This window comes from Hypanus sabinus, chromosome 16, assembly GCF_030144855.1.
Source record: "Hypanus sabinus isolate sHypSab1 chromosome 16, sHypSab1.hap1, whole genome shotgun sequence".
Lineage (NCBI taxonomy): Eukaryota > Metazoa > Chordata > Chondrichthyes > Myliobatiformes > Dasyatidae > Hypanus > Hypanus sabinus.
The window spans coordinates 69,998,081-70,070,169 of record NC_082721.1 but is presented as its reverse complement, the minus strand read 5'-3'; the positions used below and the strand labels follow the sequence as shown (position 1 = coordinate 70,070,169).

General features: G+C 41.4%; 1 protein-coding gene and 1 long non-coding RNA gene across 2 annotated transcripts; both read left to right on the top strand.

The window, feature by feature from the left end:
* Window positions 1-15,524: 15,524 nt before the first annotated feature.
* Window positions 15,525-71,375, top strand: LOC132405913 (zona pellucida sperm-binding protein 3-like). The gene is made up of 9 exons (XM_059990892.1): window positions 15,525-15,905; window positions 16,489-16,604; window positions 16,686-16,789; window positions 16,863-17,040; window positions 17,108-17,234; window positions 17,308-17,396; window positions 17,468-17,589; window positions 71,056-71,224; window positions 71,291-71,375. Exons 1-9 carry the CDS (start codon window positions 15,525-15,527, stop codon window positions 71,373-71,375), a joined length of 1,371 nt encoding a protein of 456 aa, XP_059846875.1.
* LOC132405862 (uncharacterized) lies at window positions 17,528-18,031 on the top strand. Its single transcript, XR_009515984.1, has 3 exons — window positions 17,528-17,589; window positions 17,663-17,797; window positions 17,866-18,031. It is a non-coding gene; the product is annotated as an uncharacterized LOC132405862 (long non-coding RNA).
* Window positions 71,376-72,089: the final 714 nt, after the last annotated feature.

The window sequence follows — 72,089 nt, the reverse complement described above, 5'->3', positions numbered from 1 at the left end:
TTTATTGCATTTTTAAATGATTACAAAGTATGAAAAAACAATGTATATAACCCATACCCCCTCCCCTTAACCCCTCCCCCCTAACTACCCCATAGAAAAAAAAAAAGAAAGAAAGAATGAATGAATGCCTGGTGGTTGGAAGATCTCCACATGCTCCATGGAATTCGTAATAATTTTAATATGTATATTTATTTCTTTCCCCTAATAACCAATTGTTTCATCTTCAAAGCATCTATATATTTAATCCTGTCTTTTGTAAATAAGGGCTCCAAATTTTCAAAAATGTTTCATATTTATCTCTTAAATTATAAGTAATTTTTTCTAATGGAATACAACCATAGATTTCTTTCTTCCAAGAATCTATACTTAAATGTGTATCCGATTTCCAAGTAACTGCAATAGCTTTTTTGGCTACTGCCAGTGCAATTTTTATAAATTCTTTCTGATACTTATTTAGTTTGAGTTTCGGTTTTATCCCTTCAATATCACCTAGTAAAAATAATATTGGATTATGAGGAAATTGTGTTCCTGTAATTTGTTCCAGTAAAAGTCTTAAATTTGTCCAAAAAGGTTGAATTTTAGAGCAAGACCATGTCGAATGTAAAAAAGTACCAGTTTCCTGGTTACATCGGAAACACTGATCCGATAAATTTGGATTAAATTTTTTTATTTTTTGTGGTGTAATATATAATTGATGTAGAAAATTATACTGCACTAATCTTAACCGAACATTTATTGTATTTGTCATACTGTCAAGACATAGTCTTGACCAATTTGTTTCTTCAATTTTAATATTCAAATCACTTTCCCATTTTTGTCTTGACTTATGGACTCCTTGCTTAATTACCTGTCTTTGAATCAAATTATACATGCAAGATATAAATTTTTTGATATTTCCTTTTTGAATTAAAATTTCTATTTCATTAGATTTCGGCAATAACATTGTTTGACCTAATTTTTCTCTTAAATAAGCCCTTAAACCCAATTCTAATCCAGATTCTGTTTCTAACGAGCAGGTGTAGTTAATAATCTGGCCACTGAATGCACACTTATATTAGTAATTTTCTGTGGTCTTTTGGCGTGACATGCAACAAAAAGCCTTTCAAAAATGATAAAGAATAAAGAAAGCTCAAATTGGGGTGGTCTTTCATTAATTCTATTATGATTATTCTATTATGGATTTATTGAGAATCTCAGGGTTGTATATGATGACATGTATGTACTTAGATAATAAATTTAATTTGAATGTTGTGAATGTTGAATTGCATAATTTAAATTCTGTGTCTAAGTTATCCTGTGATCTATCTAGGTCCACTTTCCTGTTCTTGTGTGTACTTTTTAATATTTTTAAATGTTTATAGACCCCAAAGTGTCTCCGGCATCACACAGACTCACTTTTTTCTGAGACTGCAGCAAAAGTGAAGGAAGGATTTATGTGTGTGGGTTACTGGCTGGTGCTTGGGAAACCATTGGTGGATATGGTAGGAGGAGGGATTAGTTTGTGCCCATGATGGAGTTGGCATCTAGCCTCTGCATCTTCTTTTGAGCCTCCATACCAGATGGTGATGGGACCGGTCAGAACCTTCTACCTTAGGAAACATCCACTCTATCTAGACTTTTCACTATTTGATGGGTGTCATCAGATGGATAAGACCATAAAATATAGGAGCAGAATTAGGTCATTTGGTCCCTTGAGTCTTCTCTGCCATTTCATCATGGCCGATCCATTTTCCTCTCAGCCCCAATCTCCTGCCTTCTCCCCATATCCCTTCATCCATGGACTAGTCAAGGAGCTATCAACCTCTGCCTTAAATATACCCAGTGATTTGGCCTGCATAGCAGTCTGATTTCATAGATTCTCCACTCTCTGGCTAAAGAAATTCCTCCTCAACTCCATTCTAAATGGATGTCCCTCTATTCTGATGCTGTGTCTGCTATTCCTACACTCCCCCATCATAGGAAATATTCTCTCCCCATATACTCTATTGTCATCTTTGAACATTCAATTGGTTTCAATGAGATCCCCCTGCCCCCACATGCTTTTGAATTCATGTGAGTACAGGCACGGAGCCATCAAACACTCCTCATAAGTCTTTCAATCCTTGGATTATTTTTGTGAATGTCTTTTAAACCCCCTCTAATCTCAGCATATCCTTTCTTAGATCAGGGGCCCAAAACAGCTCACAGTACTCTGAGTGAGGCCACATCAGTGCCTTATAAAGCCACAACATTACATCCTTGCTTTTGTATGCTAGTCCTCTCACCATCAATTCCACCTGCAAATTAAACTTTAAGGAGTCCTGCAGAAGGACTCCCAAGTCCCTTTGCACCTCAGATTTTTGAATTTTCTCTCCATTTAGATAATAGTCTATGCTTTTATTTCTTCTAGCAAAGTGACCACATACTTCTCAACACTGGATTCCATCTGCCACTTCTCTGCCCATTCTCTTAATGTGTAAGTCCTTCTGTATCCTCACTGCTTCTTCAAAACTACCTATCTTCGTATCATCTGTAAACTTTGCAATAAAGCCATCAATTCCTTCTTCCAGATCTTTCACATACAACGTGAAAATAAACAGTCCCAACACTGACCCCTTTGGCATACTACTAGTGATCGGCAGGCAGCCAGAAGAGGCCTCCTTTATACCCACTCTTTGCCTTCTGCCAGTCAGCAAATCTTCTATCTATTCTAGTACCTTTCCTGTAATACCATAGGCTTTTATTTTGTTATGCAGCCTCGTGTGTGGCATATTGTCAAAAGCCATCTGAAAATCCAAATATAACATCTACTGACTCCTTTGTCAATCCTGCTTGTTATTTCCATAATGAATTTCGACAGATCTGTCAGGCAAGATTTCCCCTTTAGAAGATCATGCTGACTTTGACTTCCTTTATCATGTGCCTCCAAGTACCCTGAAACGTCATCCTTAATAGCAAACTCCAACATCTTACCAATCACTGAAGTCAGACTAACTGGCCGCTAATATCCTTTCTTCTGCTTCACTCCCTTGTTTAGAAAGTCAAGTGACACTTTCAATTTTCCAGTCCTCAGGAACCATTCCCGAATCCAGTGATTCTTGAAAGATCATTATTAATGTTTCCACAATCACTTCAGCCACCATTTTCAGAACCACGGGATGTAGTCTATGTAATCCAGGTGACTTATCTACCTTGACTTTTCAACTTCCCAATCACCTGCTCCTTAGTAATTGCAATGACTTTCATTTCTGCCCCTGATATTCTTGCATTTATGGCATTCTGCTAATGTCTTCCACAATGAAGATAGATGCAGACTACTGAAGTTCCTTTGCCATTTATTTGTCCCTCATTACTACCTCTCCAGTGTCATTTTCTAACTGTTGGATATCCACATTTATCTCTCTTTTAATCCTTGTATATCTGAAAAAATCTTTTTTGTATCCTCTTTTATATTATTAGCTAGCTTATCTTCATATTTCATCCTTTCTCTATTATTGATTTTTTTTTTAGTTGCCTTGGTTGGCTTTTAAAAGCTTCCCAAACCTCTACCTTCCTACTAATTTTTGCTATATTGCACGCCCTCTTTTTAGCTTTTATACTGTCTTTGACTTTTCCTGTCAGCCAAGGTTGCCCCACCTTCCCTTTAGAATACTTTTTCATCTTTGGGATATATCTTTCCTGTGCCTCCTGATTCTTCCCCAGAAACACCAGCCATTGCTGTTCTGTATTCATACCTGCTAGTATCCCCTTCCAATCATCTTTGGCCAGCTCATCTCTCATACTTTTGTATTGCTGATATCTGATTTGAACTTCTCAAAAATGCAGGGTGAATTCTATCCCATTATGATCACTGTCTCCCAAGGGTTTGTTTACCTTAAGCTTCCTTATAAAATCTGGGTCAATACGTAACACCCAATCTAGAATTGCTGCTCCTCTAAAGCTCCTCTAAAAATCCATCTCATAGGCATTCTACAAATTCCATCTTGGGATCCAGCATCAACTGAATTTTCCAACCTACCTGCAAAAGAGCCACCTCACAAATTCTACATACTTGCCTGTCCTTTCAATACAATGTTTATCCTTGGATGTTAAGCTTCCAATTGTGAACTTCTTTCAGCCACAACTCTGAGATGCCCAGAACATCATACTTGCCAATCTCTAACTGCACTGCAAGATCATCCATCTTATTCTATATATTGTGTGCATTCAAATATATACCTTCAGTCCTGCATTCACCAGACTTTCTGAGTTGGGTCCCCTGTTACACTTTACTCATCCCACTGACTGTAATTTTGCCCTATCATAAAACCACAAGATTTAGGAGCAGAATTAGGACATTTCATCATGGCTGATCCAATTTTCCTCTCGGTCCCAATATCCTGCCTTCACCCCATATCCCTTAATGCCCTAACCAATCAAGAACTTATCAAGCTCTGCCTTAAATATACATAAAGACTTGGCCTCCATAGCAGCCTCTGCAAAGAATTCTACAGATTCACCACTGTCTGGCTAAAGAAATTCCTCCTCATCCACATTCTAAAAGGACACCCCTCTATTCGGAGGTTGTGGGTTCTGGTCTTAGAATTGCCACATACGCTCTATCAAAGCCTTTCACCATTTGATAGGTTTCAATGAAGTCAACACTCATTCTTCTGAATTCCAGTAAATACAGGCCCAGAGTCATCAAACACTCTTCACATGACAAGCCATTCAATCTTGGAATCATTTTCATTAACCTCCTTTGAACCCTCTCCAGTTTCAGTACATCTCTTCTAAGGCAAGGGGCCCAAAACTGCTCACAGTTCTTCAAGAGAGGAGTCACCAGTGCATTATAAAGTCTCAACATTACATCCTTGGTTTTATATTCTAGTCCTCTTGAAATGAATGCTAACATTCCATTTGCCTTCCTCACCACAAGCTCAACCTGCAAACTGACCTTTAGGGAATTCTACACTAGGAATCCCAAGTTGTTTTGCAACTCAACTTCTTGTATTTTCTCTCCATTTGGAACCCTTTCATTTCTTCTACCAAAGTGAATGAACGTACACTTTCCGACACTATTCCATTTGCCACTTCTTTGCCAATTCTCCTAATCTGTCTAAGTCCTTCTGTAGCCTCTCTACTTCCTCAAAACTACCTGCCTCTTCACCTATCTTCCCATCATCTGGAAACTTAGCAACAAAGCCATCATCCAAATCATTGACATATATTGTAAAAAGAATTGGTCCCAACTCACTTCCCTGTGAAACACCACTTGTCACTGGCAGTCAGCCAGTAAAGGCTCCCTTTATTCCCAACCTTTGCCTCCTGCCAATCACTCACTGCCTTATTCATGCTAGAATCTTTCCATGGGCTCGTACCTTGTTAAGCAGCATCATGTGTGGCTTCTTGTCAAAGGCCTTCTGAAAATCCAAGTACACATCAACTGATTCCATTGTCTATCCTGCTTGTTATTCTTCAAAGAATTCCAACAGATTTGTCAGGCAAGATTTTCCTACGGAAAATAGTCAGGCAAGACTATGGCCCATTTATCATGTGCCTTCAAGTTCCCTGAGACCTTGTCCTTAATAACTAACTCCAATAACCTCCCAACCACTGAGCTCAGATTAACTGGCCTACAGTTTTCTTTCTTCATCCTGTCTCCCTTCTTGAAGAGCGGAGTGACATTTGCAATTTTCTAGTTTTCCAGAACCATTCCAGAACCTGGTGACTCTTGAAAGATCATTACAAATGCCTTCACAATCTCTTCAGCTACCTCTTTCAGAACTCTGGGATTTACATCATCTTGTCCAGGTGACTTATCTAACTTCAGACCTTTCAGTTTCCCAAGAAACTTCTCCCCTTTTAGGTTAACTTCACACACTTCATGACCCCTGACACCTGGAACTTCCACAATACTATTGCTGTCTTTCACAGTGAAGACTGATGCAAGATACTTATTTGGTTTGTCCGCCATTTCATTGTCCCGCAGTACTAACTCTTCAGCATCATTTTCCAGCAGTCCGATATTCACTCCAACTTCTCTTTTACACTTAATGTATCTGAATAAACTTTTGGTATCTTCTTTAATATTATTGGCGAGCTTACTTTTGTATTCCATCCTTAATGAATTTTTTTTAGCTTTCTTCTGTTGGTTTTTAAAAGCTTCCCAATCCTCCAACTTCCCACTAATTTTTGGTCTATTATATAGCTTCTCTTTGGCTTTTATGTTGGTTTTGACTTCTCTTGTTAGCCATGGTTGTGTCATCTTTTTAGAATTCTTCTCCCTCTTTGGAATGTATATATCCTGTGCCTTCCGAATTGCTTTCAGAAATTCCAACCATTGGTGCTCTGCTGTCATCCTTGCCAGTTTTCTTTTCCAATTAATTCTGGCCAGCTCCTCTCATGCCTCTGTAATTCCCTTTGCTCCACTGTAATACTGATATATCTGACTTCTTCTCAACTTTCAAGGTGAATTTGATCATATTCTGATCACTTTCTCCTGGTCTCTAATAAATTCTGGTTCTTTGCGCATCATCTTCCCGTCCTTCCTTACAATCTCATTACACAGTGGTGAAGCCCAGCGACTGCTTATCAGTGGTAAACAAAACAAAGATTACAACTAAATACCTTATTAATAACACTTTTTCTGGTTAAATTTATGGTAAACAATCACCGCAAACAGCAGGGAGTTGAATGAAAGTGAGGCTGAGTTAAGGGTTGAAGTGAGCTGGTATGAGGCGAAAGCAAGATGAGGTCGAGGAAGATTCAAGCCGAGTGGAGGCGAGGCAAAGTCAGGGCGAGTGGCAATAAGGCAGAATCAAGACCCATCTACCTAAACCGAGGTTTGATTGATCTAGGCACTAGGTCATTTTGGAAAGTTCAGAAACATGGAAGCAGGATCGAGACCCGGAGCATTTCAAAGCAGCTGGGCCTGGGTCCTAGACAGAGGTAGATTAATAGATATTTCATTAAACCCAAAGTAAATTACAGATTAGAGAGCTTAAGGTGAAGGAACCCTTAAGGGAAAGTAGCATTACAAGTGCACAGATATAAATATTAGAAGAGAAGTAGAAAGAATAAAATTAAGTTACCATAAACAGTCTAACAGGAGGGAGTCATCACTTCCCCAGTTATTGGTTGACTCATTATAGAACCTAATGGTCAAGGGCAAGAATGATATCATAGAGTGCTCTTTGGAACAGCACAGTTGCCTTAGTCTATTACTAAAAGTGCTCCTCTGTTGAGCCAAGGTAGAAAGGGAGAGTAAAATTCATCTTTAGCGTATGTGAGGAGTACTCAATAGTCTTATAACAGTGAGTTGGAAGCCGTCCTCGAGTCTGGTGAAATGTGCTCTTATGCTATTATAAACTTCTACCAGATGTGAGAGTGACTGGGATGGGAGGGGTCCTTGATTATGTTGGTTGACTTCCCGAGGCATTGTGAAGTGTAGACAAAGACGTTTGTGTGAAGGACTGGGCTGTGTTAATAACTAATACTGTGCTTGGGGTACAGAACAGAGTCAGTGTGCATCTGTATAGGATGGTGAATCAGTGATACATCAGATTTCCTTAGCCTTTGGAGAAAGTGCAGGTGCTAGTGTACTTTCATGGCTGGACCAGCAGAAAGTGTTGTTTCTCTTTACACGAGGAAATTTGAGCTTTTAGTTAGTTCTGCTCTCTTTACAGAACTGAGGGGCAGTTTGTGTTGGGCTCTGAAACAGTGCTGTCTGTGAGGGAAGGTCTGTACTATTAGTTTGGGACGGACACAGGGCTGACATTAGAGAGTGAGGCAGTGGGATTAGATTCTAAGCGAGTTGGGCAAAGGGTTTAGTTTACTATTGACAAAGGGCAGTGGAAATTATGTTGGGCTGTGTGATCAGTTTATGGACTGGCACAGCTGTTGAGACACAGTTGGACAATGGTATTAACTTAGGGACAGATCCTGGGCTGTGGGTTTGGGAAGGTCAGTGGGATTAGACTAGGGATTGACATAGGAAAAGAGTGTAGCAGTGGAATTAAATTGGGGATTAATGCAGGGCTGTGGACAGAGAATAGGGCAGTGAGATTGGTTTGGGGACTGACACTGGGCTTTAAGGGGTGTGCGAACCTGTGGAATTCATCACCTCTGGCTAAAGAAATTCTTCCTCATCTCTGTTCTAAAGTGACATCCCTCTATTATGAGGCTGTGCCCTCTGGTCTCAAACTCCCTCACTATAAGAAACATCTTATCCATGTCCACTTTATCTAGTAATTTCAATATTTAACAGTTTTCAATGAGATTCCCTCCCCCCACTTATTTCTCTTAAACTCCAGCAAGTACAAGCTCAATGCACTCAAATGCTTTTCATGTGTTAACACTTCCATTCCTGAATTTATTTTCATGAAATTTTCCTAACCCTCTCCAATAACAGCACATCTTTTCTTAGATAAGAGGCCTCATACTGTTCATAATACTCTGTGCAGTCTGACCAAAGCCTTTAAAAACCCTTGTCATTACATCCTGGCTTCTCTATTCAAGTAATTTCAAAATAAATGCTACCACTGCATTTTCCTTCCTTACCACCAACTCAACCTGTAAGTTAACCTTTAGGGACTTCTGCACGAGGACTCCCAAGGACCTTTGTATCTCTGATTCAGAGTTTTCTCCCTATTTAGAAAATAATCTACTCCTTTATGCATTCTACCAAAGTATATGGCCATACACTACCCTACACTACATTCCATCTGCCATTTCTTTGCCCAGTCTCCCAATCTTTCTAAATCCTTCTGCTTCCTCAATATTACCTGTCACTCCACCTATGGTCTTATTGTCCACAAATGTGGCCACAAAGCCACCAAAGCCTTCAGCAAAATCATTGATATAACCATATAACAATTGCAGCACGGAAACAGGCCATCTCGGCCCTTCTAGTCCGTGCCAACGCTTACACTCACCTAGTCCCACTGGCCTGCACTCAGCCCATAACCCTCCATTCCTTTCCTGTCCATATACCTATCCAACTTTACTTTAAATGACAATACCGAACCTGCCTCTACCACTTCTACTGGAAGCTCATTCCACACAGCTGCCACTCTCTGAGTGAAAAAATTCACCCTCATGTTACGCTTAAACTTTTGCCCCCTAACTCTCAAATCATGTCCTCTTGTTTGAATCTCCCCTACCCTCAGTGGAAAAAGCCTATCCACGTCAACTTGATCTATCCCCCTCATTATTTTGAATGCAAAGATCAAGTCACCACTCAGCCTTCTAAGCTCCAAATGTTCCCAACACTGGCCCATGTGGAACACTGCTATTCACTAGCAGCCAGCTAGAAAAGGCCCCCTTTATTTCCATTCTTTGTCTCCTGGCAATCAGCTAATCTTCTATGCGTGCTATTATCTTTTCTGTCGTACCATGGGCTTTTACCTTGTTCAGCAGCCTCATGTGCAGCAACTTTTCCAAAGCCCTTCTGAAAATCCAAGTGAAAAAACAAGGTTAGGGACTAGGTCAGAATCAGGAATTGAGCGTTGGTCAGGGACAGGGCTTGGATTAGCGATGAGGGTTAGTGTTATAATTTGAGGTATTAGCCAGGATTTAGCGATAGGAATGAGTTAGTTCCATGGGTCAGCTATAGGACAGGAACGGTATTTAGAGTTAGGGTTACTGTTAGTTTAACAGGTTACGGCTCTAATCAGAGACAGGGTTAGGGATTGGGGTGATGGCTACATGTTGAGGCTTGGGTGAGAGACAGAGTTTAGTGGTAAGGATTTTTATTACAACAAGATTTGGGTCAGAAAGTTCAAAGTTCAGCATAAATTTATTATCAAAGCATATATATCACCATATACAACCCTAAAATTCAATTTCTTGCTGGCATACTCAATAAATCCAAGAACCATAATGGAAAGTTTAGTTTGCGCTGGAAAGAACTTGTGGGGATGTCCTAAGCTTTGGGACACGCACATTGGGAGAGTGTGGGCCTGTGGAATTAATTTGGGGATCAATACGGGCTTTGAGGAGAGAGCGGGCAAATGGGATTGGTTTGAGGACTGATACAATACTGGAGGGAGACTGAGGGTGTGTGTCATATGCTTTGGGACCGACATGTAGCTTTTGGGAGAGAATTGTTCTGTGGATTTTGTTTTGGGACTGTTAGAGTGGGCATGGGATTAGTTTGAGGACTGACAGAGTGAGTTTCTGGGTATAATTTTGGGCTGAATTTGCAGTTCTGAATGAGTAGCTTCTGAGTTCTGATTTCTGTTCTCATCAGGACCTCATCACTTTCCCTACCTATGTGGTTGGTACCAATGTGTACCAAGACTTCTGGCTGTTCACCCTCCCACTTTAGTATGCTGTGGACCTGATCCAAGATAATCCCAACCCTAGCTCCTGGGAAGTAACGTGCTATCGGGATGTCTTCTTCATCTGTAGAATCTCCTGCATGTTTCTCTAACTATAGAATCTCCCATCACCACTGCACTCCTTTTCTTCCCCTTCCCTTTTCAGCTACAAAGACAGTCTCAGCAGCTTGAGACAAGGTTTTCTGCTTTTCCCAGGTAGGTCATCACCCCAATATTATCCAAAGCTGTATACTTATTTTTGTGAGAGGACCACATGTGTACTCTGGAGTATCTTGCTGCTCCTTATCCCTCTCCTGACAGTCACTTGGATCTCAGCTGGAACTGCACGAATGCTATGCGAGCCAAGTTTTCTTTTATTGTGGCTCACTAATGTGACAGTAATAAACCAATTTACCTATGATTTTATACACCTCCGCATTCACCTGCACTCCAAGGAAGAAAAAACCCAGACTGCTCAACCTCCTCTGTACCTAAGTCCCTCGAGTCACAGTAACACCCTGAGAAAGCTTTGTCCTCATCCCTGCGTAAGAACATGGCAGGAGTTTACATGAACCATTCACTTTTTAGGAGTTTGTGGGAGTGCAGATGACAAACGATCTCACCTGCTCCCTCAGCACCATCTGTTTGTTCACAAAAGCACAAGTGTCTCCACTTCCTGAGGGGGTTGAGGTGAGTGAGTTTCCCTCCCCCCCCCCCCCCACCACCACACACACACATTAAACTGGTTTTTACAGGAGCACCATTGAGAGTGTGCTGACCAGCTGCATCACTGGTACGGGAATTGCAAGGCATCTGATTGCAAATCCCTATGAAGGATTGCGAGAGCTGCTGAGAGGATCAATGGGGCTCTCTTCCACCCAGTAGAGATATTGATCAGGGGCTCTGCTTACGTACACTCTTAACATTTTTAGTGATCCCTCCTATCCTTGCAACTATCTCTTTGACCTCCTACCACTAGGCAGGAGGTACTATGGCATTCGGACATGATCTGTTGGGCTGGGAAACAGCTTCTTTCCCCAGGCTGTAAGACGACTGAACTCCCTGCCACTACTCATTTCTCAAGTATGAAGCACCAGTAGTTTTATACTGTTTTCTTTTTAACTTGTATATGCAGCTTATTATTTGTTAATTTATTTGTGGTAATATTATTATGTGTTATATGTACTGTATTGTACACCTGAGAGCAGAGGGACTGCTGAAGACGTAGAGCCACTGGCATGCAGACCCTCTCAGATGTTGACAGCAAGGAGCTTGAAACTGTTCACCCCTTCCACCATTGACCCCTCAGAGAAGACTGCTGATGTTCAGTGTAAGGTTTTGCTGTGACACACTCAACCAGCCAATCTATCTCACTCCTTATGCCGCATTCTACACAGCAGAGACTTAGAAACATCAAAACATGGAAAACCTACAGCACAATACAGGCCCTTCAGCCCACAAAGCTGAGCTGAACATGTCCTTGCCTTAGAACTACCTAGGCTTACCCAAAGCCCTCTATTTTTCTAAGCACCATGTATCCATCCAGGAGTCTCTTAAAAGACACTGTTGTTGCCCCCTCCACCACCGCCGCTGGCAGACCATTCCACGCACTCACCACTCTCCGCATAAAAAACTTACCCTTGACGTCTCCTCTGTACCTGCTTCCAAACATCTTAAAACTATGCCCTCTCATGCTAGCCATTTCAATCCTGGGTAAAAGTCTCTGAATATCCACATGGTCAATGCCTATCTTATATACCTCTATCAGGTCAGCTCTCATCCTCTGTCACTCCAAGGAGAAAAGGCTGAGTTCACTCAACCTATTCTCATAAGGCATGCTCCCCAATCCAGACAACATCCTTGTAAATCTCCTCTGCACCCTTTCTATGGCTTCCACATCCTTCCTGTAGTGAGGTGACCAGAACTGAGCACAGTACTCCAAGTGGGGTCTGACCAGGGTCCTATATAGCTGCAATATTACCTCTTGGCTCTTAAACTCAATCCCATGGTTGATGAAGGCCAATGCACAGAGTCAGCCTGTGTAGCAGCTTTCAGCATCCTATGGACTCGGACCCCAAGATCCATCTGATCCTCCACACTGTCAAGAGTCTTACCATTAATACTATATTCTGCATCATATTTGACCTACCAAAATGAACCACCTCATACTTTTTCTGTGTTGAACTCCATCTGCGACTTCTCAGCCCAGTTTTGCTTCCTATCAATGTCCTGCTGTAACCTCTGACAGCCCTCCACACTACCCACAACACCCCCAACCTTTGTCTCATCAGCAAATTGACTAACCTATCCATCCACTTCTTCATCCAGGTCATTTATAAAAATCACAAAGAGAGGGGGGTCCTAGGACAGATCCCTGAGGCACACCACTGGTGACTGACCTCCATGCAGAATATGACCCGTGTAAACCTCTCTTTGCCTTCTGTGGGCAAGCCAGTTCTGGATCCACAAAGCAATGTCCCCTTGGATCCCATGCCTCCTTACTTTCTCAATAAGCTTCACATGGGGTACCTTATCAAATGCCTTGCTGAACTCCATATACTGTACACAACATCTATGGCTCTACCTTCAGCAATGTGTTTAGTCACATCCTCAAAAAATTCAATCATAAGGCATGACCTGCATTTGACAAAGCCATGCTGACTATTCCTAATAATATGCCTCTCCAAATGTTCATAAATCCTGCCTCTCAGGATCTTCTCCATCAACTTACCAAGTAAGACTCACTGGCCTATAATTTCCTGGGCTATCTCCACTCCCTTTCTTGAATAAGGGAACAACATCCACAACACTCCAATCCTCCAGAACCTCTCCCATCCTCATTGATGATGCAAAGATCATCGCCAGAGGCTCAGCAATCTCCTCCCTTGCTTCCCACTGTAGCCTTGGGTACATCCCGTTCGGTCCCGGTGACTTATCCAACTTGATGCTTTCCAAAAGCTCCAGCACATCCTCTTCCTTAATATCTACGTGCTCAAGCTTTTCTGTTCGCTGCAAGTCATCCTTACAATTGGCAAGATCCTTTTCAGACAATGGTTCTATCATCAAATTTATAGAACTGTTCCTAGTCAGACAGTCATGAGGGTAGGGAGTGTAGTCCAGTGGGTGAAGCACATTATCTGGGATCTCTGCCGTGGTGAGTGAAAAATTGACTGCATCAGCCAACTCCCCTGTGTCTGAGAAGCAATTGGTGGTGGAAGAGAAAGGTGTGTGTGTGTGTGTGTGTGTGTGTCTCTCTCTCTCACAAACTATTTCTCTTTATCTCTGACCTCAGCATTGGTGCAGGAAGGACTCACAACTGCATCCTTTGTGAGGCAGTGGTTTCTCCTTCCTCTTCCCATGGTCACCAAGGGCTTCTCAAGGTTGGGGTGCCAGTTTGCTCTTGGGGCTGAATGCGAGGAGCAGCATGACAACTGGAGATGAGGGATGAACACAACCATAAGGCATAAGAGGAGAATTAGGCCAGATGGCCCATCAAGTCTGCTCAGCATTCCATCACATCTAATTTATTATCCCTCTCAACCCCATTCTTCTGAGGAAAAACTTTTTCACCCAGAGAGTTGTGGACCTGTGGAATGCTCTGCCTCAGAAGGCAGTGGAGGCCAATTCTCTGGATGCTTTCAAGAAAGAGTTAGATAGAGCTCTTAAAGATAGCGGAGTCAAGGGATACGAGGAGAAGGCAGGAACGGGCTACTGATTGTGGATGATCAGCCATGATCACAGTGAATGGCAGTGCTGGCTTAAAGGGCCGAATGGCCTACACCTGCACCTACTGTCCTGCCATCTCCCCATAACCTTAGACACTCTTACTAATCAGGAACCTATCAAACTCCAGTATCAATGTCCCGCTGTAACCTCATATATTCAATGACTTCGCCTCTGTAGCCATCTGTGGCAATGAATTCCACAGGTTCACCACCTGGCTAAATAGATACCTCATCTTGGACACACTTTTATTCTGAGACTGCACCCTGTGGTCCTGGACTCTCCCACGTCCTCTCCACGCCTACTCTATCTAGGCCTTTTAATAAAAGGGAAGGTGAGGAATTAATGAAATAAACACGGCACTGAGGCTGAAACACCGCCATGCTAAAACAATGCCATCAACAAAGACCAGACACCAGGAAGTCTGCAGATGCTGGAAATCAAGCAAAACACACACAAAATGCTGGTGGAACACAGCAGGCCAGGCAGCATCTATAAGGAGAAGTGCTGTCGACGTTTCGGGCTGAGACCCTTCGTCAGGACTAACTGAAAGAAAAGATACTAAGAGATTTGAAAGTAGGAGGGGGAGGGGAAAATGCGAAATGATAGGAGAAGACCAGAGGGGGTGAGATGAAGCTAAGAGCTGGAAAGGTGATTGGCAAAAGGGATACAGAGCTGGAGAAGGGAAGGGATCATGGGATGGGAGGCCTCAGGAGAAAGAAAGGGGGAGGGGAGCACCAGACCGACGAAGTGTATTGAGACACGTTGCTGCGGTATTGAAGAAAATACTACACGATCCATTTTTCAGATGGTGTAGGCAGCTAGCAGAGGGTAGCGATATGATGTGAGGTGCTCGCCACAAGTTCGCAACCGGCTGTAAATTGCGTGTTTTCGGGCCAAATTTCTGTTACCGGTTAAGAACTTCATGCACAGAACATTTCATCGTTAGTACATTACTTCCTCGAGAACTGTCGACTGCACTGCTCTCATTACAAGAGTGAACTCTTGGCTTTGGAACTAATTGGAACGAAGGAGAACTCTGCAAATATTCAAGTCCCGCCTATCGCTATAGTTCATTTTCAGTCAGAGTATCTGAAAATTCCCCGGACAGATTGTTTTTCAGTCTGTTCCTGACAGAGGGAACGGCATCTGAGCAAAATAGCTTTAGTACAAACAACAATGTATGAATATCAGAAATGTACCCGTTGTCAATTTGAAGAGTCATGTGGAAATTGTAACTGGAACTCTTTTTTTACTCTTAGAGCAAACCGGGTTGACTTTCTCTCAACAAACTGCAGTATTTCCCCATCCAGGAGAGCACTGACCTTTACCAAATCACAACAAAGAAATGGAGCGTCACACCTATTGGTCCACTTTAACACAGGCTTCTTTCTAATCAAGGCATAGGTCTCTCATTGGACGGAATCAACGTAGAAATTCGAGTTGTTTAATTGGCTCCAGTCGGCTGACGGAAAACCGGGTATAAAAGTTGGTGATTCTCAAGCGGTGTTATTTAGCATCATGTGCGGTTTTCGGGGCAAGAGGATTTCTTTATTGTTGCTGCTCCTCGTTGGGGCAGTTAATGGCTCCGATATTTGGGGAGAATTTAGGGACCAGCGGTTTCCATGGAGCATAGTGAAAGCGGGCACTGAATCGAACTTGAGTTCGAATGTCCGAACGGTTGAGGTGCAAAGTCAATCTCCACTGAAAACTGTATCAGTACAATGTGGGGAGCGCAATATATTGGTTCGAGTGGACACGGATTTATTTGGAACAAAACACCTGGTTAAAGCTGCTGACCTGACTCTGGGGACAGTAGGTTGCCGACCAACGGCCATCTTTCCTCAAAATCACACTATTTTCTTTGATTATGGACTGCACGAGTGTGGCAGCGAACTCCAGGTAATGTGGTTTTTCTGTCTGTGATTAATTGCATTGTGTTAATGCTGGAACATATCGCCGAGTCCTGTTCCATCGTGTTCTCTGCGGCTTCGCTACTCTCCGCAGTCGCTTTGCTGTTCAGCCTGCTATGAAAGTTTGTCTTGGCCAACAAATGCAAACAAGTTCAACTTTTTCATAAGTCAAACTAAAGAAGCATTTGAACTGTCCTTGCGCTTAATTTGTGCATCGGCAAGTGGTGCTAAGTTCGTAGTTGCCTGGAGGGCGCAATACGAGTGCATATATCAAACCGTTAGCAAATACGCCAGCTTGACGGTTGTAACACCATCGGAGTGCGCTGAAGGCAAAACCCGGTGGCATCAAATAGGACAAGTTGGTTGATTTAGCGAGCTTGCGTTAAAATGCAAACCACGTGTCGCAGCTTTGCTGTTCGGCACCGTACTTACACGAATCTAGTCAATGCCTCGATCCAGCACCCTGGTCCAACAGCGTAGGTCGAAAGTTAGTTTTTTGAGAGGACGAGGAATAGCAACGACTCTAATCGTTATTGAGATGGTTGTTCACTGTTGAACCTGGTATCTTTCAGATGGCTGAGGATTTCCTCGTCTACGCCACCCACCTGAACCACAGACCCCAGGCTCGTGGAGCGATTGTTGTGCGAACTAATCGGGCAATCGTTCCTATTCGGTGTCGTTATTTCAGGTAACGTACTGTGAATTTATTGCTGAATTCGTGGTCAAATGCGAGTTCTTTAATCTCTCCAATGCTCTCTTATCCCTCCAGGAAAGCTAACGTGAGCAGTAACCCAATCCATCCCACTTGGATGCCGTTCAGCTCCACCAGGACTGGGGAAGGACAACTATCTTTCTCCCTGCGGCTAATGACTGGTATGTGTGTTGGGCGCAGTTTCACGGGCTGGAATAGTTTGTGCACGATCTCTAACTCTGTCTTGTCTCTTAGATGACTGGCTTACAGAGCGCGCCTCCTCCACCTACTACCTGGGCGAGCTCATACACATCGAAGCTTCTGTTTCTATGATTAACCACTTGCCCCTGAAGCTCCACATTGACCGCTGTGTAGCCACCCTGAGCCTGGACAAGGACTCCACCCCGAGATACAACATCATTGATCACCACGGGTAAGTGTCCTTTGGATTTCTCCAAATAATAATATCTGTGACTATTTCTCATGTCCATCTTGTTCAGGTGCCTCCTGGACAGTGCGACCGAGGACTCCTTTTCCACCTTCGTGTTGGCCGGGGCTGACCGTGAGGTGGACAAACTCCGCTTTGATCTGGATGCCTTCCGTTTCTCCGGAGATGAGCGTTCCCTGGTAAGGAGTTGAACAGTGGCTTGTATGTGTTGGCAAAGTTTCACGGAATAACCTTGTTCAATGTGTCCCTCAGATTTTCATCAGTTGTCGCTTGAAAGTTGCTGCAGTTAATCGGAGCGATTCCATGAACAAAGCTTGCACTTTCCAGAAGACGCAGGACACGTAAGTTGTTTTTCATCTTGGAGCTTGGTTCTGGTGACCGACCTTAATGATAATGACGTTTTCTTGGTCAGATGGACTCCACTGGAAGAAACACGCCTCGACGTCTGTGCTTGTTGTCGCCTGGGGGAATGCGCAGCCATTGGAGAGGGTGTAGTTTCTCCCAGAGGACGGAGGGAGGCTCGGAATGAGGCTGGTAAGTTTTTGTTCCTTCTGGATGTGGGGGGGGGGGTCACTGTCTGTTTCTTGACCAGTAGTTTGCATTGCAGAGAAAGTTGATCAAGCGACGTGGGAGGGTGACGCGTCGCTTGGACCACTGGTCATTCTGGAGAACGGAGTGCCCGACCTGGCAACCCAACCCTTCAATGGGATCGGACGACCTGGAGGGCAAACTTCACGTAGGGGTGAGTTCAAGGTCCCACCTCTGCCACCTGTAGTAGTTTCTCTGACTAACCTCTGCTTCCTTTTATAGGTGTGATATCTGAAACGGTTTTGATCGTTACCCTGGCCCTGACGGCTGCCTGTCTCGCCACTGCTGCTTTGATCGTTTTGTTATTGCACAGGAAACACAAGCAAACTATGTTCAACTAGTTTTCAACTGCAGAAAAAGTGTGATTGCTTCATTCTTTTCTGTGTTTATTCTCTGGTGTCCATTTGGGATATTTGCTGGTTACATAGTCTGCAATTAGCCACCATAGTGTCTCAGACACAAGTACCGGAAATGCTACATACCTTTGTAACCCGGTCACTTGCTTTCGTTTTGACATAACTTGTGCTGCTTGTCACTTTTACTAACAAAGTTTAATTGCTTCACTTTACAAGAGTGTGCGTGTCTTTTTTTTCCCCCTGTAACAGGTTGACTCCTGGCTTTTGAGAATAATACTAAGGTCTTGTACCTGGGCATTAGACTCCCATCAATCCTATGGGAAACGAATAGTACTGCCTGAAGTAGTATTTCAGACAATACCCATAAAGGAAACTAAACCAGTGTCATGGTTTTTCTGCATCTGTTTCAATATTGAGCTGCAAACTGCCGAGCAATTTAACATGACAGTCCATTGAATTCTGGATGTGGGAGGTTGGTGGAAAGCTGGGCTTCACAGGGAAAGCCCTCCCTAGCACTGAGCGAATTTACAAGTCGTGCTGCCACAAAGTGACATCCATTAATGCTGTTTTCACTTCTACCATTGGGAATGAAGCACAGGAGCTGTGGATCGCACACAACCAGGTTCAGGAACATTTATTAACTTGTATCTCACACACAATGCTGGTGGAATGCAGCAGGCCAGGAAGCATCTATAGGAAGAAGTACAGTTGACATTTCGGGCTGGGACCCTTCGTCAGGACTAACAAAGACAGTAAGAGATTTGAAAGTGGGAGGGGGAGATCTGAAATGATAGAAGATGGGGGTGGGATGAAGCTAAAAGCTGGAAAGTTGATTGGCAAAGGGGATACACAGCTGGAGAAGGGACAGGACCATGGGATGGGAGGCCAAGGGAGAAAGAAAGGAGGAGGGGAGCACCAGAGGGAGATGGAGAGCAGGCAAGGAGTGATTGTGTGAGAGGTGGAGGGGGAAAGGGAAAATAATCAATAAGTGGAGAGGGGCCATTAATGGATGTTGGAGAAATCAATGTTCATGCCATCAGGTTGGAGGCTACCCAGACATAATATAAGGTGTTGTTCCTTCAACCCAAGTGTGGTTTCATCTTGACAGAGGAGGCCATGGATGGACATATCAGAATGGGACGTGGAATTAAAATGTGTGCCACTGAGAGATCCTACCTTCTCTGGTGGACAGAACGCAGGTGTTCAGCAAAACAGTCTTCCAGTCTGCGTCGAGTCTCACATATATATCCGCACTGGGAACACTGGACTCAGTATATCAAACCAGCTGACTCACAGGTGAAATGTCGCTTCATGTGGAAGGACTGTCTGGAGCCCTGTATGGTGGTGAGGGAGGAAGTATAAGGGCAGGTGTAGCACTTTTCCACTTACAAGGATAAGTGCTGGGAGGGAGATCGGTGGGAAGGGTTGGGGTGGACAAATGGACAAGGGAGTTGCGTAGGGAGTGATCCCTGTGGAAAGCAGAAAGGGGGGAGGGAAAGATGTGCTTGGTGGTGGGATCCCGTTGGAGATAAAGTTATGGAGAATTGTATGTTGGACCCGGAGGCTGGTAGGGTGGTAGCCATCAGGTTCCTGAACAAGTGTGGATAACTACACTCACCTCAGCGCTAAACTGGCTCAACAAACTATAGACTCATTTTCAAGGACTTTAAGCTTGTGTCCTCAGTTTTATTTATTTGCATGATTTGACTTTGCACATTGCTTTTAGTTTGCCACATTCTATTGTATCTTTGTGTTAATGCAAAGAAATGAATCTCAAGTCAGTGAATAGTGACATATGTACTTCCATAATTTGAACTGTGTGGTGGATTTGAGGTCAAAGGGACAAATTCAACACCTATTGTTGAACTGTTCAATTCAACCCATTCCCCTTGAGCACAGGTGAACAGATTAGACTAATGCAAGTTTAGTTGTTCATTTGGCAGTGTGCAGCAGGACCTAGTACATTAAATGTTACAGTTTTAGATGACCAAACCTTCTGCTTGAAAGACTTGGGCTCACTGTAATTGACCATCCAACTATGGGATTGATTTGTTTTTCTTTATGGTATCGCTGGGCCATTCTGCATTCCAACTGAATGTTCTGCATTTTATTTTCTGTTGCCTTTGTTTTGCAAAACAAATGCTAGCCGGATAGTCTGTCTTTATTCTCAAAGTTCCTATTTGCTATCAGTTTCCAAAGCAGTGTGAATCTAAAACATGATTCTGTTTACATCTATTCTAATTCAACCCTTGAGGTTGGAGAAAAAAGTGTGGTTTGTGAAATAGTACTGGAATTTAAACTCTGCAACGACAAAGTTCCTGTTTGGGTTGGAGAGGATTGTAATATTCTCATGCAGCCAAAGTATTTGTTTGGGACAAAGCAGATGCAGTGTAGGATGCTTGCCTCAATATCTCATCCTTTTTATCCCTCTTGGTTCAGTTCCTTCCTACTTGCATCTGTAACACCTGACTTGAGCTCTTCAATGACTTAGTTCCCTGGTCCCAGTCATCTCATTTTCACTTCATGTCCAGTCCCTATTTACTTCTACCCCCATCAGGAGGGCCTTAAAGCTATCCACTAATTTCTGGGCAACAGACCTGACCAGTTCCCCTCCATCTGGTGGAAATGGCCATCTCTCAATTTCTCCTTTGGCTCCTCCCACTCTTCAAAACCAAGGTGTAGCCATTGGTATTAGCATAGGCCTCAGCTATGCCTGCCTTTTTGTTGGCTACATGGAATAGTCTGTTCAAGCCTACACTGGCATTGCTCCATAACTCTTCCTGTATCCATGGTAAGTTCATCTCTGCCTTCAAATTTAGTTGGTCCATTTCTACCACCTCTCCTGTTTTGATCTGCCTTCATCTCTGGAGACAGTCTAACTGCTGATCTTTTACAAACCCACGGACTCTCACAGCTATCTTGACTACTACTTACCACCCTGTCACTGTTTTTATATTACAATGCCATTCTTCTTTCTCAGTTCCCTTGTACCCACTGCACTTGTTCTCAGGATAAGGTTTTTCATTCCAGAGCAATTAAGGTGTCCTCCTTCAAAGAATGGGGTTTGCCTTTCTCCATCATCAAAGCTGTCCTTACCTGCATCTCTTTAATTTTGCATACATCTTCCCCCACACCATGGATAGGGGGATAGGGTGGTTCTTGTCCCCACCTACCATGCCACAAGCCTTCAGGTCCACCTCAAATGGGATCCCACCACCAAGCACATCTTCCCCTTCCCACTCTTGTCTATTTGTTCCTCCCCACTGATCTCCCTCCCTGCACTTGTCTTTGCAAGCAGAACAAGTACCACACCTGCCCCTACACTCCCTCACTCATACCACTCACGGCCCCAAACAGTCCTTCCAGGTGAGGTGACACATCACACGAGTCTGTAGAGGTTATCTGGTGCTCCCAGTGTAATCTCCTGAATATTGATGAAACCCAACTTGGATTTGGAGACCATTTCATCTGGCACACAAAAAGTGGAATTTTCCCAGTGGTCACCCATTTCAATTCTGCTTCCCCTTCTGACATGTCAATCCATGACTACCTCTACTACCAGAATGAGGCAACATTCAGGTGGGAGGGGCCACACCTTGTAGTCGGTCTGGGCAGACTTCAACCTGATGCTGTGAACACTGATCTCTTGAACTTCCAGTAGCTGCACCCCCATCTCCTTCCCCATCACCCCCATTCTTTCCATCTCACACCTTACCTGCCCATCACCTCCTTTTCCATGGTCTTCTGTCCTCTCCTTTCATATTTCTCCCCCCCACCCCCAACCTCCCCAACTCTATCTTTCACCAATCAACTTCCCAGCTCTTTACTTCATCCCCTTCCCCTCTGCAGTTTTCACCTATCTCTGCTACCTTGTACTATTCTCTTACCTTCCTCCATCTTATTCTGACTCCTTCCCCTTCCTGAAGGGTCTCGGCCTAAAGTGTTGATTGTTTATTCCCAGCCATAGATGCTGCCTGACCTGCTGAGCTCCTCCAGTGCATTTTGCATTGCTGTAGGTTTCCAGCATTGCAGTATCTCGTGTCTATGTATTGTGGTTGCCACCTAGACAGGATTCAAGTTTATTCTCGTGCCACAGGTAGCCAGAGTATAAATGGCATGAGTGTTTTGCTGCAGCAGCACAGTACATTAAAGCTTGGTGATATTTCTATTCTTAAATTAACATGTACAAGCTTGTATAACAATAAACAGCTATATTTATGATAGTGTGATTTGAGGGCACTATTGTCTGAGGCAGAACTAATTTTCTAGGTTGGTTCAAGTACCTGATGGTAGTGGGAAGAAGCTGATGTTGACTCTTAAATTGTGGGTCTGCAGGTACTTCATCACACCACTGACATAAGGGCATAGCCCAAATATTGAATTTTACAATATTGTGACATTGCCTCTTGTTGATATCATCGGTGGTGGGAAGACCTTGGCCATGCAGTCATAGATAGAGGCTCTTGCAACCCCAAGGTGCTGTTGTGTCCATAATCGATGAGAAGATGAGTTTTCTGATCTGCACTGATTCCAGTCCTCCCTCTCCCCTCCCCCCACCTGGTGGAAGTTTAGCCCAAAGCAATAGTGTGGTGATGCTTTAGGGGATGATGAGCTGCCTATAGTGAACAAGAGCCTAGTATGTTCGGGTTATTTACCTCTCAGATTGGAGAGCCACTGGTAGGCTACAAGACATGGGAACAGAATTAGGCTATTTTTCCCCATTTGAGTCTGCTCTGCAATTCCATCATGGCTGATTTATTATCACTCTTCTCATTCTCCTGCCATCTTCTGTGGCCATTGATGCCCTTACTAATCAATCTTTGCTCTAATTATACCCAGTAACTTTGTTTCCACAGCTGTCTATGGATTCTGAGGCTGTGCCCTCCAGCCATTGATTCTCCCACTACAGGAATCGCCCTCTCCTTCTGGGCCTTTCACCTATTCTAATACTCTTTTCAAAGAGTGACATAAATCAGCTATTTTCCCCCAGTGATATTTGCTTGTAATATAAGGGAGATGTTTGCTGGTTTCAAAATACACTTTCATTCATAAGTCACTCCAAAGTAACTGATTAAAATACACATGCAGAAACACCTCTACAATATTCAGTAACGAGCTGAAAAATGGTAAATAACAGATGCACCACAAAGGTAAGTTGGTCTCTCTTCCCCCCCCCCCCCCCACCCCGGAGGTCAACCTTCAGATCTGTTAGAATGACCTATCAATAGTTTTACATTGACCACTGTCACATTAGAGTACAAATCATCTTTTTTTTTCAGTTAAACCTTTATTACTGTGAGTGTTATATTGTGCAAATGACCATTCACATTCTTTGTCTTTACTTCAAATTTGATGGTTGGTGAGATTTGGTCAAAAGCATGAACTAACAAACATACTAGATTTAGGATGTATCTATTCAAATAGTTAACTGCTTCTGGAACACATAGGTAGTATCAATTTTAATGATATTGTACAAATTCCCTGAGGAAGAACTTTCAGTTGACATATCAGTAATTTTTGAAAGACTAACAGCAGAGCACATTGCAAGAGCTGGTTACACCTTTAAGATTGGAATATTCTTAGACCTCCTGATTCTCAATGATATTCCACAACAATGCACTCATTCTATCCAGATAGCTGGTACCAAGAAAATGTTCCTGCCACTAGGAATAAAGAGTGGATGTTTCAGGCCGAGATGATCCTTCATCAGGACCATTTCAAATGCCATTCTTTGAACCCTTACCTTTTTTCCTGAGGAGCTAGGACTTCTCTCTTTGGAGAGAAGGAGGATGAAAGGAGACATGATGGAGGAGTAAAAGATATTAAGAGGAATAGATAGTGGATGGTCAGCACCTCTTCCCCAGGGCACCACTGCTCAATACAAGAGGACATGGCTTTAAGGTTAGGGGTGGGAAGTTCAAGGGAGATATTAGAGGAAGGTTTTTTTACTCAGTGGTTGGTGTGTGGAATGCACTGCCTGAGTTTGTGGTGGAGGCAGATAAACTAGTGAGATTTGAGACTGCTAGACAGGTATATGGAGGAATTTATGGTGGGGGACTATATGGGAGGCGGGCTTTAAGGGTTGACACAACATTGTGGGCTGAAGGGCCTGTGCTATACTATTCTATATTCTATGATGAAGGGTCTTGCCCTGATACGTCAACTCTTGATTCATTTCCATAGTTGCTGCCTGACCTGAGTTTCTTCAGCACTTTGCATCATTATTATTCAACCATTCCTTTTCTCTTGAGCCATTATGCCCTTTGTGTATTCACTACTTTCTATTACAGTCCCCTTTGCATTTTCTGTGCATATTAAAAATTTCTTTTCTCTAATTCTTCCCTGTTCTGATGAAAGGTCCTTATCCTAAAATATTTTGTTCTCTTTTGATGTTACTGGGCCTGTTTTACATTTCCAATACTTTGTTTCCATTTCATATTTTCAGCCTCTGGAATGATTTGTCTTCATATGAATAGAACCTGCATCTTTTACATCCCTTGTCATTCCAAACTACACTCTGCAGTGGCATTGCAGACTTTTTAAGTGGAATATTAGCACATTGTCAAAGCTAGGAGCATTGTAAGAAAGGTGGATGAGCTTAAAGCGTGGATTGATACCTGGAATTATGATGTTGTAGCTATTAGTGAAACATGGTTGCAGGAAGGGTGTGTTTGGCAACTAAATATTCCTGGATTTAGTTGCTTCAGGTGTGATAGAGTAAGAGGGGCCAGAGGAGGTGGTGTTGCATTGCTTGTCCGCCATAAGATTTTCTCGGTGCTTTGGAAGGATAGATTAGAGAGATCCTCTAGGGAGGCCATTTGGGTGGAATTGAAGAATGGGAAAGGTGCAGTAACACTGATAGGAGTGTATTATAGGCCACCTAATGGGGCACGTGAGTTGGAAGTGCAAATGTGTAAGGAGATAGCAGATATTTGTAGTAAACACAAGGTGGTGATTGTGGGAGATTTTAATTTTCTACACGTAGACTGGGAAGCTCATTCTGTAAAAGGGCTGGATGGTGCAGGGGTCAGCAACCTTTACCACTGAAAGAGCCACTTGGACCCGTTTCCCACAGAAAAGAAAACACTGGGAGCCGCAAAACCCGTTTGACATTTAAAATGAAATAACACTGCATACAACGTTTTGTTTTGCCTTTATGCTATGTATAAACAAACTATAATGTGTTGCATTTATGAAATTGATGAACTCCTGCAGAGAAAACGAAATTACATTTCTGCATGCAACAAAAACATTTTGAACTCCGAAAAAAAGACGTTGGATTGAAGGTTACTTTTAAGTAAAATACTCAACGTCTATTTGAGTCCTTCTTGTATTTATGAAAAACGCCAAACTTAAATTTGCCGCCAGCAGCAAACCAAAAATAACGTCAGCCAGCTGTCAACCTGAAAACTAAAAGGACTATTTCACTGAACAATGAAAACATATGAATATACGTAAAATAATAGGCAATTAAAATATTTATCATACTTGTTCAGGTTGACTCACACCTGCCAATGCAGTCGTATTCAGTAGGGATGGATCAATGCTTAGGGGAGTGACCGGGAAGGATAATGTGTTTTTTTCCTCTCTGAACTCACAGAAGCGTTTCCCAAACGATGTTTGCATTGCGATGATTGCAGAATGTAAATACTCCGAATTTATCATGTCGTGACCTTGTTTGAACTCTCTCAAATTGGGGAAGTGAGACAATGTGCCTTTCTGTAAATCTCTGGCAAGCAACGTCAACTTGCGCTCGAATGCCAAAACATCCTCCAACATGTGCAGGGCTGTACGTCCTTACCCCGTTGAAGAGCTGTGTTCAGCGTGTTCAGGTGCGCTGTCATGTCTACCATGAAGTGTAGCTTTTCCAGCCACTCTGACAGTTCCAGCTCAGGAAAGTTGAGCCCTTTGCTGCCCAGGAAAGTTTTCACTTCTTCCAGACACGCGACAAAGCGTTTCAGCACCTCCCCTCTGGACAGCCAGCGATAAAAGCACGTTGTAGCGGTGTGCTGCACGCAGTCAGTAAACTGCAGTCAAAGATGGCTTTATTCGAACTAAACAGCCTTGCTTTTAAGCCTCCCTCAACCCGCCCCCCATGGGCGCGGATGCTGCAAAAGACACGTACTCACAAACCCCCGTAGGCTATCTCCCTTAGCCTGAACGCTGGCTAATTGTGAGCCGGTTCGGATGTGTCAGGAAATGGGTCGCCACAACGTCTTATTTAGATTGTACAAGATCACCATAATCTTCAAATTTAGATTTACATTTCAAAAACTAACAAACTAACATAAAATACATTTTAATTAAATATTGACCATGTAGCGGTGTGCTACACGCAACGCTAAAATTACGACACGGAGTCGGTAACTGCAGTCGAAGGAAAAAACTTTATTCGAAATCCTCAGCCTCACTTTTAAGCCTCCCTCAACCTGCCCCCCATGGCGCAGAGGCTGCAAAGCTCTGTGCTCGCAAACCCCCGTAGGCTATCTAATTGTGAGCAGGTTCGGATGTGCCAGGAAAAGGGTCGCCACAACCAATTATTTCCCAAAGCAACAGGGAGCCGCAGCACAGACGTAAAAGAGCCACATGTAGCTCCGGAGCCGCGGGTTGCCGACCCCCCGTTTAGAGTTTGTGAAATGTGTGCAGGATAGTTTTTTGCAACAATACATAGAAGTACTGACTAGAGATGGGGCAGTGTTGGATCTCCTGTTAGGGAATGCGATAGGTCAGCTGACAGATGTATGTGTTGGGGAGCACTTCGGGTCCAGTGATCACAATAGCATTAGCTTCAATATAATTATGGAGAAAGACAGGACTGGACCTAGAGTTGAGATTTTTGATTGGAGAAAGGCTTACTTTGAGGGGATGCGAAGGGATTTAGAGAGAGTGGATTGGGTCAAGTTGTTTTATGGGAAGGATGTAATAGAGGAATGGAGGTCATTTAAGGGTGAAATTATGAGGGTACAGAATCTTTATGTTCCTGTTAGGGTGAAAGGAAAGGTTAAAGGTTTGAGAGCACCATGGTTTTCAAGGGATATTAGAAATTTGGTTCAGAAAAAGAGGGATGTCTACAATAGATATAGGCAGCATGGAGTAAAAGAATTGCTGGAGGAATATAAAGAATGTAAAAGGAATCTTAAGAAAGAGATTAGAAAAGCTAAAAGAAGATACGAGGTTGGTTTGGCAAATAAGGTGAAAGTAAATCCGAAAGGTTTCTACAGTTATATTAAAAGCAAGAGGATAGTGAGGGATAAAATTGGCCCCTTAGAGAATCAGAGTGGTCAGCTATGTGTGGAACCGAAGGAGATGGGAGAGATTTTGAATGATTTCTTCTCTTCCGTATTCACTAAGGAGAAGGATATTGAATTGTCTAAGGTGTGGGAAACAAGTAAGGAAGTTATGGAACCTATGACAATTAAAGAGGTGGAGGTACTGGTGCTTTTAAGAAATTTAAAAGTGGATAAATCTCTGGGTCCTGACAGGATATTCCCCAGGACCTTGAGGGAAGTTTGTGTAGAAATAGCAGGAGCTCTGACGGAGATCTTTAATATGTCATTAGAAACGGGGATTGTGCCGGAGGATTGGCGTATTGCTCATGTGGTTCCATTGTTTAAAAAGGGTTCTAGAAGGAAGCCTAGCACTTATAGACCTGTCAGTTTGACATCAGTGGTGGGTAAATTAATGGGAAGTATTCTTAGAGATAGTATTTATAATTATCTGGATAGACGGGATCTGATTAGGAGTAGCCAGCATGGATTTGTGTGTGGAAGCTCATGTTTGACAAACCTTATTGAATTTTTTGAAGAAGTTACGAGGAATGTTGACGAGGGAAAGGCAGTGGATGTAGTCTATATGGACTTCAGCAAAGCCTTTGACAAAGTTCCACATGGAAGGTTAGTTAAGAAGGTTCAGTCGTTAGGTATTAATGCTGGAGTAATAAAATGGATTCAACAGTGGCTAGATGGGAGATGCCAGAGAGTAGTGGTGGATAATTGTCAGGATGGAGGCCGGAGACTAGCGGGGTGCCTCAGGGATCTGTTTTAGGCCCAATGTTGTTTGTAATATACATAAATGATCTGGATGATGGGGTGGTAAATTGGATTAGTAAGTATGCCGATGATACTAAGGTAGGAGGTCTTGTGGATAATAAGGTGGATTTTCAAAGCTTGCAGGGAGATTTATGCTGGTTAGAAGAATGGGCTGAACGTTGGCAGATGGAGTTTAATGCTGAGAAGTGTGAGGTTCTACATTTTGGCAGGAATAATCCAAATAGAACATACAGAGTAAATGGTAGGGCATTGAGGAATGCAGAGGAACAGAGCGATCTAGGAATAACTGTGCATAGTTCCCTGAAAGTGGAGTCTCATGTAGATAGGGTGGTGAAGAAGGCTTTTGGAACGCTGGCCTTTATAAATCAAAACATTGAGTACAGAAGTTGGGATATAATGCTAAAGTTGTACAAGGCATTGGTAAGGCCAAATTTGGAATATTGTGTGCAGTTCTGGTCACCGAATTATAGGAAAGATATCAATAAATTAGAGAGAGTGCAGAGACGATTTACTAGGATGTTACCTGGGTTTCAGCAATTAAGTTACAGAGAAAGGTTGAACAAGTTAGGTCTCTATTCATTGGAGCGTAGAAGGTTGAGGGGGGATTTGATCGAGGTATTTAAAATTTTGAGAGGGATAGATAGAGTTGACGTGAATAGGCTGTTTCCATTGAGAGTAGGGGAGATTCAAACTAGAGGACATGATTTGAGAGTTAGGGGGCAGAAGTTTAAGGGAAACACGAGGGGGTATTTCTTTACTCAGAGAGTGATAGCTGTGTGGAATGAGCTTCCTGTAGAAGTAGTAGAGGCCAGTTCAGTTGTGTCATTTAAGGTAAAATTGGATAGGTATATGGACAGGAAAGGAGTGGAGGGTTATGGGCTGAGTGCGGGTAGGTGGGACTAGGTGAGATTAAGGGTTCGGCACGGACTAGGAGGGCCAAGGTGGCCTGTTTCCATGCTGTGATTGTTATATGGTTATATTTGAATTTCAATTCACTTTATTTTCCGTGAGGAACTTTGTGTAGTGGTAAGGATGACATCACAGAATTTAAGATGCACAGCACCATATTTAAACACAATATAAAATACAATAGATAATAAATACTAAAAATTGATGCTTGTGATTTAAAATGCAAATACACATAATAAAACTGTTTTTACTGTCAAATGTGCTTCACACACTATACATTCAAGATCAGGTGTTGATGAGGCAAATGGAAGAAGGCACAAAACTGGAAAAAGCTCTTCTGGTGCAGATGGACTGGGACCTGTAGTGATGTTCAGATAGCATAATGTAGTATGTGTGAGGAGTATGGGTAATGTCCTCCACTATTTGTTGAGCCTTTATTGTCCATCTCTTATGGATGCTGCTGTGTAATTCTTGTTCCTGGCCAATGATTTTACTACTTATTCTGACAATGCTGGTGAGTGGGCTGGGGTTGATGATGCTTATTGCTCTGAACCACATTGTGATTTTGTAGGTTAATATTGATTCAATGAAAATTGATGGCGGGACCTGAAGTTTCCTCCTCTTCCGAAGGGAAAAATAGCAGTCACTGCACTTGGAGATTATCAACGCACCATTGGTCCTAAAGGTGATTTTGTTGTCTATAGTTGTGCCAAGGTACTTGTATTCTCCAACGCGCTGTATCAACTGGCCACTTACTTCTAGGATGGGACTGTGTACTGTTTTCTACAGTCTGTTACAATTTTCTTAGTTTTATTGGGGTTCAGGTCCAGATAGGTGTTGGGGCACCATCTAGCAAATGTGTTGATTTCCTCATTGATGCAGTCAGAGTTGGTAGTGTCAATGATGACTGTCATCTGAGTACTTGATGTACTGCAAGCCTTGGTGTGAGCTTCTGCAGTTGTCTGTGTACAATGTAAATAAGACTGGTTTCTTACAAAAAATTTAGCCATTAGATTAGAAAAGGTATTATCACAGATTATTTCAGAAGACCAAACTGGTTTCATTAGAAATCGCTATTCCTTTTTTAATGTTAGAAAATTGATTAATATAATTTATACTTCATCACCCACAACCCCAGAATGTGTTATTTCATTAGATGCTGAAAAAGCTTTTGATAGAGTTGAATGGACATACTTAATTAATGCATTGAGAAATTTTAATTTTAGTCCTAATTTTATATCATGGATTAAATTAATATATTTTAAACCTGTTGCTTCTGTTCTTACAAATAATTATAGATCCTCTTTTTTTCAATTATCTCGAGGTACGAGACAAGGTTGTCCCTTAAGTCCTTTATTATTTAATATCGCATTAGAACCTTTAGCCATTGCTATTCGTGAATCTCCTAATATTTTTGGTATTACCCGTAATGAGAAATTATACAAGTTATCACTTTATGCTGATGACTTGCTGTTATATATTTCTGATCCTGACAGGTCTATTCCCGCTATTTTATCCTTGTTGGCTCAATTTGGTAGTTTTTCTGGTTATAAATTAAACTTGGATAAGAGCGAATTATTCCCCTTAAACGCGCAAACTTTATTGAATGACAGGATACTATTTAAAGTTGTTACTGATAACTTTATCTATTTAGGTATAAAAATTACCAAGAAATATAAAGATTTATTTAGATTGAATTTTTTACCTATGCTTCATCTAATTCAACAACTTACTACAAGATGGTCTCCCTTATCCTTATCATTAGTTGGTCGGATCAATGCTATTAAAATGATGATTTTACCGAAATTTTTATATTTATTTCAAGCCTTACCAATTTTTATTCCTAAATCTTTTTTTGACAACATTGATTCAAAAATTTCCTCATTTGTGTGGCAAAATAAAAACCCCAGGTTAAGTAAAAGGCAATTACAAAAATCTAAAAAAGATGGTGGTTTAGCTTTACCTAACTTTAGATTTTACTATTGGGCGAATAATATTCGTAACCTAATATATTGGAAATTAGATTTGGATTCACCATTGTGCCCACAGTGGGTAAATTTGGAATGCGATGAGGTAAAGGGATATTCTCTATTCTCCGTTCTTGGTTCTTTTCTTCCTGCTGATTTAGTTAAATTCAATAAACAGATATCTAATCCTGTTATCAAACATACATTACGAATTTGGTTTCAATTTCGTAAGTTTTTTACTCTGAAAAATTTTGTTCTTGATAGCCCTATTTTACTTAATTTTTTTTTTCAAACCTTCCTTGACAGATCAAGCTTTTAGCATATGGAAAAGGAAAGGTATAAAATGTTTTCGTGATCTTTTTTTTGAAGGTACTTTGATGTCTTTTGACCAATTTTCCAACAAATTTAAATTAACTAAATCTAATTTTTTCAGATATCTACAAATCAGAAATGTTTTACATAAAGTTCTACCATCTTTTCCCAATTCAACTTCAATGGATTTCCCAGATTTGATTTTTACCTTAAATCCTTGTCAGAAGGGATTAGTAGCTTTTATTTATAATATGATTATGAAGATACAACCAGAAACATAAGATAGAATTAAACAAGAATGGGAAAAAGAACTTCGATATAATATATCAACAGATAAATGGGAAAAAATTTTACAAATGGTTAATTCCTCTTCTATATGTGCTAAACATGCTTTAATACAATTTAAAATTGTACATAGAGCTCATATGTCTAAAGATAAGCTTGCTCGATTCTATTCTCATATTAACCCCCAATGTGACAGATGTCATTCAGAAGTGGCTTCATTGACCCATATGCTTTGGTCTTGTCCCACTTTACATAACTATTGGAAGGACATATTTGCTACCATTTCCTCAATTTGGAATATCGATTTACAACCTCATTTTATTACTGCAATTTTTGGTATACCAAATGAGGATGGTAATCAGTTTTCCCCTTCAATCAAACGAATGATTGCTTTTGTAACATTAATGGCCGGAAGGTCTATATTACAAAACTGGAAAGAAGTAAATCCTCCTACCACATTTCAGTGGTTTTCTCAAACTATTTCTTATCTGAGCTTGGAAAAAATTAGAAGCACTATTTTTGACTCATCAATTAAATTTGAAGAAACTTGGGAACCGTTCATTCAACATTTCCATATGAATTAATTTGGCCTTTTCCAGACCTTCTCTCTACTTATTCTTGTTCAGGTATGGAGTTCCGGAGTTTTTTGACACTATCATATACTTATAAACTGTTATTATTGCCCATGTTAGTTTAGTTTAGTGTTTTTTTTTCTCAATATATTTTTTTTATATATTTTCAAATTTTTTTTCTTTTGATGGTTATTTTTGTTTTTTTCATATATAATTATATAGACTTGATTGATTAATGTACTTTTTTTGTCAATGTTTAATAGGATATTGTAATCTTATTACTAATGCAATTTCAAGTCTATTGTATTCATAACCTATTCATTATTATGTTATGTTTTTATATATATATATGAAACTCAATAAAAAGATTGAAAAAGAAAGAAAGACTGGTCAGATAACAGAGTAAACTGATAAAAGTGAACAGGTGGAGACAATTTTCTTCTGTGTTTTGGTGCTCTGTTTGTTCCTCATCTCCACTCTCACATCTCCCAAGTATGAAAAGAAATAAAATAATATTTGATCAAACCATTACCTATTGGTGCCCTTTAGTAACTAGTGTAGTATTTGATTCTATCATACTTATAATCCAGGACAACCTTTTGTTGGAGACACTGCCAGCTTGTCTTTCCCAAGTAGTGATTGAGTCTTTAAGGCACTGAGTAACTTCTGATGATGCAAGACTGTTTAAGTAAAATAAAGTGTACATGAAACTCTTTGACATACAAAAGCAACATATTTGTTATATGTAACCTGTTGCTTGTGGTAAACAGCACATATTTTTGTGAAAATTTGGAGGTGAACTTGCTATGTTGACACTTTGGACACATTATACCAAATAGTCTTATTTTTCTATACTCCACTGCCTATAATTGTTACCTCTTTAGACATGGGAAACATTAATGTGTGATCCAGACATTAATCAGTATCTCCAGGATTCATTCACCATCTAACCTTGGCATATTATTAGGATCTGCATGGTGCATCATTAGAAAGTGGGGAATCACCCATCACCCAGGTCATGCCTTGTTCTCATTGCTACCATCAGGAAGGAGATACAGAAACCTGAAGGTGTGCACACACAATCCAGGAACAGCTTCTTCCCCTGTCATTCGATTTCAGAATGGACATTGAACACATAAATATTACCCCACTATTTATTTTATTTCTATTTTTACACATTTAATTTAACTAATATATATTCACTGTAATTCTAATTTGTTTATTGTATTGTACTACTGCAAAGACAAATTTCATGATGTATGCTTGTGATATTTAAGCTGACTCTAACCCTTTGATTTTGATGTGTTGCTGTTTGATCACTATCAATAAAAGATCCTAGTTTTGAGAATGTTATTTCTTGTGGTGTCACTGGGCTGAGCTACCACTGTTCTTGTGGAATTATTATGAATAAACTCTGGTCGCTGTCTTCACATGGCAGTTTTATTGATGGTGATTGAGTACTAATTGGGTATTTGCTTAAATGATACAAGTAACATGAAATCTCTGAGCCCATTAAAATAAACTTAAGTTTAAGAGAAAGCACCGGGAGCCCGTGTTATAAAGGCTCAGATGCTTGAGAAAAAACAAAGAACTTTAAATGATTAATAGCTGTCATTATCCAATTCTAGTTGTCCTAAAAACCTTGGAGCCCAAAGAAATGATTACAATATCATGCACAACCAATTTCCAGACAAAGTGTAATGTCTTTGATAAGCTAAGGGGAGCTGTGCACATTGACCAAGAAGAGCCTGCAACTTCTATCTATCTCCCTCTCACCATAGATGCCTTGCAGTAATTAGGATAAAGGCCACAGTTCTCTCTTAGATCAATTAGATCTAACACTGTGCCTTTGTGTGCTCTCATTTACCTCTTCCTAAGCCTTTATCTTTCATTTTCTGGCTTCACTGTGGCCCCTTCCAAATGGTAAAGCTTTAAAAAGGAAGATCTCATATGGAATAGTAATGGGACTATAACTAAGTATCACTTGATCCATCACACAGCCACAGTGTTTACGTATAAGGCAAAAGAATTCAAAGCAGAAAGGTGCCTTTTGGCTCCTTGAATATGCTCTTTTGTTTAATGACATAAAAAAAACTATTTTGATTTCAACCTTAACTCCCATGCACCATCAATCTTCAGGCCATGCCACTCTGGGACTTGTAGCAATATTATTTTGTGCTTTATTGGAATGGTGTTTAGTGTATCATAATTATGTGTGCTCTGTCTGCCTAAACGTACAGTGCTTTGCAGCTTGGCCCCAGAGGACTGATGCTTTGTTTAGCTATATATATTAGCTATGTACTTGTTGAAGGACAACAAACTGAACTTAAACATTGAACACAACAGTGCAGTAAAGGAACAGATCACTCAGCCACAATGTTGTGCCAAACCTCATAAATTAATAATCAAGTGGCCAACTAAACTAATCCCTATTGACTACGCAATGTCCATAATTTTCCTCACATTCATGTGCCTATCTAAATGTCTCTTAAACGTCCCTAATGTATCTGCCTCCACCACCATCCACACAGTGCATTTCAGGCACCCACCACTCTCTGTGTGGAAAAACTTGCCTCTCACACCTCTAACATTTTCCCACTTTCACCTTAAATGCAAGTCCTCCGGTATTAGATATTTCAACCCTAGGAAAAAAGTACTGTCTTTCTAATCTATCTATGCCTTTCAAGACCTTAAAAACCTCTGTCAGATCTCCCCTTAGCCTCTGCCACTCCAGAGAAAACAAACCGAGTTTGCCCAACCTCTTATGATAGCACATGCTAAACAGCGATAAATAATGAGAACATGAGATAAAAAGTCCTTAAAGTGAGATCCTTGGTTGTAGAAATATTTCAATGATGAGACAAATGAGTGTGGTTATCTCATTTTATTCACGTGCCTGATGGTTGAGGGGGAGTAACTGTTCTTGAACCTGGTGGTGTAAGTCCTTCTACCTGATGGCAGCAGTGAGAAGAGAGCATGACCTGTGTGGTGGGGATCTTTGATGATGAATGCTGCTTTCCTACAACAGTGTTTCAAGCAGATATGCACAATGGTTGGAGGGTTTTATCTGTGATGTACTGGGCTGAATCCACTACCTTTTGTAGGATTTTCCATTCAAAGGCATTGGTGTTCCCAAACCAGGCCTTGATGCAGCCAGTCAATACACTCTCCACGACACATCAATAGACGTTTATCATCATTTTAAATGTCACATAGTTTCTCCGGAGACTCCTAGGGAAGTAGAGGCACTGCCATGCTTCCTTCACAATTGCACTTGCATACTGGGTCCAGGACAGTTCCTCTGAAATAGTAACACCCAGGAATGTAAAGTTGCCGACCCTCTCCATCTTTGATTCTTCAATGAGGACTGGCTCATAGACCTCTGCTTTCCCTCTCCTAAAGTCTATAAACAGTTCCTTGGTCTTGCTGACATCGAGCGAGAGTTTGTTGTTGTGTATTTACTCAGCGAGATTTTCATTCTCACTCCTGTATGCTGATTCGGCACCACCTCTGATTCAACCCACAACAGTGGTGTAATCAGTAAACTTAAATATGGCATTGGAGCTGTGCTTAGCCACACAGTCACAAGTGTAAAGCAAGTAGAGTAGGGGGGCTAAGCATACTGCCCTGTGGTGCACCTGTGTTGATGGAGATCACAGAAGAGATGTTGTTGCCAATATGATCTGACTGGGATCTGCAAGTGAAGAAATTCAGGATGCAATTGCACAAGGAGGTATTGAGGCCAAGGTCTTGGAGCTTATAGATTAGTTTTGAGGGATTGATGGTATCAAATACTGAGCTATAGTTGATAAGGAGCATCCTGATATGCACATCTTGGCTGTCCAGATGTTCCAGGATTGAGTGAAGAGCCAATGAGATGGTATTTGCTGTTGGCCTGTTGCTCCAGTAGGCAAATTGGAGCAGATCCAAGTCATCCCTCAGGCAGGAGCTGATGTGTTTTATCATCAACCTCTCAGAACACTTCATCACTGTGGATGTAAGTGCAACTGGGTGATAGTCAGTGAGGTAGGTCACTACGCTCTTCTTGGGCATCTGTATCATTGAAACTTGCCTCAAGCAGTAGAGTGCCACACTCTGCCAAAGTGAGAGGTGAACACACCAGCCAGTTGGTCAGCACAGGTCTTTAGTACATGGCCAGGTACCCCATCTGGCCCAAATGCTTTTCATGGATTCACCCTCCTGAAGGCAGCCCACACGCCACCTTCAGAGACTGAAATCATAGGACCATTGTGGGATGTGGGGTTTTGCGATGGTTGCTCCATGCTCTGATCATCAAAGCGAGCATACAAGGCATTGAGCTCATCTGGAAGTAACCCTGCTGTCTCTCGTGTTGCTTGATTTAACTTTGTAGGAGGTGATGGCATTCAAACCCTGCCACAGTTGTCAAACATCCCTCATTGATTCAAGTTTAGTCTGAAATTTCCACTTGCCCCATGAGATGGTCTTCTGGAGATCATACCTGCACCTCTTATAACTTCGTTGGTCTTCGGTCTTCAGACTTGAGCGCCTCTGATCTGGCCCTCAGCAAATTTTCAATCTCATTGTTCGTCCAGAGCTTCTGACTGGGGAAGTCTCTGAATTATTTAGTGAAGACACACTCACCTACAGCTTTAATTAATTCTGTTACAACTATGCTGTATTCATTCAGATCTCCAGATGAGTGTTTGAACGTGGCCCAGTCATCTGACTCATAGCAATCCTGAATTCACTCCTCTACCTCTCAAGACCACCTCTTTGTTGTCCTAATTTCTGGAACATTGTTTTTTAGGCTCTGCCCATAGCAGGTAGGAGGAGGACAATTTACCGAAATGCAGTCTGGGCAAGGAATGTATCTTAGTATAGCAGTGGTCTAGTTTGTTGGGTCCTCTAGTGCAACAGGTTATATGCTGGTGATAATTGGGTGGGGTTTCCTTCAAACAAGCCTGGTTGAAGTCACTGACTATAACTTGAAATGCAACTATAATTTGAAAAGTTCTATAAAGTTGCAATATAACTTCCTAACTTTTGATCTCAGTGCCTCGACTGATAAAGGCAAAATGCCATATGCCTCTCAACCAACCTATGAATCTGCGTAGTTACTTTCAGGCAGCTGTGAAGTTGGATCTCAAGATCCCTCTGTTCATCTGCACTTTTGATGGTCTTGCACAGTCTCATTATATTTGACCTTCCAACGTGAAACATCTCATATTTGGCTGGTTTAAACATCATCTGCTATTGAGCTTGAACTTGTACTCATTCCAGTTTACCTCAAATAATGCTTTTACCCTAATGTCTTTGAAAGTTCTAGCTGCCTCTTAAAAGCATTGAAGAACTTTGTTCTCACTGCCTTTTGAGCAAGAGAGTGTAGCCCTTCAGAGAAAAAAAGATGCGTAGTTCAAGTGCATTTTCAGATACCAAGATAGTCTCTTGTTTTACTTTTCAAAATGCTACAGATTATTGGAATATCTAATATTGTTGATGGTCCAGTAGTGAGGAGCAAGAAGCTATGGATAAGGGAAGAACAGGAGCACCTACAGGACTGTATTCAGGGATTCATCTTCCAACCTGGATGAGTATGCTGCAGTTGTTACCAGCTTCATTAAAACCAGTGTGGATGAGTGTGTGCCCACATAGACTTACTGTCCATTCCCAAACCAAAAGCCGTGGCTGAACCAGGAGGTACGTCATCTGCTGAAGGCATTCAAGTCTGGCAACCCAGGCCTGTGCCAGAAAACTAGGTATGATTTGCGGAGGGCTAATTCAAGGGTGAAGAGACAATTTTGAATGAGGCTGGAGGTGACATCGGATGCATGACAACTCTGGCAGGGTTGCAAGACATTGCTACTTACAAAATGAAACCCAATAGCATGAATGGCAGTGATGCTTCACTACCAGATGAACTCAATGCCTTCTATGCACACTTTGAAAGGAAGAACACAATTACAGCTGTGAAGATCCCTGCGGCACCTCCTGACCCTGTGATCTGCATCTCAGAGGCCGATGTTAGGCTGTCTTTAAAGAGGCCATACTCTCACAAGATGGAAGGTCCCGATGGAGCACCTGGTAAAGCTCTGAAAACCTATGCCAAACAACTGGCAGGAGTATTCAAAGACACTTTCAATGTCTCACTGTTATGGGTGTAAAATCCCACTTGCTTTAAAAAGGCAAGAATTATACCAATGCCTAAGAAGAATAATGTGGGCTGCCTTAATTTCTATTGCCTGGTAGCACTCAGATCGATAGTGATGAAATGCTTTGAAAGGTTGGTCATGACTAGACTGAACTCCTGCCTCAGCAAGGACCAGGACCAATTGCAATTTGCCTACTGCCACAATGTCAACAGCAGACGCAATGTCAGTGGCTGTCCACAGAGCTTTAGACCACCCGGACAACACAAACACCTATGTCAGGATGCTGTTCATCGACTATAACTCAGCATTTAATACCATCATTCCCACAATCCTCATTGAGAAGTTTCAGAACCCAGGCCTCTGCAATTGGATCTTCAACTTCCTAACCAGAAGACCACAATCTGTGCGGATTTGTGATAACATATCCTCCTCATTGACGATCAACACTGGTGCACCTCAGGGGTGTGTGCTTAGCCCACTGCTCTACTCTCTATATACACATGACTGTGGCTAGGAATAGCTCAAATATCATCTACAAATTTGCTGACGATATAACCATTGTTGGTAGAATCTGAGGTGGTGACAAGAGGGTGTACATGAGTGAGATATGCCAACTAGTGGAGTGGTGCAGCAGCAACAACCTGGCATTCAACGTCAGTAAGACTAAACAGCTGTGGATTTCAGGAAGGGTAAGACAAAGGAACACATACTAATCCTCATAGAGGGATCAGAAGTGGAGAGACTGAGCAGCTTCAAGTTCCTGAGTGTCAAGATGTCTGAGGATCTCACCTGGTTCCAATATATCGATGTAGTTATAAAGAAGGCAAGACAGTGGCTTTACTTTATTTGGGGTTTGAAGAGATTTGGCATGTGAACAAGTACATTCAAAAACTTCTATAGTTGTACCTGGAGAGCATTCTGACAGGCTGCATCACTGTCTGGCATGGAGGGACTACTGCACAGGACCGAAAGAAGCTGCAGAATGTTGTAAGTCTAGTCAGCTCCATCTTGGGTACTAGCCTACAAAGTACCCAGGACATCTTCAAGGAGCAGTGTCTCAGAAAGGCAGCGTCCATTATTAAGGACCTCCAGCACACAGGGCATGCCCTTTTCTCACTGTTACCATCAGGTACGAGGCACAGAAGCCTGAAGGCACACACTCAATGGTTCAAGAACAGCTTCTTTCCCCTCTGCCGTCCGATTCCTAAATGGACATTGAAGCTTTGGACACTACCTCACTTTTTTTAACATACAGTATTTTTGTTTTTGCACTTTTTTCAATCTATTCCATATATGTAATAGATTTACTTGTTTATTTATTATTATTATTATTTTTCCTCTGCTAGATTATGTATTGCATTGAACTGCTGCTGCTAAGTTAAATTTCGCATCACATGCCGGTGATAATAAACATGATTCTGATATGTATAGTCCATCCAGAGAATATAGGAAAGACAAAATCTGTTGAACAAATGTTCAATTATTTTCTAATATTAATCAAATTGCTTTTCTGATTTGCTTTTCATTAAAAAGTCAGTCATTTTTGCTGCAATCACAGTGCCCTTTCACAAGAAGACGTTTCACCTTTCCCTGCATTTATAAAGTTCGTAAAACCTTTTACTTTTAAATATAAGTTATTTCACATTCTGCTTTTATGTCAACTGGAATGGTCACCTCAAGAGAAAAAGAAAAAATAGAGCTTTCTTCGACCTAACGTCATCATGTTTCTTTTAAGCTGCTGTTTGTACTGGTGGACGCGCTCACAGCATTCTGCACAGGCTTTCCCAGCTTTTATTCGGCTCTTTCTTCAGCTGCAACTGAAACCTATGAAGTTGTGCTTCATACCAGCATTGCAACACTTACACAAAAAATCGTCCATGAAATTCTTCACTGAACTTAAAAGCAAAATATACAGAGGTCGTGAGATGGTGTAAAGCATCTAAGGGGGCTGTCATATGAACAAATATTAAGCTGAGTGGGCCTGAGTTTACTGGCATTTAGAAGAATGGCAGCTGAGTGCAATGTAACGTAACATTCTGGGCAGGAGGTATTCAGTAAGAGGTCTGTAGATCTACGGGGACAGAATTTCAGGGTAAACACAAGGAAATATGCAGATGCTGGAAATTCAAACAACAACAACAACACACAAAATGCTGGTGGAACACAGCAGGCTAGGCAGCATCTATAGGGAGAAGTGCTGTCGACATTTCGGGCCGAGACCCTTCGTCAGGACTAACTGAAAGGAAAGATAGTAAGAGATTTGAAAGTAGTGGGGGGAGGGGGAAATGTGAAATGATAGGAGAAGACTGGAGGGGGTGGGATGAAGCTAAAAGCTGGAAAGCTGATTGGCAAAAGTGATACAGAGTTGGAAAAGGGAAAGGATCATGGGATGGGAGGCCTCAGGAGAAAGAAAGGGCGGGGGGAAGCACCAGAGGGAGATGGAGAACAGGCAAACAACTAAATATGTCAGGGATGGGGTAAGAAGGGGAGGAGGGGCATTAACAGAAATTAGAGAAGTCAATGTTTGAATTTCAGGGTAAACAGTCAGCCACTAAGTGTTTGCTCTATCAAGTGTGCTGTGAAACTTCAGTCAATGAGAATATTCAGGCCTGGGATTGATACACTTTTCGATACAGAGTATCTCAGTTTATGAGGATTTTGTAAGAATCTGAAGTTGGTGTACCTCATGAAAGATGCAACAATACTCGTATTTGGAGTGCTCTTTCATGGCTTTATTGGCAACAATCTTTTTTTCAATGTACTTGTTTTTCAGGATCCGAGTGTCACTGCAAAGCCAGCATTTCTTGTGCATCCTAAACATCCCTGGGAAAATGCTTCTATAACGCAGCAGTAATTCTGGTGGCTGTTGTTAGGCTCCAAGGATTCAGGATTTGAGTTCCAGTAGTTAGACCCAGTGATGAATAAGCTCTTTCAGCGTATTTCCAAAGCAGGATAGTGTACAATTTGGAGGGGAACCGGTAGTTGGTAGTGTTTCCAAGCCTTTGGCAGTAGAGTTCTGTGTTTACAAGGTGTGATTGGACTACTGTATTTTAGATAGTATGCCAGTGCTGGAGGAGCCCAGTGTTTACAATGAGGTGCCAATAAAGCAGGCTGTTTAGTCCTGGATGGTGTCAGCCCTCGTTGTTGTTGGAGCTCCACTCATCCAAGAAAATGGAGTTTTCCATCATGCTTCTGATGTGCTTTGTGAATGCTGGAGAACCTTCAGGAGTTAGGTGCTAGTCACTTGTGACACTGTTCTCTCCACCTTCCCCTCTATGCAAGGAGAAAAAAATGCCTCAATTTTCCATTAAATATCAGGAGTAGGCTAGACTCTGTCACTCTTTTGTTGGAGACAGTGATTGTTTGCCACATCATTTTTGTGATGTAATTTCACTTGCCGCTTATCAGCCTATGGCTGAACTTATCCATGAATGAACAAGTTAAGCTGGACATCTAAAGCAGTACTCAGTCCTTCATTTATTCAATCTTTATTTGAAGTATCATGGAGTGGACTTAGCTGTCAAAAACCTCCCCCAGCACATTTTCAAGTATGTTATACTTTCTCTTTACAGTATATTTCATTATACCATCCAAGTACGGCATCCTAAAGCAGCCAATGAACAGCAGAACCAACCTCGACTGAATGAGGGGATGATAAGAGAACAGTTATAAGAACAGGCCCAGTTTGATACGTCTCACAATACACAAAAGGTCTCAGAATTAAGTACATTTTTCTCCTTTATATGTTAAATACTACACTAAAACTCACTTCTGTAGCATTACATTTTAATTGAATTACCACCATTTGAAAAAAGGCTTCTCTACAATTGTGACTAATGTCAGTGAACCATTTGTTAAACTGAAAATCATACATTTCTCTGCCTTGACCACCCGCCAAAGGTGTTCAACGACGCTTGTGTGTGTTGGCTGTTGACACTTCAGCTCTGAAATTAATGTATGAAACACTTATATGAATGTTAATTTGCATCCCCATCAATCCATTATTATCAAATAGAATTAAATTTTACAGACACTAATGCACATATTAACTAAAATATCCATTGCCACATATAGAAATATAAGGATTCAAAGCATAAAACCATTTGACAAAAAGTAGACAACATACAGCCATTGCTAATGTGTGTCCTCAGTCAAAATGAAGACTGAAACAGCCAGATGCAGGATGAAACTGTGTGTGGGTATAATTACTAATTCATATTACAACTGAAACAGTGGGAAGAGGTAGACATCATTTCTATTGTACAGTCAGCATTACAAATGAGATACCTCTGAGCCAATGAGATACCTCTGAAACTGGAAACACAGCAGTCATTTTGCATCCAGAAGCAAAATAGTTCAATTAGTTGATTGTTGTCTTGACGACAACTTTGCACTCAACATAAGCAAAACTAAGAAACTGATAGTAAGAGTTTAGGAAGGGGACCAGCACCAGTCGTTATTGAATGGTCTGTGGTGAATGAGCAGCCTCAAATTTCCGGCTGTCCACATCTTGGATGATTTCCAACCTGAATGACATGACCATTGATATATCGTTCAGTAATTTCTTCCCTCTCTCTCCATTCTCTTTTTTTTCTCATTTCCCATTCTGGTTCCCCTCTCACCCACGCTCTTCTCCTCACTTTCCCATTATCTCCCTCTGGTGCCCTCCCTCCTTCACTGTCTTCCATGCACCACTGTCCTCTTTTATCAGGTTCCCTCTTCTTCATCTTTTCCATATAGCACCTCACTGCTTCTTACTTCATACGCCTCCAACATGCACCCACCTTCCCTCTCACCTCTTTTCCCCGATCACCTGCCAGCTTCTATTCATTCCCCTTCCCCTCATCTTATTCTGGCTTCTTCCCCGCTTCATTTTTAGGCCTAATGAAAGGTCTCAGACAGAAACATCCTTCTCTTTATTCCCCTGCATGTATGCAGACCTCCATTTAGTCTCGATAGACCATGGATTTGCACCTTGGAAACTTTCCAGGGAGCAAGCCTGGGCAAGGTTTTTTTTATGGAAGACCGGCAATTGCCCAAGCTGCAATTCTCCCCTCTCTACGCCACCAATGTTGTACAACGGAAGGGCATTAGGACCCATACAGCTTGGCACTGGTGTCATCACAGAGCAATGTGTGGTTAAGTACCTTGCTCAAGGACACACACGCAAGCCTCAGCCAAGGCTCGAACAAGCGACCTTCAGATCACTAGATAAACGCCTTAACCACTTGGCCCCTGCATAGATGTTGCTGAGTTCCTCCAAATTTTGTCTGTGATTTCCAGCATTTGCTGACTCTCTTGCTTTAATGCCGGTGCTACTTAATCAAGAGCTTGTGTAGGTCAGCATGAGGTTGACTTTGAAGAAGGACATGAACAACAGAACACTGTGGTAGCACAAGAGGGAAAACAAGGGAGACCTATCAGGGGTCCATTCAGATAGGGAACTCTTACTGTGACAAAGGTAGGACTGAAAGTTTCAGCAGTGGGAGGGCTGAGGCAGTGGCAGAGAATCCTCATCTCCCTCAATAATTAATGAACTGAAGTTTTTATGAAGACTTCCATAGGAACTGCTGGCAGCATTTATCCTCAACTAACAAGCTAGGAATAAGACTTCCAGTAAGATGGCAGAGCGCCTGGTCGCAGAGGCCTCACCGGGTCCAAGAAATGGTGTAAATGTGTGTCTTAAAAGTTTTTCTTGTGGTCACAATACCCTGTTGGACGCTGGTGATATAAAATACAGCAAGTCCTGTTCATCAGTGAGTCAATGGCAGGGGAGCTGCATGGTCTTGGTCGTTGCGTGTACCAGCCCCTCATACCGCGGTGTCGCCTGTTAGTCCACCCAGAGGAGGAGGCACTGGAGTCAGTGTGGGTGAGATCAGAGGTGTGGCAGACATGCTGGAATTTGTGCTCGGTTGGGGGTGGGGGGTGTGACGTCTGCAGGCAGGCTCCCCTGTGGGTGCTGGTCTCCGGTGTTCACTCCCTGCTAGACAAACTGGATTGCCTTTATCCGTGGCTCACGCTGCAGGCTCATTCTTGCAGTAACTTGGCTCCAGGGCAACATCTCATGCACCATCAATCTGCAGGCCGTGGCACTCAGGGACTTGTGCTAATGTTATTTCTGTGACTGTACGTGCTATCATAACTAAATGTGAACACAAAAATACAACTGCAGATGCTGTGGATCAAAGAATACGTACACGATGCTGGAAGAACTCAGCAGGTCAGGCAGCATCCATGAGAAAAGAGTAGCCAACGTTTCGGGCTGAAACCCTTCATCATTTTTTCTCATGGATGCTGCCTGGCCTGCTGAGTTCTTCCAGCGTTGTGCACGTATAACTAAATGTGAAGTGTGTGATTGTATGTATTGTGTTTTGTATGTTTGCTCCGGAAGAACACTGTTTCATTTAGCTGCGTATGGTTGAATAACAATTAAACTTGAACTTGAACTGAAATGGTTAGATCTCATTGCTGCTGGTGTGACTTTGCCATGTTACCCATTGGTGGTTCTATCTTAACTGTTCCTTTGCTCAATGTTTCATCATACTGAGGTCATCCAAAACTCATCAACCAGCACATAAGAACTTACACTGGAACTCAGCTAAACAGAACCATGATTTTTTTTAAATCCTTATTTTCCAATATTTTCATGATCTCATCCCATCACAATCTCAGCAATTTCCTTTTGTTCCATGAGCTTCTAAGACTTTTATACATCCCCAATTCTGCCCTTAATCATCTCAAAATTAAAACACCAAAAAATTAACTTGTGTAGCAAATGTTTTCCAAATATTTCCTACAGTCAAAGTTAATTGTTTCTTAATAATGTTTATTATGTTAATTGAGTCATATAAATGCATGTCATTATTTTCATTGTGGGTCAGTGAATTAAAAATGAATGCCAATATAAGGCAAAGCAAAATAAGTGTGCAGAGAAATGTACCAAGTAAGCGAAGTGTTTTATTTGCTCCTGGACTTTGTTATTGTCATTTCGGGTGTTTAGATTAATGACAAAATCTTCACCAGGATTTAGATCTGTTTTTGAAATGCCAATGTGCATGTAGTTTTCTGAACCATCTTGAGTCAAGTACAGCTCTGCAGTCATCCATGCAGATGCCTGTCAATTGCTGGGAGTATTCGGAAACACTGTTAAAACCTGTAAGGAGAAATATAAAAGGGAGAAGTAAATTCCATCTGTTAAGCACATATTGATCCTCTGCCAATTTCAAAAAGAAATTGCCGTAACTTTTCGTTTTAAGTGAGATAAATTTCTTAATTCATATGCAAGATCCTCAGCCGGTGGGCAGAAGAACAATTTGCAGCCCTTGACATTCCTGTCCCAATTGTAGTTGCTGAAACTTTTACAGTGGGTGGGGATAGTTTTGGAACCTGTTTAGTGGTCTTTCATTTATAACTAGATGTGGTGGGTTCACAGAACTTCAAGACATTGGAATCTGCTTGGCTCAGTCGATTGTCAGCTATTTTTGCTGTTTACCACAAATGAGGATGCTGCCCTGAAGACTTCAACATATACATACTCACATATTGTAGCTTCACTAAGAGCAAGTTCTTAACTGTTCCTGAGGTGCCCTCTGCACATTCCATTGTACCAAGGTTAGTCCCCTGGCTTGATATCGTGGGGTATGCCAAACCAAGAAGTTACAGATTGTGGTCGTGCATATTTTTGTTACTGAAAATGGTCCACAGTGCCACACAGATATACAATTTTGAATTCCAAATATATTGTTACAATCATTAAATAGATAATAAAATGTAAATGGTTCCTTTATTGTTTTATGTATGGGAACTCATGTACATTGGAAATGTGTATAATAGTGTCAGGTAAGCAACTCATTCAATTACTTGCTAGCTTGAAATAATTATGGTCTTTTAAATTATTGTGAAGATTGGCTAATAAGTTTCACGGCAGTTTGCTTTGTCTGAAGGGAAAACCAGTAGAAGATGTAACAAGGATTTTCTAAAACAGACAAAATTTAACAGAGTAAGAAGTACCAGGGAGAAATGTCAATAAACAAAGAACAGAGGTGAAACATGGTTAGTGGAAGATCCTGTCGAGTATAGTTGTTATGATCTGGAATGTACTGCTTGCAAGGGAGGTGGAAGCTGATTCAACAGTAACTTTCCAAAGGGAATTGGATAAATATTTGAAGGAACATAATCTAGAAGGGGTGCAGAGAAAAGGGAGTGTTAATAAAGAACCAGCTCAAGCACAAGAGGAAAAAGGCCTGCATTTTGTTATCTCATTCTATGAAGCTTATTTCTTACTTTGATATGTAAGTCCACTGGCTCTCCAGGTGTGTTTATTGTCAACTTAGCAATTCCATCAGCATGAGTTTTTGAACTGACATCAGTACCATCCACCTCCACAGGAACTTTACAGGCAGGATTAGTCACATAGACCTTCAGTAACACAGAACAGGAGGATGATTTTAGCAAAGAGGTATCATGAATTTATGAAAAGGGAAGAGAGTGAGATGAAGAAAATGGAAGCAACTTTATCATCATGTCAAGGGGCATCCCAGGCTTGTAATACTTGGACAGTTTGGTGAACAAGATTGTACATGGGACGACAACTATTTTTATGCTGGTTTTTTCTGCTTCTACAAGGTCACTGACTGTAATTGAAAGAGAAATAAAAAACAGATTAGGAATAATATATGAGACTTTTTACACAATTTTGTATACCAAGGAATTATGCTCTGGGCTTGCTAAAATTGCAACATCGGCAGAAAAAATATATTTTTTAATTTGCTTATGGAAGTTTTTATAGAATAATGCCTAGATTCAACAGAGAGCACATTGCATATAATGCAGAGTCTGTGCCCAAAACATTAACCATCCCTTTACCTCCATTAATATCCACCAATGAATTCTTCCACTGATTTATGTGTTTGTTATTAACTTAAAACTTACAAATAAAGTATTGAATTTAAATTATTACTTAATATAAGATAATTTTGCTACAATAAAGGTAAATAAATTTGGAAATTTTCAATCAAGTAAAGATTCAAGAGAAACAAGGACATTTTGATAGCTGGGGAGTTTAGTTCAAGAGCGCACAGCCTCAGGGTACAAGAATGCCCATCTAGAACAGAGATGAGGAGTAATTTCTTCAGCCAGAGGATAGTGAATCAGTGGAATTCATTGCCTCAGAGGGCTGTGGAGGTCAAGTCATTGGGTACATTTAAAGTGGAGGTTGATAGGTTCTTGATCAGTCAGAGTGCCAAAGATTGGGGAAAGGCAGGAGAATGGTGTCGAGAAGGATCATAGTAAGTCAGCCATGACAGAATGACAGAACAGACTCAACAGATAAATTCTGCTCCCATGTCTTATGATCTTATGGTCTTGTATAAACATCAGCATCTAACAGCTTTTTTGATTGGGTCACTGAGAAAAAGTTGTGGAGTCATACAGAATGGAAACAGGCCATTCAGCCAAACTGGTCCATGCTATGAAAAGGTAGTTAAATAAACAAGCTACATAAAAGGGAGTAATAATAACCATTCAAAAATGATTTGCATGTTGAAACTTGTCAAAATAAAGGCAGTGTGTTCTTAGTTTATTGCATCCTTATAAGGAGGGAATTTATCTTTTGATATCTCGTTATGAATGACAGCTAAGAGCCTCCACAAGAGGCTATACTGTACTTCCTGCAGTGCACATTTTGACATAACAATGGACCTTTAGGCATCTCACGCCTTCATTAATTGCATGCAGCCTATACTTCAGGGCAAACTCCAGGAGGGCCCAGTTTTATGAGCCTGCAGTTTTCATACCTCAAGACAGCAGAGCGTGTGACCTCGGAAGTTGAACAAATTAATGATTTAATTTTGTAATTCAAGTAAATACTTTCGATCGTATCTGTTTCCAAGACAAGGGAGAACATTTAAAGTTCTCTTCTGAACTGTTCCAATAAGTAAAATCGTCTTGGAGTCTACACTTGTGGATATGGACAGTTTCATGGTTTAAAATTGTGATGTCCTGGTTAAGATTTTTGTTGTTATGTTGTCGGTATAGTATTTCACTTTAGCAGTTCTGTAAGAGTAATCTGTTCTGCTTTCAGCCTGTTTGGGTTTGAGCAGAGATAAGGGACTTTGTTGTTCAACTTTGAAATCAGGAGGGTGGAATTGAGAAGAAGGCTCCAGAGAATGCTGGGTGGGGAGTTTTTGTGAGGAGCATTGATGTGAGTCCGGGTCTTTTTTTGGCAGAAGCTGAGAGCAGGCGGGAGTGAAGATGGCTGAGAAGGCCGTCCCTGTTGCACAAGGTGCTTTGTGCCGATGAATGGCTTCAAGGAGGAAGGACCTATGGGAGAGCCTGTTGGATCGAGGTGGATTTTGAGTGATGTTCGGAAGGTGTAGTGTGTACATTGAAAGCAATGGCTTCTGGAAGATTTGAGCTCCACTGTACACATGTGACTGTTTAAGAACTGTATAATGGGACCTCTTTGTCTTTTCCTTTCCTTTAATAACTGGTTGCTTAAGTCAACATTCTTAAATATGCCTCTTTATAATTGTATGCTGTGTACGATCTGTTATTTCTCGCTGATGGGCAATTGCTGGGGGCAGTAAATCACACAGCATTCACACAAACCGGGGTTTGGGTGAGTGAGACATCCCAGCCTCACAGATCTGGTGGGACAAAAGTCGTATACACCCGAGAAGGGTGGGTTTCTCGCTGCGGAGTCCAGTGGCTGTTAGAGTGGGGCTAACGAGCTGCATTTCCAGAGATGCCCAGTAAAAAGGGGTTCCACAATTAATGTGAGATGGACCTTAAACTGCTGCAATGCAAATACTCATAAGCAATACAAATGAAAGTAGGCATGTGTACCACTCACTCATTTAAATTTGACTAATCCTTTGCTTATCTGGATGATTCTGACTAGCTTAAGCAGTTATTATGAGGGGAGACTCGACCATATTATACAATGCCAAAGATTGAAGAGTCAAAATTGGTTACTGTCATTTCCAGTACAGAAATGTATAGGAAAATTAAATAAATATTACTCTGGATCCAAGGCAGTGCAAAAAAAGCACAATAAGATAAAGAACACAATAATTTTTTAGAAAACACAATGTATATAAATACATAAGTGGTTAGATACACAGGTTATTAGAGCATTAAAATGACATTAAGCACAGGAGTGTCTGTATATGAGGTGGTTTTGACAAGAAACGATAAAGTTGTAGTAGTGGGTTTGTGGGTGGAGATGTTGATCTGCCTTACTGATTGGGGAAGGTAACTGTCTGATGGGCCTGGTGTGAATGTTACATAAGGTTCTCCCTGATGGGATGGGACAAACAGTCCATGAGCAGGGTGGTGAGAACCTTCATAATGTTACTGGACCTTTTCTGTGTGTATGTCCTCGATGGCCGGTAGCTTGGTGCCGGTGATGCATTGGGCAGTTTTGACTACCCGTTGTAGAGTCCTTTTGTCCACCAGAGTGCAGCTTCCATCCCATTCAGTGATGCAGGGTGTTAGAATGCTCTCTAGCCTGCAGCTATAGAAGCACACGAGTACAGATGTGCACAGTTCAGCTCTCTTCAATCTCCCGAAAGAGAGGAGTTGGTGAGCTTTCCTGATTGTGTACAATGTGTTCTCAGACCATGTGCAAGATGCGTACTCCCAGGAGTTTGAAACATTGACGTGCCACTGGTGTAGAGAGGGGTGTGAGTGGAGTGAGCTCTCCTGAAGTCAATAGCTATGTCCTTTGTCTTGCTGACATTGAGAAAAAGCTTATTTGTCTTTCACATCTCCTCTGTAAGCCACCTCATCATTGTTGGTGATGAGCCCCACCATTGTTGTGTCATGGCCAAATTGAGAATGGGATTACTGGGGTGTTTGGCTCAGGTGTCATGTGTGAGCAGAGTATAGTGCACTGGGCTCAGCACACAGCCCTGGCAGGCACCCGTGTTGAGGATGATGGGGAGGCAGGAGCAGTTGTGCATCCTGACTATCTGAGGTCTGAGACTTAAGAAGTCCAACACCCAGTTGGACAGTGATGCACTTAGACCAAGGGGTAGGAGTTTGTTCACCAAGGTCTAATAGTTAATACATATTTCACCAGGGATAGAATGAAAAATTAGGACAAGATCTTCAATGCACTTCAAACAGTATATAAGCATTGTTTCAATTTTCTTTAAAATGCATTAAGAGAAACAGTCATCTGTATATGTAATAACACTGGCAGTAACATAGATTGAACTCCAACCAGTCCAATGTCTTCATAACTGTCAGTCAACTGGTCCCTTGTCAGTTTAGCCATTCCGTGGCCACATAATCTGCAAGTACTGGCTTTGGAGAGTTTTTGATACTGCATCGGATTTTCTTTGGCAATGCTAATGATAAACTTTTATAAGAAAATGTACCAGCTGCCAGCTGTTTATCTGCCTCTTATATTGATTCACCATTTATCATTCACATCCACGCTCTCTTAGCATACATTTCCCTTTTCCCAGTGCAGTTATTTTTCATTATATCTTTTCATATAATATGGTATTTTTATATAAAATCAGAAACAACTGAAGAATCCATCACAGAAAAAACTATGTAAAATTAAAACTTCTGAATATTACTTAAACTTTGTAAATTTTGTACCAGTGAAACTATGTTGGTAATGCATTTTATAAAGGCCAGTGAAATATTTTATTTTGAGAAGGTCACAATTGAAATCCAGTTATAGGTCAAGACCAGACATATTAGCTTGTGTAATATTGGAAGTTTGTCAGTGATGTTACTGAGTGTCTCACAGATACTGGGGTGGGTGAGTGGGGAGGGGAGGGTGTAAGCTAGGAGGGGAAAGAGGCAGAGGCAGCGATCAGTCCCTGGAGTGGTGACATTATTTACTTCTATTACTAATTTACATTTTATTTATTATAGAAACAGAAGGAGATTGAATTTGTGTAAAGATTTTTGAATAATTAAAAATACCTAACTTTGCAAAGCAAAGAAGGCTAGACCAATTTTCTGACCTGAGGCAACAGCGATACAAGTTTAAACTGCCCCGGTGTTGCCGTTCCCACCCAGATAAAGAGAGTAATTGGCTTCAGAAATGGTAATTATTACTTTTTATTTTGTTGTTAATCCTAATGAGTTAATTTTTAATGTTTGAAATTGTTTGTTAAATGCAAAATAATTAATGTATTCAACTTTCCAAGCCTTTCTTTATGTGTCCCAGGTTTTACTGAGTAGTTGCGAACTCGAGGACATATACGGATATTCAATTGCCCTAATCATACCAGCAGCTATAAACAAGCATTGTTCACAACAGTGCATTTCTTCCAGTCTGGCGACAATCTATTTGGTGTTCAGGACTTGTTTTTGTCTGCACTTGTGAAATCAAATGCAGACCAGGTAGTCTCTTTGCAGAACTCCTACATTCGCAGCTATATTTTATTACAAGTTTGTGGAGATTGGTATCTCACCAAAGACTCAACAAATTTCTACAGATGCACTGTGGAGAGCATTCTAACTGGCTGTATCACACTCTGGTATGGAGGGGCCACTGCACAGGATCAGAAAAGGCTATAGAAAGTTGTAAACTCAGCCAGCTCCATCATGGGCGCAAGTCTGCCCAGCACTGAGCATACCTATAAAAGGCTATGCCTCAAAAAGGCGGCATCCATCATTAAGGACCCCCATCACCCAGGATACACCCACTTCTCATTGCTACCATTGAGGAGAAAGTACAGGAATCTGAAGACACACACTGAACGTTCAGGAACAGCTTCTCCCCCCACTGCCATCAGGTCTCTGAATGAATGATGAACCCATGTACACTATCTCACTATTTTTTAGGTTCTACTTTTGCATGACTTAATTTAATTTTATAAGAACATAAGACTCATAAGATATAGGAGTAGAATTAGGTCAGTTGGCCCATTGAGTCTGCTATGCCATTTTTTCCTGGCTGACCAAATTTTCCTCTCAGCCCCAGTCTCCTGCCTTCTCCCAGAATCCCTTCATGCCCTGACCAGTCAAGAATCTATCGATCTCTGCCTTAAATGTACATAAAGAATTGGCCTCCATGGCTGCCTGTGGCAAAGAATTCCACATAATCACCACTCTTCGGCTAAAGAAATTCCTCCTCATCTCCATTTTAAAAGTTCACCCCTCTATTCCAAGGCTGTGTCCTCTGGTCTTAGACTCTCTCACTTTAGGAAACAACCACCCTACATTCACACTATCAAGGCCTTTCGCCATTGAATAGGTTCCAACGAGGTCACCCCTCATTCTTCAGAATTCAAATGAATACTAGCCCAGAACCATCAAACGCTCTTTATCTGCTGAAGTGATTTTCGTGAATCTCCTTTGAACTCTGTCCAGTTTCAGTACATCCTTTCTAATATAAGGGGCCCAAACCTGCTCACGATACTCCATTTGAGGCCTCGCCAGTGCTTTATAAAGTCTCAACATTACATCCTTGCTTTTATATTCTAAAATAATGCTAATATTGCATTTGCCTTCCTCACCACAGACTCAATCTGCAAATAAAATTTTAGGGAATCCTGCACAAGGACTCTCAAATCCCTTTGCATCTCAGTTTTTGTATTTTCTTTCTACTTACGAAATAGTCAACTCTTTCATTTCTTCTACCAAAATGCATAACCATATACTTCCCGACACTCTCAACTTCCTCAAACCCACCTGCCCCTTCCCCTATCTTCATATCATCCGCAAAACCATCAACTCCATCATCCAAATCATTGAGAAATAGTGTAAAAAGAATTGGTCCCATCACAGATCCCTGTGGAATTCCACTCATCACCGGTAGTGAGCCAGGAAAGGTTCCCTTTATTCCCCCTCTTTGCCTTCTGCCTATAAGCCACTGCTGTATCCATGCTAGAATCTTCCCTGTAATATTGTGGGCTCGTAGCTTGTTAAGCAGACTAATGTGTGGCACCTTGTCAAAGGCCTTCTGAAAATCCAAGAACACAGCATCAACCAAATCTACTTTGTCTATCCTGTTTGTTATTTCTTCAAAGAATTCCAAAAGTTTTGTCAGGCAAGATCTTCCCTTGAAAAACTATGCTGACTATGGCCTATTTTACCTTGTGCCTTCAAGAACCCTGAGACCTCATCCTTAATAATTGACTGCAACATCTTCCCAAACAGTGAGGCCAGACTAACTGGCCTATGGTTTCCTTTCTTCTCCCTTTCTCTTTTCTTGAAGAGTGGAGTAACATTTGCAATTTTCCAGTCTTCCGGAACCATTCCAGAATCTAGTGATTCTTGAAAGATCATTACTAATGTCTCCATGATCTGTTTAGTCACCTCTTTCAGAACCCTAGGGTGTACATCATCAGGTGCTGATGATTTATCTACCTTCAGACCTTTCAGTTTCCCAAGAACCTTCTCTCTAGTAATGGTAACTTCACACACTTCATGACCCCTGACACCTGGAACTTCCACCATACTGTTATTGTCTTCTACAGTGAAAACTGATGCAAAATATTCAGTTTTTCCACCATTTCGTTGTCCCCCATTACTACCCCTCCAGCAGCAATGTTTTCCAGTGATCCAATATTTGCTGTTGCCTGTCTTTTACATTTTATGTATCTGATGAAACTTTTGGTATCTACTTCAATATTATTGGCTAGCTTACTTTTGTGTTCCATCTTTACCTTCTTAATGATTTTCTTAGTTGCCTTCAGTTGGTTTTTAAAAGCTTCCTAATCCTCTAACTTATGACTAATTTTTGTTTTATTATACTATATGCCCTCTCTTTGGCTTTTATGTTGGCTTTGACTTCTCTTGGTAGCCATGGTTGTGACATCTTTCCTTTCGAATACCTCTTCCCCTTTGGGATATATATATATATCCTGCGCCTTCCAAATTGCTTCCAGAAATTCCAGCCATTGGTGGTCTGCCATCATCCCTGCCAGTGTTCTTTCCAAAATAATTCTGGCCATCTCCTCTCTCATGCCTCTGTAATTTCCTTTACTCCACTGTAATACTGATACATCTGACCTCAGCTTTTCCTCCTCAAATTTCAGGGTGAATTCAATCATATTATGATCACTCTCCCCTAAGTGCTCCTTTACCTTAAGATCTCTATCACTTCTGGTTCATTGCACAACACTTAATCCAGAATAGATGATCCTCTAGTGGGTTCAACCAAGAGCTGCTCTAAAAGGCCATTTCACAGGCACTGTACTAATTCCCCCTCCAGTAATCCAGCACCATCCTGATTTTCTCAATCTGTCTGCGTATTGAAGTCTCCCATGCCTATTGTAACAATGCCCTTTTGGCATTCATTTTCTATCTCCCATTGTAATTTGTAGGCCTCTTTTAACCTCTTTCTACTGCTTTGATTTCATTTTTTTACCAACAGAGCAATGCCATCCTCTCTTACCTTCCTGCTTGTCCTTTCAATACAATGTATATCCTTGGATATTAAGCTCCCAGCTATAATCTTTCACCCATGATTCAGTGGTGCCTACAACATCATACCTGCCTATCTGCAGCTGTATTGCAAGTTCATCTACCTTATTCCATATACTGCACACATTCAAATGTAACACCTTCAGTCCTGTATTCACCCTTCTGATTTTGTCTGCTGTTTATGTTACAACTCATCCTATTGACTGCAATTTTGGCCTCTCAGCAGCCTCTCCTCAGTACACATTGTCTCTGTTTGTAATCCAGCCTCATCTTCAGCACTGTCATCCACCTTTCCTACGATACTTCTTGCATTGAAATACAGACAGCTCAGAACACTAGTCCCATCATACTCAACCTTTTTGATTCCTCATTTTGTCTGAGGTCTTAACAATGATTGCCTCCACAAAATCTCCACTAACTGTTCTCAGGTTCTGGTTATCATCCCTTTGCAACTCTAGCTTAAATCCCACCTTGCAGCATTAACAAACCTTCCCGTTATGATATTAGTCCCCTTCTAGTTCAGGTGCAGCCCGTCCTTTCCGTACAGGCCCCACCTTCCTGGAAAAGAGCCCAATGATCCATAAATCTGATGCCCTCCCTCCTACACCAACTCTTTATCCATGTATTAAACTGCATAATCTTCCTAGTTCTAGCCTCACTAGCACGTGGCATGGGTAGCAATCCTGAGCTCACAATGCTGCAGGTCCTGCCCTTTAACTTCATGCCTAACTCCCTGAACTCCCTTTGCAGAACCTCATCACTCGTCCGCCCCATGCTAGGAGGACCACGACTTCTGACTGTTCACCCTCTCACTTAAGAATGCTGAGGACTTGATCTGAGATATCCCAGACCCTGGCACCCAGGAGACAACATACCATCTGGGAATCTCTTTCTGTTCCCCTGACTACCAAATCCCCTATCACCACAGCATGCCCCTTCCCCCACCTTCCCTTCTGAGTCACAAAGACAGACTCAGTGCCAGAGACTCAACGACTATGACTTTTCTCCGTTAGGTCAACCCCCCGACAGTATCCAAACTGGGGTAATGACATTGGTGTTGGTGATGCAAAAAGTCTAAATAAACTCATCAAAATGGCTGGATCCGTCCTTGGCTACAACCTGGACTCTTGAGTTTGTGGTGGAGAGGAGGTCACTAAACAAACTGATATCCATTGGGGACAATCTGGCACATCCTCTCCATGACCTACTGAATAAGCAGCATAGCACCCTTAAAACAGGCTCACTCAGCTCCACTGTCACAATGATCATTACAGAAAATCTTTCCTACCAAATGCAATAAGCATATACAACAATTATTATTCTATACTTTATTTTAGTTAATATTATTGTTATTATATTTATTATTATTGCTAAGTGCGTTTTTAAATGTTGCTACTCTAACAAAATAATTTTCCATTCAGGTCAATAAACTGCTTATTAATATTATTGTTATTACTTACCTGTTCTTACCGGATGGTCACAGGGTACTCTGCAGGATGGCTCCTTAACCTCTTTCCCCTTTATGACTGTCACCCAGTTTCCTGTATCCTACACCTTGGGTGTAACTACTCCTCTATATGTCCTACCTATCACCCCCTCAGTCTCCCAAATGATCTTGCGCTAATCCAGTTCCAGCTCCAACTCCTTAACACAGTTTGTTAGAAGGTGCAACTAGATGCTCTTCTTGCAGTTGTAGTCGTCAGGGACACTAGAGGTCTCCCTGCCTTCCCACATCCCAAGAGGCGAATGTCACTATCCTGCCTGGCATTTCTACCGCGCTAGCTGAGCAGAGATAAAGATGAGAAGGGAAAAAACTTAAACTTTTTTTCCCTTTGCTCTCTCTGAGTGAAGCCTGTCTTCGATAAAACCTCAAAAAATTAAAGCCTCGAGATCATCACTCTATCTATGTCCACTCCGGCAATGGTTGCCGCTGTTACCATTTCTTTAATTTGCTCTTAGTAATCAATCCCAAACACAACTGTTTGCTGGTCAAAGCTCTTCTTCGCTGCCCTGACCCGCTGCTGCCTTTTTATCCTTGGGCAATGTAGTCCCCTCCTCTCCAAACTTCCGATGTCTGGATTAGCCCCTGGACAATTTCTCTGCTGCCTTTTATAGAAATTTGTAGTTTTTATTATATATTGCAATATACTTCTGTTGCAAGTCAACAAGTTTCACAACATAAGCCTATGATATTAAACGTGATTCTGATTTTGATTTATTAAAGGCAATGTAGAGCCTCAAGTTGACTATAATTGTGATTCTGCATCCCCCGTACCTGTCCGTGGTCTCTATTATTCTGAAGCCTGACATAAGCCTGAGGCTCTATACCTCAATTTCTTGTTCGTACATCGCACCATTTGGGACTCAAGTTCAAATTTGACATCTTCAGGTAACCCATGTTTTCTGTTTGGTTCAAAATGGCTGACTCTGGTGCAAGATTCTCCAACTGTAATATTAACCCAGTCTTTCTCCCTACCAGAAAATTATGTGTTGGGCATTTACTTTTGCTTTTAGTCTTCACAGCTTTAGCCTTCATTTCACAACTTCAGTTAATTTATTTAGCACCTCCCTCTCTCGTTAGTCAAACAATCAGATGGTATCATCTGAGCAAAAGTGGCCCCACTCTACCAGTGGCCGTCCTTTTTGTGCTTTCTTTCGCTCCCTCACCCTCTCACTAGCTTATAATTAACTTGGTTTCTCACTTTGCCAGTTCCAACAACATATCTTCAAATTGAATTAACTCTTTTCCTTTATCCACAATTGCACCCTAACTTACTGGGTGTTTCCAGCAACTTCTGATCCTATTTAAGATAATCTGCCACCTGTAGTTTTTTCTCTCTTTTTCAAGGAAACGGAAAGAATAGACTGAGTTGTTCTAGGTTACAAGGTGCTAAGATTGGTTTTGGTATGAGTGGCTTAGCTATGGCACCTGACAGGCTGAAGGATGGAATCTGCCACTTTCAGAAGGGTATTATTAAGTAACTAATTGGAGACAATATACACTTAGATACACTTCTTGTATCTCCAAACCATTGCTCAAGTAAGGCAGAAAAGAGAAGGCAAATGATGTGAACTGGATTACACTTCCTAACAGTGGTACAGATTGATTGGACCAAACAAACTCATTCTGCAGTGTAGAAATGTAAACTAACACTGATCAATAAACAACTTGGAACCTGCTTGGTGATGCAAAGTCAATGGAAATTTCACTTGGATGAAAAATCCATGCAAAAGAAAGGTCTGCTGAATTCTCAGCGAGAGCTTGTTTTCTTACACAGAGTCTCCTCCTCCTCTCACCCTTGCTGTTCTGTGTCTCAAGGTCAGCACCTCTACACTTGTTGATGACAGAGCCGAACCCTTTGAAAACTCATCTCTACAACTGTCATAGCCAAAAAGTACAGCACAGAACTGGAACTGAAACAGTAGCGCAAGATTAAAAGCAGCATCTAACTTCTTAATCACACAAGATTACTAATAACTAATACCAAAATAAAATAACCAGTCTTTAGTATTAAACTGACTCCTTGGCAAGAAAGCTGTTCATTTTCTAAGATTATTTATGCTAAGCAATTTTGCTGTGACCTTGGCTCAGCTGGACCAAACAGTAAACTTACCAAGAATATAATAAGCACATGACAAGATTAGGACTTATATAGATTCTGAAAGTTTTGGAATACTTTACAGACCCTACGTACAGGCACTGTTTGAAGTGAATTTGCAATGCTCATTATTTTACCATTTTTGATATTCCAAACAGAAGGCTCAACCGTCAAATCTTTTCCCTTTTTTGTAATTTATTTTTTATTGAAGTTCATCAAACAAACATTTCCATAAGATGTATTTCAGACATAATCTTTTCCATAAGTGAATCTGTAAAGAATAAGATTGGGAATAAAAGGCCTCCAAAGCAAATGGTTGACATTTGAAATTGTCACAGCAGTAAAATCTTTTCATTCCTATTTCCCATTCTTTCTTTATAGGCCAAAAAATAATTCCCTGAACAACTTATCCAATTAAATTGTGGTGAATAGTTGACTCTGGAAATTCTCAAAACACAGAAGTTTCTGTACCTTTCTAGTACAGAAATCATTCCATTTCCCAGCTTTTCATAACAGCCTATCCAATTTTCTCACAAAAACACCTCTATGTTGCTCTCATATCCACCTCATATCATTTACCCAGAGTTTTAAATCTATCTCCCAATCCTTGAACTACCACTTGATAGAAACAGCTTTCATCTCTCTATACCTAATTCAAACTGGTGTTGATTTTGTACCTTTTTGTCATATGTACTCTGAAGCTTCTTTGTCTAAAGGGAGTAATGCTTGAAATCTAGAAGCTGAAACATTTCTTAAAGCCAGGGACCACTCAGGAAAATCATTTCATCCGACTTATCATCAGATTACCACACATATTCCCACCAAGGAGTGACAAGCAGAACCCAAAACACTATTGCAGTTATTGATGAACCCGTGGTTAATTCAGTTTCCAATTCAATGCCAGCCAACACAAAAATCCACTGCAATTCCCACGTGTCATTTAAATCAATGTAGGAACGAGATGTCCAATTTATGACCCAGCTGATCCCACCAGCTCTCTCAATATTTTCCAAAAATCCCATTTTCGGTTAGAAGGCAATACCAACCTTGCAGTGATAGTAATATCCAATTCTGTGTCATCAACTGAGAAAAAGGGCTGCTGTGAAGCCAAGGTAACTTCAAAGCTTGGCAACACTGGTAAAGATACAAATAAAACAATAATATTTACTCCCATGAACAATGCAAATAGCTCTAAAGGACTTAGACAATGAACATTTATATCATTTCTCATCATGTCATCTTCAAAAATCTTTACAACAAATGGATTAATTAGTCTGTGGGGTGCAAAAATAACAACCAGTGATTTATTCAGATTCCATTTAATTTAAGTTAGCAGAACAGCTAAATTTGGATCTCAGTAATCTAATCATATATGCTAAGCCGCATAGGGTGTTATTGAGATTAAAGACAAACGCATCTGGGAGATATTCAGTAAATTAGACACCTTTCCTACTATTTTGATTCTGGAGAAAAATCATCATCTGAAATATTTTTTATCTCTCCATAATTGCTGTCTGACCTGCTGCGCATTTCCAGAACTTGCTTTTTATTGCAGATGTCTAGCATCTGTGCTATTTTGCTTTAGAATATATTTAAATAGGTGGTACAAAGGATGTCTTAGAACATTATGTAGAAATGTTTAAAGAAGTAACTTTGGAAATTGGGGTCTTAGCAGGTGAAGGATTGACCAATGATGATGGAACAAAGAGATTCCTGGATATTTAAGAAGCAGGTGTTGGGGAAATGTGGATACCTCAGAGGGGTAGAGATCTAGAGAAAACAATGGAGCTATGGTGGGATAAAACCAAGCTGAGATTTGAAAATAATAAGAATTTTAAAGTCTTGTGATTGCATATCCGAATACCATAATAGATAAGAAAGCAGAGGGGTGATGTATGAACTGAATAGTATGTGTTGTGATACAGAGCCTAAAACAAGACAAGCTACAAAGCCTACAGTGATATTAAAAGTCCACTAAAAGAAACTGTTGCTGATTATCATTTCTTCAGCGCCCAAGGCTCAAGATAGGGAAGAATTGATCTTGAGGCCAAGACCAGGCTCAGGTTGATGGAAGAAGAGAAGGCCTGTTATTGAACATTATGACTTGTGGTGGGTGTCTGGAGAGTTGGGACTGTGCCCAAAAACCAGGACAGCCACTGGAAGGTTGTAGTAAGGTTTGAGTTCAGCAAGACCACCATGCTGGTGGTGACCCCTCTGGCGAGCTGGTTAAGTAGAAATAATTAAACATGACCTTCTTCAGTTGCAATCGCTGTAAAGGTCTGGGAATTGTTGCAGCAGACTGCTTTAAGGCACCAACATGCATTGGTAAAGAACTGTTGTTGCTCTTGTTCAAATTCCTGCAATGTGAGTGCAGTTATGACTTCAGTCTCATAGATGTGCAGCTGGCTTGAAACCGGCTAGAGGGTGTCATGAGTTGGGATATTTACAGAGTTGGGAGGAACCGAATGGAACATTATGAACTGAATTTCATACAGTACCTTCAAGCAAAATACTTGCTTTAACATTCAATTGTCAAAAGGCGTATAAAGGTGGGAATAATGTATCACACAAAAACGTTCTGCTCTGGGTTTCTTATCAGCTATAACCTTTCTATCAGAGGAAACTATACTTTCACTTTTAGTTTCAATCACTACGTTTAAATACAATGTTTAATGTCCTTCAGCATATTCCTTCACTTCAAATCGAGTTGTGAAACTTGTGTTGGGGGCATCTTCGTAATGTGCAAAAATCTTGCATATTCCAATACTGAAAAATACATCTGATGAGTTACTTAGCAGTATTAAACCACTGAATTATATAATATTTATATTAGGTTTTGAATAATTGTGGTTCACAAATCAACTATTACTAAAAATATTTTCTCCTTTAAATTCTATAGAATGAATAATCCTTGGGTCTTGCTTACATCCACATAAAACACCAATGTATATGATAGTAATTCTATAATAAATTCTCCATTATAAAAATAAATATTGCAGATTACTTAGGGATAATTGTTGATGGATATCTCTCTCCTTACTACTGTACCCAATTACCATGGGATATTCTAAATGTCACAAACAAATTGGATTATAACACAAATTGGAAACCTATCGAGGTTATTGGACACATTAACTTTAGTTTGCAAGTTGAAACTCAGTTTTAGAAATTAGGCACAGTCTATTTTAGCTGAGAACGTCAGACTACTTTTGCCTGAAATACACAGGAAATGGTCCAAAGTCAAAAGGCCTTTGGAAAAATAAATTAATTATTGGGATCGAATTCATTGTGAAGTCTAGGAGTGGAATAGGCAAAAAGAAATCAAGCACAGGACGATCTTTTGCTTCCTTGTCAAGCCCTTTAGGCACTTGTGCCTTATCTAATTTGATTTGAACTAAAAATCTAAAGTCAGGAAAGAATTAGAAATGGGCCAAACCAGGGAAGGATATTTAAATAATAGCCAAAAGGTTTTTGTTACTGATGTTAGCAGTTTAATCCAGATTTATTACATAAATTACATTTAACTGCGGTAAGATATGAACTCAGATTTCTGTACTTTTAGTCCCAAATGTGGATTACGTCCTAAAATTCCAATGTCTAGGGAATAAGTAAACATATTCTTTCATTACACTAGTGTTAGGGGAGCCAGCATTGGATACCCATCCACAACACTGCTAACTTGCCCAAAAAGCACAAGAGCTGGAGAGCCTGATCTGCCATTTATTAAGATTGTAGCAAACTAATCCTTTTAGTTTGCACTGGACATTGCTATAGGTTAAAATTTGTACAAATCTGAAAAAATATACTGTACAAAATGATTCTGTTTCTGTAGTTCTGAGGTAGAGAATTCTAAAGATTCAATGGCCCTGAGAGAACTTTTTCTCCAATTTCAGTCAGAGGCAATTCCTTATCCTGCAACCATGCCCTCAGTTCAAGATTAATGTGAAACGTGAAATCTCCCAGTATCCATCCTCCTAAAACCCCTCACAATTTGATACCTCCACCTGCTGCAAGACTCCTGCTGTTTGAGATTTATCTCATATTTCCATCATCTGCAGGCGTATTTTCCACTCCTGCTATTGGGTTCAGTATCTGCAAAGCTCTAAAGTCAAAACAGATTTTAAGCACTATCTGATATACGTAGGAATAAATGGTACCCACACTATAAAGTGGTTATACTATATCCGCCTACTCTTAAAGAAACTATCTTACTTCCCTGTGCGGTCTCTATGCATGGTCTAGCAGTCAATAGCCAATATTTGAATGGTGGGATTCCCCCTCCCTATCACGAAAGAGATACATATAGCAAACAAAGTAGTTTAAAAATAGTTTATTTTTAATTATACAAATTTTAGACAAATAGTTCTTAACAGACACTTCACAATCACGGAGGATTTCTGGTTTATAAATGATTTCTGAATTACAAAAGATTAATAAAATGCAAAGAATTTCCAAGCACAGGTAACATTCTAATGAGCTAAATGAACACATCACCCATATTCTTCTAAAGTACAGGCCAAATATACTCAATTTTTTAAAAATTTAAGACTTTTTTCTTTAAGGCAAGGATTGACTTAGTGACTATTTTGCTATAGTGCCTTCTGCATCTGGGAAACAAAATTGTAAGCAGTTCCAAGCTATTGTTTACATTTACCTATAAACTTGGCAGCTTATAGAAAGATATAAGCAGCACTGGGAATCTGCTGTAATGTGTAGACCATGTGTTAACCCATGCCAGCTAGATTCTGAGAAGATGTCAGTGACCCTGAGTCCATAGTCAGAGAATTCTAAAGCTGCTTCAGGCTATGATTACAGGAACTAGAAACATGTAACGTAGGCATTAAATTATTAGGTACATAGAGGATAATGATCAACCAAACTTAACAGAAAGATATAAGAGCAACAAACCGGTAGAAAGTTCAAATTGAAAATTCAGGAAAGTAGTTTGAAGTAAATTTATTATTAATATGCATATATGCCACCATATACCAAAAGATTCATTTTCTTGCAGGCATTTGCAGTAAAACAGAGAAATACAGAAGAATTAATCCAATGTGCAAAAGGAAATTAAATTGTGCAAATAATCATTAAACAACCAAATAAGTAAATATATAGATAGATAGAAACATTAGTAAATAAAGAAATAAAAAGACAGATAGACAGATAATTCAAACGGAGAACATGAGCTGCAGACCCCTTGAAAGTGAGTCCGTAGGGTGTGGAATCATTGAGTGTTGAAGTGAGTCCAGGCATCCAGGCTGGTTCAGGAATCTGATGGTTGCAGGTAATTGCTGAACCTGGTGGTCTGGGATGTGAGGCTGCTGTGTTTCCTTGGCAGCAGTGAGGATAGAGTGTGGCCGGGATGGTGGAGATCCTTGGTGGTGGATGCTGCCCTCTTGTGGTAGGGCTCCTTGCAGATGCGCTCAGCGGTGGGGATGGTCTTGCCAGTGAGAAAACAAGTTGGGGTTTAATTCAGCCTGCTGCAATGCGATGGCTCGACATTCTCACCAATGCTGTATTATTATGTGTTGACTGAATGAAGTATTTAATCATAAAAGTAGAAGTACTGCATTAATTTATTTGTTGCGAAATGGGTACTTTTATGAGTTTTATCTAACCCAGCTGAAATCTATCTTCAGAAATCTTGGTTCAAATATCCAGTGCAGATAGCTAGGTTTATATCTGTTCTGCACCAGTGTTTTCACCCATCACCTAGCAACTATTGAGCATTGGTCCTTCAGATTCAGATTCAGTTTATTGCCATTTAGAAACCACAAGTGCAATGCAGTTAAAAAATGAGACAACGTTCCCCCAGAATGATATCACAAAAGCATATGACAAAACAGACTACACCGGAAAATCCCACGTAACGTTTGGCAATCCCCAATCCAGAGTCCGGAGAGGCTGCTGCGTATTAATATCGCGCTACCGTCTAGCACGTTCCCCAGGAAGGAGCTCCAAATCCACCAGACAAAAACAAGACCAAAAACTAAAGCTACAAGACCTGCACAAAACCACAACAGTGCAAACAATAGCCTAATTGATAAAACAAAACAGACCATGGGCACAGTAAAAATAGTCCAAGATATTAAAGGACTGTAAGTTCAAAAGAAATCATCACAGTTTCCACAAGTCCCCAGGGTCCCGACAGACTCGCCATCCTACGCTGGCAGCAGAAGGGAGTACCCCCCTATGGACTTCCAAGGCGCCGCCCGACTCAGCCTCACAGACGCAGTGCACAATGGAAGCTCTGTCGAACCAGCCTCGCAGACGCAGCACACACTGAAAGTGACCTGAGTCCGTCGAACCTCCAAGCCGACGACCATCACCTCCGGCACAGCTTCTCCGAGCACCATCCTCTGCCGAGCATATTAAGACGGCCCCGCCAACGGCCATCAGCAACGCGACCCCGAGGTCTTGGGGCCTGTTCTTCCCAGCTGAGTCCCGGACCTCACAGCAGCAGCAGCAATGAAGAAGGTCTTCCTGGAAATTCCCGATGTTTCTCCGTGCTTCCACGTCCGTTTTCAATCGATTATGATTACGCATGGCACCCTGCTTCACAAACAACAGATAATCAGTTCTGGAGTGGCCGCCGCAAGCTGCGTCACGCCGCCATCTTGGATCATCTTCAGCTGAGCCTATTGGAAGAGAAATAGCAAAAATAAGCCCATTATCAGTTCACCAACTGTAGTGAGTTAAATTGATAAGCTATGGTTCCTTCATTGTAATTTTTGTTTCATTATTATTTTTCTTCCTCTCTCCTAAAGTCTTCACACTAAGGTTCAGTTCCACCAGAATCAAACAGTAGCTCTTGCAAACACTCAGTCTTCAGTAAGGACTGTGTGTTACTCAAAATACACACTGAGGATTAAAGGCTTGAGATCATTGGTCAATGAGGCTCTTGGGAAAGGCCAATAAAAGGCAGTTGTGTGGGTGGTGAGGGTTAGAGTGTGGAGCTCAGTGAGCAGAAGCAGAGGCTAGGGTAAGTTTCTGGTAAGTTCCTTTCTTCTTTCATAATTGTACAGATAGAGCAGGAGGAATATAAGCCAGGACAGTGGAACTTTCCTCATTTGGGATGTGGGAAGACAGTATCCCTGATGAAGAACATGCAACTGCAGCTTTTTACAGAACACATTAGGGAACTGGATGTACTCCAAATCATTCAGGAAGCTGAGGGGTACATTGACAGGGGATACAGGTGACTTTCAAGAGGGAGAAGTAGGCTTAGCAGCCAGTACAGGGTACCCCTGTCGTTGCTCCACTCAATAACAAAATAACAATTACATCACCCTTACAATCAAGGATGGTATCAAACCTCAGATAGGGAGGACATCATGGAGGGATTGTCTACTGAGTCAGTGTGGTGGAAGTCCAACACAGGAATGGAGCAATCACTCTGTTGGAAGTATTCTATAGACTTCCTAATTGCATCAATGACACCGAGGAGAGATCAGGAGGCAGATTGTGAAAAGATGCAAAAATAACAGGGTTGTTGTCATGGGTGACTTCAACTTCCCTAATATTGGTTGGCACCACTTCAGTACAGAAGATTTGGTTGTGGTGGAATTTGTTACGTGTGTCTAGGAAGGATTCTAACAGTGTGCAGACAGACCAATAGAGAAGGGCCATATTAAACCTAGTACTAGACAACGAACCTAGTCAGGTGACAGATCACGGACTGGGTGATGATGTTGAGACAGTGACTATAACTCCCTGACCCTTACCATGGCCTTGGACAGGAACAGGAGCAGATTTTATGAGGAAGTATTTAATTAGGGGAAGGTAAATTAAGGCTATTAGACAAGAATTTGGGAGCATAAATTGGGGATGGTTTTTCATGTGGAAAACCAGTGGTGTTCCACAGGGATCAGTTCTGGGAAACCTGCTCTTTGTGATTTTTATAAATGACCTGGATGAGGAGGTGGAGGGATCTGTTAGTAGTGTGCAGATGTCACTAAGTTTGGTGGTGTTTCGGACAGTGTAGAAAATTGTCAAAGGATACAATGGGACATTGATAGGGTATAAGAGGAGGGCTGGCAAATACAGAAAACTGTGAAGTGATACACTTTGGAAGATCAAACTTGAAGACGGAGTGCAGGGCTAATGGCAGGATTCTTATCAGGGTGGAACACCAGAGAATCTGGGGGTTCACATCCAGAGATTCCTCAAAGTTGCAGCATAAGTTGATAGCATGGCTAAGAATGTGTACGATGTGTTGGCCTTCTTTAGTTGGGAGATTTGAGTTGCACAGCTGCAAGGTAATGTTTCGATCTATAAAATTCTGATTAGACCACATGGAGTACTGGAGTATTGTGTTCAGTTCTGGTTGTTTCATCATGGGAAGAATATGGAAGTTTTAGAGAGGGTGAAGAGGAGATTTACCAGGATTATGCCTGGATTAGAAAACATATTTTATGAGAATAGGCTGGGCATGCTAGGACTTTTCTCCAAGGAGAGAAAGAAGATGAAAGGTGACTTGATATACAGTCAATGGCCACTTTATTAGGGACACCTGTAAACCTGCTCATCAATTCAGCCATTTATAAGGCAGCAACTCAATGTATAAAAGGATGCCAAAAGGTTCAGTTGTTGTTCAGACCAAATATTAGAACGGGAAGGAAATATGATCTAAGTAACTTTGACCATGGAATGATTGCTGGTGCCATACTGGGTGGTTGAGTATTTCAGAAACTGCTGATCCCTTGTGATTTTCACATGTGCCAGTCTCTAGAGTTTACAGACAATGGTGCGAAAAACAAAAAAAAGCATCCAGTGAGTGGCTGTTCTGTGTGTGGAAGTGCCTTGTTAATGAGAGAGAAAGAGGAGAATGGCCAGACTGGTTCAAGCTTACAGGAAGGCAAAAGTAAATCAAATAACCCTGCAGGACAACAGTGGTGTGCAGAAGAGCATCTCTGAATGCACAGCGTATCAAACCTTGAAGTGGCTGAGCTTCAGTAGCAGAAGACTCAGTGGCCACTTTTCTCCCTTGAAACCTATTGCAAATCTGACAGATTTTCCTGCCAATAACATATTTTTCTTCCAGATGTGATCACTGTTGTGATGTTTCTGATTTCTGCAAAACTCTCACAGCATGTGAAAATGACCAGAGTTAATGGCTGTGAGATTGGGAGTAATTTGGCTGCTCTCCTTCAAGACAATGCCCGGAATATTTACATCCACCTGAAAAATTTCATGCTTTGTCTAAGTGATAGATAGACAAACATCCAAAAAGTCCAGGGTTTGGTGAAGTGATGTAAAATATTGTTCCTGAGTTGCTGGACTGGATTTATTTTTTTTTAGAGATACAGCATTGAACAGGCCCTTCCGGCACAATGTGCCACATCACCTAGCAACCCACCTTATTTAACTCTAGTCTATTCACAGGCAGTGACCAATTAACCTATTAACCAGAACGTCTTTGGAATTTGGGAGGAAACCGGATAACCAGGAGGAAACTCATGCTTTCATGGGAATTACAGAGAAACCTCTTACAGAGGATGCCAGAGTTGGATGCAGAACTCTGACTCCCCAATCTGTAATAGTGTTGAACTAACCCTACAATTATAGTGTATGCTCTATGTGATGGTATATTGAGATAACAACCATTTGGCAAGAGGAGAAAATTATGGCAACAAAACTTCACTTTAACTCTTCACTGGACTTATTCTTAGACCATCACAGACAGCATAGCCTATTATCGTTGACTCAGCACCAGAGAGAAAATATATCACATTTGTAGAGACAAGCTCTACTGAGAGGCTATAGTTAGCTGTTGGTATGTAACAGAGATCTGCTGGTATTGCATATGGTTTAAACACGCATCAATAGTGAGCACACTTCTGAGATAAGACCAAAAGACATAGGAGCAGAATTAGACCATTTTCCCCATTGAGTCTGCTCCAGGATTCCATCATGGCTGATTTATTTCCCATCTGAACCCCATCCTCCTGCCTACTCCTAGTAACATTTGATGCCCTTACTGATCAGGAATGTCTGTTGTAAATATATACAGTGACTTGGCCTCTACAGGTGTTGGTGCGTGGATAAGGCATTGGTCCAGTGATCTGAAGGTCACTGGTTCGAGTCTCAGCTGAGGCAGAGCGTTGTGTCCTTGAGCAAGGCACTTAATAACACGTTGCTTTGCGATGACACCGGTGCCAAGCTGCTTGGGTCCTAGTGCCCTTCCCTTGGACAATATCAATAGACAATAGACAACAGGTGCAGAAGTAGACCATTCGGCCCTTCGAGCCTCCACCACCATTTTGAGATCATGGCTGATCAATTACTATCAATACCCGGTTCCTGCCTTGTACCCATATCCCTTGATTCCCCTATCCATAAGATACCTATCTAGCTCCTTCTTGAAAACATCCAGAGAATTGGCCTCCACTGCCTTCTGAGGCAGTGCATTCCACACCCCCACAACTTTCTGGGAGAAGAAGTTTTTCCTTAACTCTGTCCTAAATGACCTACTCCTTATTCTCAAACCATGCCCTCTGGTACTGGACTCTCCCAGCATCTGGAACATATTTCCTGCCTCTATCTTGTCCAATCCCTTAATAATCTTATATGTTTCAATCAGATCCCCTCTCAAACTCCTTAATTCCAGCGTGTTCAAGCCCAGTCTCTCTAACCTCTCTGTGTAAGACAGACCTGACATCCCAGGAATTAACCTTGTGAATCTACGCTGAACTTCCTCTACATCCAGGATGTCCTTCCTTCACCCTGGGGACCAAAACTGTACACAATACTCCAGGTGTGGTCTCACCAGGGCTCTGTACAAATGCAAGAGGATTTCCTTGCTCTTGTACTCAATTCCCTTTGTAATAAAGGCCAACATTCCATTAGCCTTCTTCACTGCCTGCTGCACTTGCTCATTCACCTTCAGTGACTGATGAACAAGGACTCCTAGATCTCTTCGTATTTCTACGTTACCTAACTCTACACCATTCAGATAATAATCTGCTTTCCTGTTCTTACTCCCAAAGTGGATAACCTCACATTTATTCACATTAAACGTCATCTGCCACGTATCTGCCCACTCACCCAGCCTATTCAAGTCACCCTGAATTCTCCTAACATTGTCATCACATATCACACTGCCACCCAGCTTAGTATCATCAGCAAACTTGCTGATGTTATTCTCAATGCCTTCATCTAAATCGTTGACGTAAATTGTATATCGGTGGTGTGGAGAGGGGAAGGCTTGCAACATGGGCAACTGCCGGTCTCCCATACAACCCTGCCCAGACCTGGCTGGAAATCTTCCAAGGCGCAAATCCATGGTCTAATGAGACTCATCTATGGCAATCAGTGCCACAGATTCAGTACCCTTTGGCCAAAGAAATTCCTCCTCATCCCTGTACTAAAGGGGTATCCTAGTATTCTGAGGCTGCGCTCTTCTGACTCACCACATCCACTCTATCTAGGCCTTTCAATATTCAATAGGTCCTCCCCCCTCCCCACCCCACCACCCCACACTCATCTAAACTCCAGAGCCATCGAATACTGCTCATACATTAACCTATTCATTTCCTGGATCGTTCTCTTGAACCTCCTCTGGACCCTCACCAAAATATCCAGACAGGCAATTTAGTGGATGCTGAACCGTGAATACTGTACTGGTCTTTTTTGAATAAAATGGCAAAGAAACTCCTTTAAGGAAAGACAACCACATATCCTGGGACCATTTATACCTAAAACAGTCTGTCTAATTACTGTCACACTTCTTTCTGTCGAATTTGCTCTGAAAAATTTCAACGCTGAGTTTCTTGCAACGTACTGTCATTACTTTTAAAATCTGTAGTTCATTAACTGTTTGAACATTTGAGATAATGCTGATTAAATTGCAAGACTTTCATTCTGGGATGTGTGAACGTAGAGCTGTGCCATTCTCTACTAAAATATACTTTATGGTCTCAATTCTAAGTGCTTCTCTCACAACACTTATACAGCAATGTTACGTGGTTGTGTAGTGAAGGTATTTATAAAACCTTTCAACTATAGTTACCAGTTTGAGTTGTTGTGTAGATTGGTTTGTCAGTCTGGAAATAGATCTGTTCTCTTTGGTGTGAAATAAGGATAATACTCTGCAAATTTAAATGTTCTGATATTGCTTTGAAAGATACATACTGACCTCCTCTGGATTCACTGGAGTTTTTTTTTGCAGGTATCTAACAAAAATTTAAAAAAAAATCAAAATCAGAGTGGTCCACCCCACCAGCCTTCGCATCCAACACGTAATTTGATGGAACTTCTGCCATTTCCAATGGGAACCCACAACCAAGTTCATCTTTCCCTCCCGCCCCACTTTCTGCTTTCCACAGGGATCACTCCCTAGGTGACTGCTTGTCCATTCCACAGATCTCCCTCCTGCCACTTCTCCTCCCAAGTGGAACAACTGCTACACCTGCCCCTACACCAGTCACACAAGATCAGACCTGCACTACACACTTTTATACCTGGTATCTGACAGATGGTTAAAAATTCTTTTTTTGCTTACGCCACCAACCTGAACCACAGACCCCAGACTCACGGAACGATTATTGTGTGAACTAATAGGGCATTCGTTCTTATTCAGCAGCGTTATTTCAGGTAACACACTGTGAATTTATTGCAGAATTCATGATCAAATGCATGTTCTCTGATCTCACCAATGCCCCCCATTGTCTTTCCAAAAAAGCAGTAAGCCAATCTCTCTTACATGGATCCTGTTCAGCTCCACAGCTGAAGAGGGACAACTATCATTCACTCTGCAGCTGATGAATGGTATGTGTAGGCTGCTGATTCCTTGGCGTGTCCGTGCATTACCACTAACTCTATCTTCATTCTTAGATGACTGGCTTACAGAGCACGCCTCCTCCACCTACTACCTGGGCGAGCTCATTCACATCGAAGCTTCTGTTTCCATGATTAACCACGTGCCCCTGAAGCTCTACATTGTGGCCACACTGAGCTGGGACAGGGACTCTACCCCGAGATACAACATCATTGATCACCACGGGTAAGTGCAATTTCGGTTTCTCTAGCATGTAACGTCTCAGTGTGTTCTCATGTCCCTCTTGTTCAGATGCCTTCTGGACAGTGCCGGGGCTGACCATGAGGTGGACAAACTCCACTTTGATCAGGATAACTTCCGCTTCTTTGGAAATTAGAGTCTCTTGGTAAGAAATTAACTGTGGGTTGTAGATGCTGGCAAAGTTTCACAGAATAAATAACCTTGTTCAACGTCTCCCTCAGATTTTCATCAGTTGTCGTTTGAAAGTTGCTACAGTTGATCAGAGCGATTCCATGAACAAATTTGCACTTTCCAGAAAAGCAGAATAGGTAAGCTGTATTTCATCACTTTGCTTGTGGCTGTCATGGCTCACACAGTTGATCAAGAATGTTTTTTTGTTTAGCTGGTCCCCATTGAATGAAAGCAGCTTCAATGTCTGTGTTTCTTGTCACCTGGGTGACTGCGTAGACTCAATGGAGGGTGTGTTTGCCTCTGGGGGTTGGGGGAGGCTCTGCCTAAGGCTGATATGTCAGTCATTCCTCCTGGATGTGTGAGGTCACATTGTTTCTTGACCAGTAATTTGGCTTTGCAGGGAAATGTAGTTGATCAAAGTGGGAGGACATTGACCGCTGTGTAGCAACACCAAGCCAGGACTAGGATTCCACCCGAGATACGTTGTTGATTACAGTGGGAAAGTGTAATTTGGATTTCTCCAACTAATAACACCTCACTGTGACTGTTCCTCATGTCCCTCTTGTTCAGGTGCCTCCTGGACAGTGTGGCCGAGGACTCCTTTTCCACCTTCGTGTTGGCAGGCGCAGAACGTGAGGTGGACAAACTCCGCTTTGATTTGGATGCCTTCCGCTTCTTT

Bases quoted from the DNA above. Each gene is read 5' to 3' on its own strand.
- LOC132405913 (XM_059990892.1), top strand. From the start codon at position 15,525: ATGTGCGGTTTTCGGGGCAAGAGGATTTCTTTATTGTTGCTGCTCCTC. The intron at 15,906-16,488 runs GTAATGTGGTTT...GGTATCTTTCAG, and splicing joins AGTGTGGCAGCGAACTCCAG to ATGGCTGAGGATTTCCTCGT. The intron at 17,590-71,055 runs GTAAGTTTTTGT...CTTCATTCTTAG, and splicing joins GGAGGCTCGGAATGAGGCTG to ATGACTGGCTTACAGAGCAC.